General features: G+C 33.7%; 5 protein-coding genes and 1 pseudogene across 5 annotated transcripts; 1 reads left to right on the forward strand and 5 right to left on the reverse strand.

Moving 5' to 3' along the window:
* Positions 1-11,864: 11,864 nt before the first annotated feature.
* On the reverse strand, positions 11,865-13,739 carry LOC145636072 (ubiquitin-ribosomal protein eL40 fusion protein-like). Its single transcript, XM_081687523.1, has 5 exons — positions 13,637-13,739; positions 12,906-12,992; positions 12,448-12,565; positions 12,276-12,342; positions 11,865-12,135 (listed from the first exon to the last, which is right to left on the reverse strand). The coding sequence occupies exons 1-5, from the start codon at positions 13,737-13,739 to the stop codon at positions 12,091-12,093; spliced, it is 420 nt and encodes a 139-aa protein (XP_081543649.1). The 3' UTR covers positions 11,865-12,090.
* A 4,228-nt stretch (positions 13,740-17,967) lies between these two features.
* On the reverse strand, positions 17,968-19,395 carry LOC145636078 (protein ASPARTIC PROTEASE IN GUARD CELL 1 pseudogene; annotated as a pseudogene).
* A 4,336-nt stretch (positions 19,396-23,731) lies between these two features.
* LOC145558140 (GDT1-like protein 5) lies at positions 23,732-28,782 on the forward strand. Its single transcript, XM_081619277.1, has 13 exons — positions 23,732-24,039; positions 24,150-24,218; positions 25,483-25,542; positions 25,633-25,680; positions 25,920-26,008; positions 26,122-26,158; positions 26,232-26,273; positions 26,981-27,049; positions 27,137-27,181; positions 27,295-27,356; positions 27,876-27,948; positions 28,026-28,118; positions 28,464-28,782. The coding sequence occupies exons 1-12, from the start codon at positions 24,019-24,021 to the stop codon at positions 28,092-28,094; spliced, it is 684 nt and encodes a 227-aa protein (XP_081475403.1). The 5' UTR covers positions 23,732-24,018; the 3' UTR covers positions 28,095-28,118; positions 28,464-28,782.
* A 295-nt stretch (positions 28,783-29,077) lies between these two features.
* Positions 29,078-35,277, reverse strand: LOC145558148 (ATP-dependent Clp protease adapter protein CLPS1, chloroplastic-like). The gene is made up of 3 exons (XM_081619285.1): positions 35,096-35,277; positions 31,017-31,164; positions 29,078-29,537 (listed from the first exon to the last, which is right to left on the reverse strand). Exons 1-3 carry the CDS (start codon positions 35,157-35,159, stop codon positions 29,276-29,278), a joined length of 474 nt encoding a protein of 157 aa, XP_081475411.1. The 5' UTR covers positions 35,160-35,277; the 3' UTR covers positions 29,078-29,275.
* A 1,574-nt stretch (positions 35,278-36,851) lies between these two features.
* Positions 36,852-42,372, reverse strand: LOC145606562 (lysine histidine transporter-like 6). The gene is made up of 8 exons (XM_081662393.1): positions 42,263-42,372; positions 41,971-42,110; positions 39,096-39,479; positions 37,978-38,371; positions 37,582-37,687; positions 37,379-37,470; positions 37,216-37,284; positions 36,852-37,114 (listed from the first exon to the last, which is right to left on the reverse strand). Exons 1-8 carry the CDS (start codon positions 42,287-42,289, stop codon positions 37,016-37,018), a joined length of 1,311 nt encoding a protein of 436 aa, XP_081518519.1. The 5' UTR covers positions 42,290-42,372; the 3' UTR covers positions 36,852-37,015.
* A 3,055-nt stretch (positions 42,373-45,427) lies between these two features.
* LOC145606655 (mediator of RNA polymerase II transcription subunit 25-like) lies at positions 45,428-60,183 on the reverse strand. The gene is made up of 11 exons (XM_081662499.1): positions 59,800-60,183; positions 58,457-58,642; positions 58,266-58,331; positions 52,990-53,173; positions 51,031-51,365; positions 50,215-50,268; positions 49,820-49,845; positions 48,494-48,562; positions 48,289-48,373; positions 46,234-46,320; positions 45,428-45,729 (listed from the first exon to the last, which is right to left on the reverse strand). The coding sequence occupies exons 2-11, from the start codon at positions 58,640-58,642 to the stop codon at positions 45,649-45,651; spliced, it is 1,173 nt and encodes a 390-aa protein (XP_081518625.1). The 5' UTR covers positions 59,800-60,183; the 3' UTR covers positions 45,428-45,648.
* Positions 60,184-69,697: the final 9,514 nt, after the last annotated feature.

Consider the following 69,697-nt stretch of genomic DNA (forward strand, 5'->3'; position numbering starts at 1 on the left):
CAATCAATTAATTTAACCGATTAGAATTTAATCGGTATAAAAACAGAAAATAAAGAATAAAAAACTAAGTTAAAAATAGAATATATTCAATATGAGTAATGTTTTTGAAACGCCTAAAATAGTATATGAGACTAACATAATGAAACCAGGCATAACTATTTTGTTAGGCATCAGCAACGTGACAAGTGAACTAAATCATGTAAATAAAAACGAAGAAAGCATATCATACAAATTAAAACGAGCCCTAAGCATGCATGATGCATGACATTGAAGGAATTGAAATTAAAGAAAGAAAAAGGGTAGAAGACGGAGAGATGTAAAACCTTCTTTGTCTTGAATTTTGGCCTTAACATTGGTGATGGTGTCGCTACTTTCGACCTCGAGAGTGATGGTCTTGCCGGTAAGAGTTTTCACAAAAACTTGCATTTTCTTTGATCTTGATCTCGCGGAGGTTACCTTGGTGTTATAGGAGTATGATATTTGGGTTGTATTTATAATGGATTATTGGTGATGGAATAAAAATTAGTTGCCTAAAAAATAAGAGCTACGAAAACCTCGCCCCAAGGCAATACGTTATTTTCCTTCTTAAAAAAAAAATAAATAAATAAATTAACAAGGTTAACCTCGCTCCAAGGCAATAACTTATTTTCCCTCAAACGAAAATATATGCTTTTTTTAAAAAAATAATAATAATAATAATTAGCCAAATATGAAAAATCATCCTCCAATTTATGACTTAAAGAATTTGGGTTACGCGAGAAAAAATCATCAAAAATTTTTGTATAAATCCGATGTATAGTATTATTATTGTAAATACGTCATTCATAGGGTCACTATTGAGCATTTTAAGGTAATTTTGAAGTGGATATACAATATTTTATTTTACATCCGATTTTTTTAAATGTGTACTCCATATTGCATTTTTTTTTTTTTTTTGAAAATTTGTATTTTTTTTAATGGTAAGAAAAAAGTAAACATTAGGAATCCCTCCTCACAGGAATTTCTAATGCGTCGGAAGAAAGGATACAAAATAAAGAAGAATTATTACAAGGAACAATATTCATACTATCACTAACTAAATGACCAACATTTGCTATCCAATCCGCTGGTTGATTTGCCTCCGTAAACCATTACTAGTTCTAAAAACGAAAAATTTGCATTGTTTACTTAGACGGACATTTCTACTACGTATATGGTAAAGGGTTGTACTCCGTAGCAAACATCACAACTATATGGTCTAAATCTGATTGTTGGGCAAGTCGGGTTAGGGGTTAGGGGTTAGGGATGATGCGAGTCAAAAATGGATAAAGTTTAAAAGGGTTACATCTAAGGGTGTCAATTCGGTTAAACAGTTCGGGTTTAGGTTGGGTTTATCAGTTTCGGGTTATAATGGGTCGGTTTATAACGGGTTAAAATAATAAGCGGGTCGGTTTGGTCGGTTTTGAAAATTATCGGGTCAGTTCGGTTTGGTTTTTTTAATTGCAGTTTCTATTCGGATCGGGTCCTTATCGAGTCGATTTCTAGTCGGTTCGGGTCATAATCAATTTGGGTTGAACCAGGTCAGTTTGAAAACGAGTTTATCCCGTTTAATGTGGGTTTCGGTTAAAAACAGTTCGGGTTTTAATCAGGACGGGTCGTAATTGGTTCGGGTCATAATCAATTTGGGTTTAACTGGGTCGGTTCGAAAATGGGTTTCGGTTCAAAACAGATCGGGTGAAATCGGGTCCAATCATTATCGTTGCGGGTTATAATCGGTTTAGATTGAACTTGGTTGGTTTGAAACGAATTTACCCAATTTGAAGCGGGTTTCTAATCAAATCATATCGGGTTAAAATTGAGTCGGATGATTATCGGGTCATAATACCCTGTTTCTTGTTCTTCTTCCCTTCAGTTGCTGCCTTGGATACTTTTTCTTTCCCAGTGAGCCCTCCTTGGCATGTCTGAGAGTTATGCCCATAGTTCTGGCACTTGCTGCACTTAACAGTCTTGGACCTTTTACCCTTGGCCTGCTCACCTTCCTCCCTTCTTCTATTTCTTGCAGGCCTACCAATACCTCTTTTCATATTGGGTGGGGCTATTTCTGGGTAGGTGTTGTCAGGCCATTGTTCAACATCTGGGATAGATTTGATTGTGTTGCCATATGTGAGCTTGTACCTTCTCAAGGAGTACCATTCACTCACATACTTCTTAGGATCCTCATGTGCATGTATAATAGCCCTCATAGCATGCTTACATGGCAATCCAGACAGCTGCCACACATTACATGCACAAGTTTTGTCATTTAAGTTGACAGGCAACACTGATTTACCATCTAACACTTCATACTCTCCAGCTCCAGCCTTCAAACACCTACAAGTCCTAGACTCATGACTAAGCACTTGCAATCTTCTAATGATATTTGGACAAATATCATCATTCCAACTCTCACACTGCTCCCTTCTAGTGGTCAGTCTGACCATAGTCAGTCTTCTGATCCCTGCATTAAAATGTAAACAAATTCAGTTCTTGCTACTAAGTTTGGTAATGCAACTCAGCATAAGCATAAACATAAGGCTACCTTCAAGTAAAGTGAGAACAGGTCTGCATCTGTTGATTCCTAGAGTAGCATTAAAGCTCTCTACAAAATTTGACTTATTCACATCACACTTTATGTTAGGGTTGAAAGCATGTTTTGACCATGTTGATTGGGGTCCCACTTTTGACAACCAAACTAATGCCAAGGGATTAGCCTTCTGGAGAGCTTCCATTGCTTTTCTGAAAGTAAAAGGGTTATAAGCCCCAGCTGCCTTCCAAAAGAGTGAGAACATGAGTAATCCTGGGAATTCCCCCTTGAAGTTCTTGACAAGATGTTTGCAGCAGTATCTTCTACCAGATTTAGGCCATAATTCAGTTAGTGCAGCTTGTATACCCTAGATTTCACACACATGTTCATAAGTGAGTCAGCAACAAAATTTAGTAAACTATGAACTAAAAAACCAGGACAAGTCATAAGAGTTTACCTTTTGCCTATCTGAGATGATACACCATTCATCTCCTCTTCCACTATCCTTCAATGCATTCTTCAAATGCCAGATGAAAAACTTCCATGTATCAGTGTTTTCAACTTCAACTATTGCCTAGGCAACTGGAAACAATTCATTGTTTGCATCCAAAGCAATAGCTGAAAGTAGAACTCCACCATAGTTCCCCTTTAGGTGAGTCCCATCCACCCTAATAATGCTTCTACAGCCAGCAAATAGTCCATCCAAAACAGGTTTAAATGATATGAAAATGCTCTTGAATGCTAATGGGCTTTTTGGATGGGTTGCTGGATTCCAAACACAGTGTGCCAATGAATTGGGGTTCAAATTTTTAATAACATCACAATAAAGTGGCAGCAGCTTGTAAGATACATAATGCCCTCCATGGATTTCTTCTAATGCCTTTGCTCTCACTCTGTACAGTGTTGACTGAGCCATTTCTACACCAAACCTTTTCCAAATAAGTTCATTCAATGACTTAGCAGGTATGTCATTGTTTGCTCTAATGTCCTCCAGCAAGACCCTTTTTGCCCACCTAACATTAACCATATTGTTCCAAGACTCCAACCCTTGGCAGGTGTGTTCAGAGTTTTGAATCCCCTTAATAGCCCAAGTGGTTCCATCTGGCAGAACAACAGCATGTAATCTCCACTGACAATGTGCATAAGAACATCTAACTGTGTATCTTAAGTTGTTTGCATAGTCCACTACCAATGAAAAGCCACACTGAATACAATAGTCCCTTACAACATCCCTAAGATGCTGTTTGTCCATGAATAGTTGCCAAGGTTTCAACTCTATTCTCCCAAAACCCATATCCTGATACACTTCCCCATTATTGTAAAGCTTACTAAAGTAATTATCCTCATCCTTCTCACACTCAAAAGCAGGCTCATCAAATAGATCAAAAGTATCCTCAACCATTGGGCCATACTCATCCTGAGATAATTCATCTTCAGTGTCAACACTCTCATCAGTATCTGACCCCTCATCACTCTCATTTGGTTCATAACCCCCATCATCTTCTTCTTCATATAAAGACAGGCTTTGATTATTGTCATTCCCATTACTACCAGCCCCCAAACTACCTGAACTACTCATTCTTCTACTCCCAACTACACTAACAGTGTTCATATCACTGTCACCACCAGAAGCACTAGCACTAATCACAATTCCCTTCCTCTTTGCAGTAGTCCTAGGAAGTTTTCTCCTAAAAATGGTTGTTGCCCTAGAGGACTTGGATGATTCAGAATTCTGCCCTCCACCAAACTCTCTAGTGTTTGCTAATGGTGCAATCATAGGTTGGGTACAAGGCTGGGATTGTGATTGTGATTGTTGGAGACTGATTTTAATTGGGATTTGTGGTTGGGATTCATGTTGTGACTGAGGATCATGTTCTGTCTGAGGTTGAGGTTCATGGTCTAACAGAGGATATTCATAATCTATGGGTTGATCAACTTGCCATGGTGTTGCTGAAATATTAAACCAATTTTCAACTGCATTACCCCTACCCCTGCCTCTCCCTCTTCCTCTCCCAGTACCCCTTCCTCTCCCAGTACCCCTTCCTCTCCCTCTCCCCTGACCTCTCCCTCTCCCTCTCCCTCTCCCTTTCCCTCTGCCTCTTATAGGTCCATCCCTTAAGACATCATCCCAAGTTGCTTCAATGTCAGTTCCTTCAGGTATATAACTTTCAACAATGGGTGGAGGCTTTGCCTTATTCAAACTAGCAACATGCCTCTCAAATTCTTCTTCAGAAATAACCTCAGCTTCAACCACAGCGTTCTGTCTCCTTCTAGGGGTCAGCTTAGGATTGCTAGCACTAAGACTTCCTATTTTCATTAACTACTTGTTTATCAACTTCCATGGGTGATTTACCCAAAACAAGTGACCTAGCAGCAGACACTACCTTAGTATCCTTAAGGCCATCCCCTACCCATACATATATCTCTTTCTTATCAGGTAGGTTAGCAAACATCTTCATCAAATCAGCATCACAATTCAGAGACACATGCTTCATTTTATACACATATTGAAAAGTCGGGTTTTGGGGTGTTTGTACATTATTTTCCTTAGCCTTCTCCCAATACTCAACTATGAGGTCTATTAAATTCACCTTATCAACATCCTCAACATTCACAGAAACATCAATACCCCTATATTGAAATTGCAACACTACAACATCACCCATTCTGCAACAAATACACAACCAAACAACACAACAACAACAAACACTATAAGAATCATACCCTAACACACGAAAACAGAGCATAGCACAACAAATTGCAAAAAATATAATCATACCTGGCTTCGAATCGAGTTTTATGTTGTAATTTTCCTCAGATAATGGCTAAAAATTTGATCTTGCAAGCCTTACGAACAGAATTTGATCGTACTTCACCCAGCAAACCTAAGAATCTATTTCACCAAGTCCCTCGCAATTCACCAAACAATCCCCCAAAAAAACCCCAATTTGTTTGATTAAAACCCTACTAACTCAAAAACCCAGATTTTAGAAGATCGCTCGTGATTTTTTTATTGAAATTCTTCGCAAATTGCTCTCCAATTCTCTGAGTTCAATTTTTCCAACTGATGAAGATGAACGATCAAACCAGTTCACTTAATTTGATTAGACACAGTTGGTTGGGGTAAAATAAATGGGGGGCAAAATTGTCTTTTCGCATCTCAAGAACTAAACCCTGGTTAAATAATTAACCAATACTAAAACACATGTTACCATTTAATTAATCATATTAATGTTTGGTTACCAAGGATAATTAAAAGTTGCACCCTTTACCATTGAGAAAAAATAATAATAGATGATTACCAGTGAGAATTTCCCAACATTAAATGATGTCTTTGAATAAAACAAAAATAGATTAATGATTAGTGATTGATGATCTTTGCAAAAAAAAAAAAAAAAAAAAAAAAAATCAATAACATGCTTCTAATTGAAAATTAAGAACTAATCATTTTCATTAGGTTAGTTATAGAAAGTACAAACTTCACAAAAACGATGGAGAGAGAAAATAAGAGTGAGATTAGGATATTAAGAGTGAGAAAGCATTAAATATACAATAGAAAAAGAGAGTTGATTTGGTATATTTGGAAAAAAAAACACTAAAAATGAAAAGGAGGAATGTAATTTTGGAATACCCAGAATAAAAACCAGGAATATAATTTAGGGACGGAGGGAGTAACAATTTAGGGTATGTTCACTTCAATTTAATTTCATTTCAGTTCAACTTCAATCAGTTCAGTTCAGCTCCTAATTTCTTTCTCTTATAAAATATTCATTTTAGCTCCATTCAGTTCAGTTAAATTCGGCTCCAATCAGTTCAATTCAGTTCAACTCAGTTCAGCTCCAATCAGTTCACTAAATGTGAACAGACCCTTAATAACATTGATGTGCTTTGTGAAGGTGTCAAAAACTACTCTTTATCTGCCTGACCTAATTCAAATGTAAGGGTTTGTTCACGTTTACTGAACTAAACTAAATTGAGCTGAGCTGAACTGAACTGATTGGAGATGAACTACACAGATTGGAGCTGAACTGAACTGAACTGAACTAACCTGAGCTGAAATGAATATTTTATGAGAGAAGGAAATTAAGCCGAAGTGAACTAAACTGAAATTAAGCTGAAATGAACAGGCCCTAACTCGATCTATCACAAATTTGGATACTCCCCTTGTGTTTTAATAAGTGTTACACTTTGACTGGCACATATTTTAAGGTTTATTTTAATTGACTAATAAAATAAGAGATAAGTAGGGTAGTTAAAGTATCAAAAAAGTGCAAAAGAAAGATAGTGAGATGAGATAGATATAATATTTAAATGTACTATAGTTTTTTGCCAAAAAAAGTGCACTTATTTAGGTCACACCATGTGACCGCTTATAAAAGAACAAAGTAGTCCCTATAAGGGCAGGCTAACAGGGCCTTGTTGATGAGACAAAGTTGGAGATTATATACCCACCCGGAGTTGCTAGCTAGCAGAATCTTCTCAGGAAAATATGGGGACAATCCAATAAGCTTGGGATACAGAGGAAAAATCCCCCGATATGGATCCTGGGCAGCGCGGAGTTTGGTAAAGGAAACCCAGGAAATGAGAACAGGAATAGGCCGAGTGATTGGGAATGAGAAATCTACAAATGTTACACAAGACTTTTGGGTAAAAGGAAATCTACTAAGGCCAAGAAACAATGCTTTGGGGATGAGTATTAATAAGGTCTCGGATCTTATGATCAATAATAGAAGCTGGAATACAGCTCTCATTTGGAAGGTTTTTTAGCAAAATGATGCAAGAGACATCTTAGTACGCATATCCCTAGTGAAGGGGATGGAAGATCGGTTTCAATGGATGCCAGATGAAAAAGGGTCTTATAATTTCAAGTCGGGCTACTGGTGGCAGGGTAGCAAGATGGATTTGAAGGAGGAAAATAGAGGCTGGAAAGAGCTGTGGAAAATTAAATCATGGCCTAAATGCACCTTGTTAGCTTGGAAAATTATGCATAATAGAGTTGCAACAAGGGACAACTTGAGGAGAAGGGGTATACTAGTACAACGACAGTGTGCTCTCCGTGAGCTAGAGGATTAAACGACATGTCATTTATTTAGAGATTGTTCTATCACTCAAAGAATCTGGAAAGCAAGTGACTTGGGGTTGAATATCGAAGCCAATCAAAGCATTACCCTACGCAAATGGATTCAGGACTTTTTTTTTTTTTGAGGAAAATGGATTCAGGACTTACTCCTTTATACATGAAGGGTACACGGACAAGAAGGGAGAACTCAACAAATGTTCTTAGTTATTTTGTGGGCAATCTGGACCCATAGAAATGATGTTATCTTCAAGAATGTGAGTGTCAGTCCATTATCTATTTTGGAACTGGTGCAGGTACACATCAAGAGATGGTCGAGGGCAGAGAGATTGAAAGAATTTGAAGGACAGCTGCGCCACAACAACATCAATAATAAGGGGAAAGCTCCTGCAGTGTTCATTACAGGGAAGGCCAAGACTCAAGAGACCTTATCAATATGGGTGGATGCAGCGTGGAAGAAGAGAGGAGTGAAAGACAAACCGGGGTGGGAAGTGGTTGTGGCTTGGGTGGAGGAGAACTCTCATATGCATAGTAGAGGAGCAGATAGGAAAATCTTTGCATTAAGCGCAAGACAAGCGGAGGCATACGTAGTATGGTGGGCACTAAAGGATCATGTCAACAAGTGTAGAAATATAATTATCAAGACTGATTGTGGAGCGGTTGTCCAAGCACTTAAGAAGCCAGAGATTGCACCGGTAGATATTCAAAGCATAGCAAAGGACATAACACTCGTAGCCAAGAGCTTTGACCTGGTCACTTGCATTAAGGTTCAACGGGGTATGGTCCAAGCTGCCCACTTGCGTGCCACCGCAGCAAGACGAGCATAAGGACTATATCGGAGTTTTCTTCTAGTTTTATAACCATTGTCAAAAAAAAAAAATAATAAAAAAGTCTATAAAACTGAACGAGTAAAACCCATATAATAGTGTAATACTGACCGGGTAACCCCTATAAATTCTATAAAACTATGATCAAGTAAACTCATGTAATATTAAACGAGTAACTTCTATAACACTGACCGAGCTCTCTTATAACAGTGACGAAGTAGCGTCTATAACACCGATGATCGAGTAACAACTCCATGATGGATGGCCATAGCCACATATAAGAATTTGCGTATTTAAATATATTATTGCTATTATATAAAATAAAATATTAAGGGTTTTTCTAAGCTATGCCCCCAAGTTATTGAATTTCTAAGCTATACTTATGCTTTTTCAAAGTTATAAGTTGTGACCTCCACTTTACGATATTTTATCAACAATACCCTTTGACAGCCATATCCGTCAACGAAAGTTAAGTTATTTCATTAACAATGGTGTCGTGGCATTATTAATTTGACACATTTCTCGTTCTAATTGGTTTAACACTTTAAAAAAAAAATTTAAAAATCAGAAAATAATAATAATAATAATAATAATAATAATAATAATAATAATAATAATAATAATAATAATAATAATAACTATAATAATAACTATAATAATAATAATAATAATAATAATAATAATAATAACTATAATAATAAAATAATAAAAATAATAATAATAATAATAATAACTATAATAATAACTATAATAATAATTTGACACATTTCTCGTTCTAATTGGTTTAACACTTAAAAAAAAAAAATTTAAAAATCAGAAAATATAATAATAATAATAATAATAATAATAATAATAATAATAATAATAATAATAATAATAATAATAATAATAATAATAATAATAATAATAATAATAATAATAATAATAATAATAATAATAATAATAATAATAATAATAATAATAATAATAATAATAATAATAATAATAATAATAATAATAATAATAATAATAATAATAATAATAATAATAATAATAATAATAATAATAATAATAATAATAATAATAATAATAATAATAATAATAATAATAATAATAATAATAATAATAATAATAATAATAATAATAATAATAATAATAATAATAATAATAATAATAATAATAATAATAATAATAATAATAATAATAATAATAATAATAATAATAATAATAATAATAATAATAATAATAATAATAATAATAATAATAATAATAATAATAATAATAATAATAATAATAATAATAATAATAATAATAATAATAATAATAATAATAATAATAATAATAATAATAATAATAATAATAATAATAATAATAATAATAATAATAATAATAATAATAATAATAATAATAATAATAATAATAATAATAATAATAATAATAATAATAATAATAATAATAATAATAATAATAATAATAATAATAATAATAATAATAATAATAATAATAATAATAATAATAATAATAATAATAATAATAATAATAATAATAATAATAATAATAATAATAATAATAATAATAATAATAATAATAATAATAATAATAATAATAATAATAATAATAATAATAATAATAATAATAATAATAATAATAATAATAATAATAATAATAATAATAATAATAATAATAATAATAATAATAATAATAATAATAATAATAATAATAATAATAATAATAATAATAATAATAATAATAATAATAATAATAATAATAATAATAATAATAATAATAATAATAATAATAATAATAATAATAATAATAATAATAATAATAATAATAATAATAATAATAATAATAATAATAATAATAATAATAATAATAATAATAATAATAATAATAATAATAATAATAATAATAATAATAATAATAATAATAATAATAATAATAATAATAATAATAATAATAATAATAATAATAATAATAATAATAATAATAATAATAATAATAATAATAATAATAATAATAATAATAATAATAATAATAATAATAATAATAATAATAATAATAATAATAATAATAATAATAATAATAATAATAATAATAATAATAATAATAATAATAATAATAATAATAATAATAATAATAATAATAATAATAATAATAATAAAGGTTATCCTTAACATTAAAGGTTGTTGTTAATAAAAATTAGTGAGGTTGAGGGCACAACTTAGACGTTTAAAAAAGCATGGGCACAGCTTAGAAACCGAAGAAGTTTGGAGGCATAACTTAGAAAAACCCAAATATTAATAAGTAAGTTGTTGGATTTATCTCAATGTATATTATTGGAATACCAAGTTTTTATTAAAAATCTTATTTTATAGTAGCAATAAATTAAAAGATGGACAAATAAAGTTGATAAATAAAATTAAAGTGTGTCAATAATTCTGGGACAAAACATGAAAGGAGTATAAAATCGTATATTTATGACTTTATGAAGTGTTGAGAGTGAGGAATAGCTTTAGATGGTTAGAGCTTCCCTCTTAATTTTATTTTATGAATTTACTTTGTATCACTTATTCTTGTCAAAATCAAATTAAACCATATAATCCAACGACAACAAAAATAATTAGATTATTATATTAGATTATCCTATTATTATTTTTAAATCTTGCTTACTTATTGTTAACTATATATCTTTAATTGTATGAACAAAACAATGAAAATTACATATTTCGTCCATTCTAGAAGTCTCACAATTGTTTGACTGACATGCTTACCAATGCACAATGTAAGTTTAACCTTAAATATCTATAATTATGTATTAATAAATATTATGAAAAATAAGATTTGAAAATAAACATTAAGACTAATTGACAACATATTACACACCAACTTTTTATGAATAGTGTCAACACAGTACACATGATGTGAATTTAATATTCATTTGACTATGTTTTATTTATTTATTTATACGTACACTTAATCAAACCAATTTACCAATCCAACCATAGTCAAATGAAGGCCAAAACACCTTATTTTAGGTGAAAAGAACAAATCATAAATTCATGTTCACGATTCATCCTTTTTTCAGTTATTGGAAAATTTTCATTGAAAGATTTGTGTTATTGACATTAATCAATGGTAGCCAAAGTATCTAATAATTGTCATTGGTAGCCTCGAGCTTGTAAAATTTATCAAATGTGATATTAATGATGATTTTTCGGTAAAATTTTAGTTTAATCTAGCATTTTGTAACCATTGCCAACTTTATCAAATTGATCGAGAATGGTTTTAACTTTCAAGAATAAAAGAAATTTACTATTATTATTAATAGCCAACTATTTTTTTCCCCCTTTTTTTTTAATTATTGGTAAGAATAGATTAATAACGCTGAAATATTTAAATTATCTACACAGATAAAATACGAAGTAAATAACATAGATAGCCATAAAATGTCTTCAAATTGGATATATAATATGCAATAAGCAAGCCAACAAGTAATATTCACTTCTAAGAGTGAAGGCTTGACAACAAGTCTTTTATAAAGATAATAAAATTCTAGGTTTAATACTAATGAAATCATCAAAACCATAGACATAAGACAACTGTTCAAACAACTTTTATTAGATAATGCTAAAACTTGTGCAAATCTCAACCAAATGTGGCCTCTATCCCTTGTTACCATTAGTGAAAATCATAGCCTTGCGCCTTAGCTGTTGAAAAGAATCAATCAAGCACAATTATCAATTATCTTAGTATGAGATTATAATAAAAAAAAAAATGTTCATAATTATGGAAAACGGTCTAGTTTAATTATTGGATGAAAATTTTAAAGGATGGTAGCAAGCAATACCTCATTAGAATGTCCACATTTCTTCTTGCGGCAATTAGTAGACCTCAAAGGCAAGCGAGCATAGCACCTGTCACCAACGTTTCAAAAGTTTTGCATTGGTAAGTATGTCAAAATGAGTTGGAAAAAAAGAAAACCGGAGTGAAGTACGGGTTAGCAATGGCAAAAATCTTACTTGCGACAAATCAACTTATCCTGGTTAGATTTACGAGCCAAAGCCATCAAAGATGGTGGATAACTTAATTTTCCAGATCCTCCTCCTCTAAGCCTCAACACAAGGTGAAGAGTTGATTCTACAGTTGCACCAAATTATCCAAACATACACCAAAAAAAAAAAAAAAAAAAAAAAAAAAAAAAAAAAAAAAAAAGCAATCAGCCAATCAATAACAACAAATAAAAGTAAGGCTAAGAGAGAAATAATTCACTAAATTAAACACATCAAAATAATCTTTAACATAGTGTATAGACACAAATTAAAGTTAATTAAAAGAAAATAGATCATTCATCTATTAATTTGTAAAATTATGCAGTAATCAAATTAAATACTAACACACAATGCAACCATACTACATTAATCAACCACTTAAAATTAAGGGTATTATGAACAAGTAGTGAACAACCATACTAATATACCTTTCTGGATGTTGTAATCAGCAAGAGTACGGTCATCCTCTAGTTGCTTTCCGGCGAAGATCAATCGCTGCTGGTCCGGAGGTATACCTTCAAAATCAACCAAAATTATAGCACGCTAATTATTTGGTAGATTCATACGAAGTATACAATTATGTGCATTCTACATATAACACGTCTTGTCATTCTAATTATTCAACATTTATTATATTCGCTCTATATCTATATGATGATAGATTGATAGTCCTATGTGAATCAATCACATAAAATAAAAAAATAAGAATATTTGAAATCTAACATTAAAATACAAAAACAATTTATAATTATTTTGCCTTATTTAAATTTTTTGATTTTTTTAAAAAGCATAATTCAAGGAGGAATTTCTTTACTTAGATTCATGTCATCAATCAACAATCAATTAATTTAACCGATTAGAATTTAATCGGTATAAAAACAGAAAATAAAGAATAAAAAACTAAGTTAAAAATAGAATATATTCAATATGAGTAATGTTTTTGAAACGCCTAAAATAGTATATGAGACTAACATAATGAAACCAGGCATAACTATTTTGTTAGGCATCAGCAACGTGACAAGTGAACTAAATCATGTAAATAAAAACGAAGAAAGCATATCATACAAATTAAAACGAGCCCTAAGCATGCATGATGCATGACATTGAAGGAATTGAAATTAAAGAAAGAAAAAGGGTAGAAGACGGAGAGATGTAAAACCTTCTTTGTCTTGAATTTTGGCCTTAACATTGGTGATGGTGTCGCTACTTTCGACCTCGAGAGTGATGGTCTTGCCGGTAAGAGTTTTCACAAAAACTTGCATTTTCTTTGATCTTGATCTCGCGGAGGTTACCTTGGTGTTATAGGAGTATGATATTTGGGTTGTATTTATAATGGATTATTGGTGATGGAATAAAAATTAGTTGCCTAAAAAATAAGAGCTACGAAAACCTCGCCCCAAGGCAATACGTTATTTTCCTTCTTAAAAAAAAAATAAATAAATAAATTAACAAGGTTAACCTCGCTCCAAGGCAATAACTTATTTTCCCTCAAACGAAAATATATGCTTTTTTTAAAAAAATAATAATAATAATAATTAGCCAAATATGAAAAATCATCCTCCAATTTATGACTTAAAGAATTTGGGTTACGCGAGAAAAAATCATCAAAAATTTTTGTATAAATCCGATGTATAGTATTATTATTGTAAATACGTCATTCATAGGGTCACTATTGAGCATTTTAAGGTAATTTTGAAGTGGATATACAATATTTTATTTTACATCCGATTTTTTTAAATGTGTACTCCATATTGCATTTTTTTTTTTTTTTTGAAAATTTGTATTTTTTTTAATGGTAAGAAAAAAGTAAACATTAGGAATCCCTCCTCACAGGAATTTCTAATGCGTCGGAAGAAAGGATACAAAATAAAGAAGAATTATTACAAGGAACAATATTCATACTATCACTAACTAAATGACCAACATTTGCTATCCAATCCGCTGGTTGATTTGCCTCCGTAAACCATTACTAGTTCTAAAAACGAAAAATTTGCATTGTTTACTTAGACGGACATTTCTACTACGTATATGGTAAAGGGTTGTACTCCGTAGCAAACATCACAACTATATGGTCTAAATCTGATTGTTGGGCAAGTCGGGTTAGGGGTTAGGGGTTAGGGATGATGCGAGTCAAAAATGGATAAAGTTTAAAAGGGTTACATCTAAGGGTGTCAATTCGGTTAAACAGTTCGGGTTTAGGTTGGGTTTATCAGTTTCGGGTTATAATGGGTCGGTTTATAACGGGTTAAAATAATAAGCGGGTCGGTTTGGTCGGTTTTGAAAATTATCGGGTCAGTTCGGTTTGGTTTTTTTAATTGCAGTTTCTATTCGGATCGGGTCCTTATCGAGTCGATTTCTAGTCGGTTCGGGTCATAATCAATTTGGGTTGAACCAGGTCAGTTTGAAAACGAGTTTATCCCGTTTAATGTGGGTTTCGGTTAAAAACAGTTCGGGTTTTAATCAGGACGGGTCGTAATTGGTTCGGGTCATAATCAATTTGGGTTTAACTGGGTCGGTTCGAAAATGGGTTTCGGTTCAAAACAGATCGGGTGAAATCGGGTCCAATCATTATCGTTGCGGGTTATAATCGGTTTAGATTGAACTTGGTTGGTTTGAAACGAATTTACCCAATTTGAAGCGGGTTTCTAATCAAATCATATCGGGTTAAAATTGAGTCGGATGATTATCGGGTCAAATTAGTCAGATAACGGGTAGGAACGAGTCATGTTATAATCAAGTCAAGTCATAAATAAGTTGGGTGTATCGAGTAGTAGGTTAAAACTAGGGATGTCAGTGGGGCGGATCAAGTAGGAGACCCGCCCCATCCCCGCCCCACTGGGGCGGGGATGGGGATAAAAATCATACCCGCCATGGGTGATGGGGCGGGGGTGGATTTTACATTGTACCCGCCCCATCCCCGCCCCGCTCCACCCGCCCCACTTCGTACCCGCCTTATCCCCACCTCACACCCACATCTATATATTTTATAAAACAAAATTATATACTTTTATATACTATTTTATATAAAAAAAAAATAGGAAAATTTGATAATTACCACCAACTATTGTTGCCAAAATTGAAAATACCACCTCAAGTTTTTTTTTTTTTAATTTTACCACCTAGTTTTTTCCAAAAGTTTTCGAATTCCCACCTTATGTGCGACATGACGTCATCATGGGCCCACACTTTCGTTTTCCCTCGATTTCCTTCTTTCTTCTCACGATTTCCTTCCAATTTCATCTTTCAATTTGATTTTAAATACAAAAATTTCGCAAATTAGGTTATAATTGCTACAATCTAACCTACAACGAACTGAATTGACTAGTTTAATTAGGATTTGGGTAATCAATTTGGGGTTTTTTGCTCAATTCAAAAAATTAGGGTTTATGAATTGATAATTGGACAATTCAACATATAATTGGGGGAAAACATAATTTAAACAAGTAATTGGCGCATGTTTAAATTATCTTTTTCCCCAGTTACATGTTTATGAATTGATTAATTGGACAAGTGGCTGCATAATTTTTTGGGATGTAATTAGGGTTTATGAACTGATTAATTGGACATTGATTACCCCCAATTACATGTTTAATTGTCCAATTAATCAATTCATAAACCCTAATTTTTTGAATTGAGCAAAAAACCCCCAAATTGATTACCCAAACCCTAATTAAACTACTCAATTCAGTTCGTTGTAGGTTAGATTGTAGCAATTATAACCTAATTTGCGAAATTTTTGTATTTGAAATCAAATTTAAAGATGAAATTGGAAGGAAATCGTGGGAAGAAAGAGGAAAATCGAGGGAAAACGAAAGTGTGGGCCCATGATGACGTCATGTCGCACAAAAGGTGGAAATTTGAAAACTTTTGGAAAAAACTAGGTGGTAAAATTTTTTAAAAAAAAAACTTGAGGTAGTATTTTCAATTTTGGCAACAATAGTTGGTGGTAATTATCAAATTTTCCAAAAAAATATGTAAAATAAAATAGACAATATAATAATTTGTAATACACTAATTTTATAACTAAAAAGTGTGTAATATTAATAATAATTTTATTTGTTGTAATTTATACGTAGTATTAAATATCTTGGATTGTGTATTGGGAGGTGGGTCTTAGGTTGGGATTAGGCGGGTCTTAGGTGGGGATTAGGCGGGTCTTAGGTGGGGATTAAGTGGGGATGGATATCCAAGTGGGGGGTGGGGCGGGGATGGTTTTGGAATTGTACCCGCTGGGGCGGGGATGGGGATGAATTTTGTACCCGCCGTGAGGATGGGGACGGGGATGGGGATGAAAATTTAAGGTGGGGATGGGGATGGGAAGGCCAACATCCGCCCCGACCCGCCCCATTGACATCCCTAGTTGAAACAGATTAGATCATAAACATATTGGGTAACAGGTTGTAAATGACTCAGTCATAACGGGTTACGGGTTTTAAACGATTTGGTCACAACGGGTTACGGGTCGTAAATGGTTCGGTCACAACGGGTTACGGGTCGTAAATGGTTCGGTCACAACGGGTTACGGATTATAACCGGTTCGGTCACAACGGGTTACGAGTTGGAACGATTTAGGTTTATCAGATTTTTATCGGGTTTTAACGTAATCGGTTTGGGTTGCTTTCAGTTCGGGTTGTAACGGTTTGGCTTGATAACGGGTCGGGTTAGTAACGGTTTGCACAAATTCGGTTCAGTTCAGTTTCGGCTTGGAAAAAATTGGGTCAGGTCAGTTTTCGATTTTCAAAAAACGGGTTTTAAACAGTTCAGTTCCTTTTCGGATCGGTTCGAAACATTCGGGTTTAACGGTTCGGGTCAGAAACTGACAGCTCTTACATCTTATTGGGCCAATGCGGCAAGTCGATAATGGGCCGATTTAAAAGAAGGTCACAAAAAAAATGTTTTCAAGTTTCAACTAATCTTGGAAAAAATACATTTTAATAATCTTAATTTGTCCAATTAACTTTAAACAATTTTAACTTTCAATTATTTTAAATAATCCCAACTTTCACCTAACCATGGTTAGCTAATAGGGTCATGTCTGGATCTTGTAACCTTGACCCATATCTTCTACAGACTGCAGATATTAGGTCTATGGATATACCCAATGGGTTACTGTCACAAACACCCTAATTTGATAAAGTGAATCCTACATTCATAGTTTCATACTAGTATCTCTGAAAGATAGTCAACAAAAAATTGAGATAGAAATTAGATCATCAGATTACTTAGTATAACATGAAAAACTATAATCATCATTGCATTCAAATTTTGTCACACATATGACACACTACATGACAATATAAAATCCAATTAGTCCAAGTACTTCAATTCATTCTGCTTAAAATGTAAATTTGCAAGGTTTTGATACATACCAAGTTACCAACAAAAAATTATCACTCAAATTTGAAATAGTACTATTGAATTATTAATTCTTCCATGTATCACAAACCTTGAAATAAATAATGATACACCTAAATCTAATTTATAAGAAAATCAGCATTCATTAGGCTCAAAGGTAACTAAGGAATAAACAAGATTAAACCCAATACGTATCCCTTCTTGTTGTACATTCCCAATTATAGACATTGATGCTGTTGTTGGTGCAAATGCTAAGCAAAACGTCCCTTCTGTATCCACCGGAATCACGTAATTTTTCGCCGGCAACGCCAAACTCTTTCCACCGGCAAAGTGAAACTCTACCGCCGGAACCTCCACGCTTTCTTGTCCTCTAAGGTTGTAACATGTATCAAATATTGCCACCTCGTCTGCCGTTGGTAGATGACTAGTCCCCTTACGAAACTCGTTTCGTAACAACTCGTACACCCGTGATTCCAACCGTGTCACGGCTGTTCCGGTGTCGATGATCACCCCACCGCTCCCGTCCTTGTCTATTACAAATGATCTAGTGGGGATTGATAGTGTTGTACCGCCTACGCTTAGGCCCGTGAGCCCAAGGTAGTAGAATGTTTCGGCTGTAGGGTTACTTAGTAGTGGTGCTGTGATTAGGGTTGGGTCAGCTGGAAGTATTGATGCATTGGTGTTGAAGTTTAGGGAGGAGGTTGAGTTAGATTCACGGTCTACGAGACAATAGGAGAACGACGTCGCGTTTATTTGAGAGGGTAATGATAATGATCCTCCGCCAAGCCCGAGAAGCCCGGCTGCCCCGGTGAAAAACCCGTCGTTGTTGTGGCCACATCCGATTGCGACATCGTGGATGGTGTCCCCACCGTCGAAAGTTATGGTCTCGGTTATGAAGTCGCCCGTGGTGTAGGACCCGTCCCCGTAAGATACCTCGTAGATGCAACTCCCCGAACGACACTCCGATTCGTCTAGGGCGTTGCATATTGTGGAGTTGCATGGGAGGGATCCAAATGAGGTGGATTGGGTTGGGTCGAAGATCGGGTCGGGTTGGGTGTAACATTGAGTACAAGGTTGGCATTGTACCCAACTTAAGTCACTTCCGGTGTCAATGATCATATATGCTTCACGTGGTGGGTTTCCGATCCCGACACGACTAAAGTACTCCCCACTCCCTCGGCTTACACCCGAGACAATGGGGGCTCTTAGATTCTGTTCAGCCGCAAGACTGACTCGTGTATGGATCGAGCCAACTCGAATTGTGTCATGAGCAAGTCGAGTCAAAATGAGTGATCTGTAGTCGTCATGTTTATTTTTGTACACTGGATGACGTGAGTGTAGCTTTAAGCTAAAAGAAGAGCTATCCGTGCTTTGGAAATGTTGCACATTAGACAATTTATGGGAATTTGGAGCTATTTTTTGAAGAGAAGTTTTGACATCTAAGGTTCTAGTTTTGGACCTAAAATGTGAATAATCCCTACAAGAAGCTAACAATGGTAATGAAAAAATAGTAAAAATTGCCAAAAGAGCAAAAATACATGTATTAGGGGATATTTTAGCCATTAAGAAAAATTGGAGTGAAATAGGAAGGAATAAGGTGAGAGTTTTAAAGGAGTGTTGTCCGACAATAATTGAATTAAGACATAATTAAGGAGGAGCTTTAGATGATCATATATAAAGATGTATAGGTAGTAAACTGCTACAACAAATTAGAAGACTAGGATTATAGTACCCCCAACAACTTTTGTAACATACTACCAACATATTTTTATTTTGTGACACTTTTATGTCAATTTTGTGTTTTGATATGAAGACGGGATAATGCTTCAATGTTTTGCTCGTATCAGATTATGGGATTTTAATTTTAACGTGTATCATTGGCACACAATAAAACTCAGAAAGATTACGGAGTATCATTCAATCAACTTATTTACTCTGTAAGAATTAAATGTAATGAGAATCTTTTCGCACTTAATTTTATATTGACATAATTTTTAATGCTAAATAAGATCAGACATATCATCAAGAAATACATCAGCAGATGCATAATAAGTCTCTAGTGATATATGGCGACATCCGAGGCAAAGTAAGCAGCTGCTAATTTCCAAAAAGGAGTTACTCATATTAGGTAGTTTTAAGAAGTCTTCACTTCATATGTTTCTGGTAATGTTAGGTAGGATTAAGATTAATAGTACTACGTTTGATTTATAATTATATTGATTTCAGCTTATTAAAGTAGCTATAATTTTTAGCATGGGTTCTCTTCATCTTAAAATAGTATATAAGGACGCGTTTATTCACTTATTTTTCATTTAATTACTTAATTTATCTGATTTATTGTTTTCAAATTGTATCATGTAGTTTTATAAATGAGTAATATGACCTTATTTGAGCTTAATTATTAGCTCTTATTTGACCTTAATTTTTCAAAATGAGTGAAAATAAGGTGAACATAACACGACCTCTTCTAACACAGGATAAACTCCGAACATTTATCTTGCAGATCAATCTGGTGCAGCTAATTGAGTAAGACAAACAAAAGGCATAATTGGGCCCATGAGGAAGTTTCCTCCTTTCATCTTCGTTAAGAGATTAGGATACATCAGATCAATAGGGAGTTTGAGCTTTCTAGTATGGCAATGTCTAACCATTACTAGTGTACAGTAGCAATATAAAATTTCATTATGGAAATCCAAATTGGAAGTTTCCATTGTGCAACAAAAAAAAAAAAAAAACAAAACCATGATATGTAGCTGAGCTTCATGGAGTGATTACTTCGTACGGAGTACTCCGTAATATATTCTTGGTTACTTCACCGAGACGAAGTTGACTATTTCATTAAATTGTTATCTTTAATGGAAAAAAATACTTTAATAATCCTAATTACTGAAGATTTAATTTTAATAATTCAGATTTAGGTTTATTACTCCCTTCGTTTTTAAATACTTGCTCCATTTCTCTTGGACACGCATGTCGATGCTAATCTTTGATTACTAATATCTTTAATCATCAATAAGTCTATATTCTAACAATTGAAAATTAATAATCTATTCATTGACATGATTCCAACAAGTACCCACAAGACTATATTTTTTCTTATGTATAAATAACAAACATTAGTCAATAGTGTAAAAAATAAAAATGGAGCAAGTATTTAAAAACAGAGAGAGTATCAAATAATCCCAACTATTGGGTATGTTTGCCTAGAGTAGTCCTAACCGATCAACAGAAAGTCAATGACTTGTTGTAGCAGATAACCAATCCACGTGTCAACACGTGATTGGTTTAAAATAAAAAAAATATATTAAAAAAGGAAAAGGAAACAAAAAAAAACCTCCCAGCCATCAGCCATCCCTTTCCGCCATCGCGAAGCCCAAACCCACCACAACCCCCAGCCTGTCGACCGTCTCCCCTTACCCTTGAAACGACTGGCACTAGACCCCCTTCTTGACCTTTCTTTCTCTCGGCTCCTCCGTTGTTTGACACGTCGATGCGTCGGAAAACCCTCTAATAACCACCCCGAAATCCCAGCCTCGACCCCGAAAAACCCCTACCCACGCCAGAAAACTACCTAACTACACAGAAAACCAAACCCCGACCCTAAAATAGCCACCTCCCTTCTCACGCTCAACCCCAAATACCCACCAATTTACCAGCCACGCAACCCCAAACAACCACCAATTACAACCATGCAACCTTAAACAGCCAACAATTACTAGCCACACAACCCCAAAAAACCACCAAATATTAGCCACGCTCAACCCCAAGCAACCACGCAACTCGCTTCAAGCCTCCACTCCTCCAACCACCACCAATTACTAGCCACACACAAACCCGACCACCAAAGCCACACAACTCACAACTCCAACCAATTCAAGCATCGCTGCACAAATGGCTCATGATTTTAGGGGTTGGGAAGGTCGGTCAGCCGTTTTGCGGGGGTTATGGGAGGTCGTCAACCGTTTTTTCGGTGGCCTGGGGTTGGGCCTTAGGGTTTCACGGTGGAGGGGAAGGGGGAGAAGGTGGTTGGGGATGGGAAAAAAAAGAAATTATTTAATTTTTTTTATTTTGATGCAATTACATGCTACCATGTGGATTTAAAAAAAAATAAAAATTTTTTACCCTTTTAATTAGCAGGTTACCGGTCATTGGGACTACTCCAGGCAAACACACCCAACTAAAACAAAACACCAACAAACTAATAAACCAAGATGAAGTTACCCTAGTAAAGTCCTAGAGAAGTTTGTTTACCTCAATTGGAGAAACATCACAATAAGCTACCTTCTCTTGGAGAATGACCCCTAGGCTAGCTAACCTATTGGCTTCCTTATTACCCTCTCTAAAACAATTATTAACAAATACATTACTAAATAAACCGATAAGACAGCTACATTACTAAATAAATACGAACTACGTTTTTGATATATTCCCTCCATTCCTAAAAGTTCGACTCACTTTGCAATTGCACAATCTTTAATGAATTTCTTTGACCTGAATAACACTGGTTATATATAAGTGAAAATTTTAAAAAAATTGATATTTGGATTATTTATAATAAGGGGAATCTAATAAGATTTCACATGCTAATTTATTTCTATTGTATAGCTCATAAAATGTGGTCAATGTTATTTTAATTTGACCACATGAATAGTAAGTGAGTCGAACTTTCGGAAACAAAGGTAGTATATTAAAATCAAACGAACAATGACTTATAGGCATGTACAAGTTCAATATGTACACTTTATTATACTAGGGTGGCTAATGCGTGCACCAAATCTAGTTATTTTCAGAGAACTTTTTCAGTTGTTGGCGACATAATGAGGGAAAATTATGTAAACAAATATTTTTAAGGGTATAAATGTTCGTACATTTTCTTATTAACACTTTTTTTTCAAAAAAATATTAATGTTAACAAAGGAAAACAAGTAAATACATTTTAGAGGGTATGACTGTCTAAATACAATTCATAAGAGTTAAATAACCAAATCACATAAAGAAAAGCTTAGAGGCAATTAACATTGTATCAATATAGGTATATAAGTAAACAAATATTTATAATTATTCTCACACTATTTAGAAATATTTTCTCATACTTTTTAAAAGGTAGGAAAATACTACTTTGCCTTATCTGATTGTTATGCAATAATTTATTTGAAAGAATTTAGCTTTTGGTCGTTTACTGAGTTAAGGGGATAATTATGTTTTGTGTACCTTTTCAATTTTTAATAAAGATGTTGTACACTTATTTATGACTAAGATTAAGGACACTAGACACACAACGTAGCTCCTTTTCCTAACCCTAACCATAGCACTTGCATACATGTTATATGGTTCCACCTCTCCTAAGAGAATGAAAAATAACTTTGATGTTCCTCGACTAGTAACACAACAACAACCATGATCATCTTTCGCAATTAAGTGTGTTTAAAACTAGTACATACAGAAAATTTGGATTGGATCGGACTAGATCAAAGAAAACCGATTTAGTCTTCAGGTCGAGAAATTCGAAATATCGGTCTTCAGTCTAATATGGCCCAAAACCTCATACGAAATATAGCGTAGCAGCACTAGTTAGAAATCATTTAATTGACATTTGATCAGTATGGTCGTATTTAAGCGAATAATTCATATCTAGATTAGTAGTAGGGCGAGAATAATTAAATTATGAACCCACCGAAACAATCATCAATTCTAAATTTTTCACCATCATAAATTGACAAATCGATAACCGTTCTATACCCAGCTCACAATCTCGCCCCATTACCAACCCTAAAGTAAGACAACCCAATAAACCAACATAGAGATCAACCAAGAAGGAATCCATCCAAAAGAAGATCTCAAAAAGTTAATAGTATCATTGACATTACTAAATTAATCACCTAATTGGACTAATAAACAACCACAAAGGTGAGCTAAGCTAAGCTTCACTTCACCTTCAAAAACATCACATTTTCTCTCTCATCAGCAAACCCTTATTTAAAACCCAAGATAATTGGGTTTTTGGGCAAACCAATACGCAAATCAACTTTGAAATTAAGAATAATTTCAACCCTTGTCGCATTCACCAAACTCTCTTAACTCAAACTTCTTCTTCTTGCTTATTTCTGCAACACAAGTAAAAAGAAGAAGAATTTGAGGTTTTTTCCAACCATAATTTCTTCTTCTTTCACTTTTAAAAAAGAAAGGATGTCTCTTTCTGTAGTTCAGGTGATTTTTTCAATAATTAGTAATTTGTGTAAAATTTTCATTGGTATATATTTGATTGTTATTGGATTTTGAATTTTTATTTAATGGGTTGTTTTTATTTTGTAATTTAGGGGTTTACCAAATCACTGGCCATGACTGTGCTTTCTGAGATCGGGGACAAGACCTTCATTGCTGCGGCGGTCGGTATTTTTTATTTTTTTCTATTTTATAATTTATTATTGGAATGTGTTGAATGGGTTATTTTTTATGTGGGTTAATTGTTAATTTGATCTTTATTGTGTTATACTATGTTGCAAGAATTGATTTTTCTTAGATGTTTATGTTGAATGGGTTGATTTATATTTGGGATGTTGTAAATTTGAGTGATATTGTGTAATTCAATTGCTAAGAGTTGATTTTTATTTTTATTTAAAAAACTGTTTATGTTGAAGTACTGTATCTTGTTTTGTAATTGAAGGGCCATAAGTGCTCTTTGATTGATTGTTAGTGCTTGAAAAGAATTTGGTTCTTTTGTGGAATCTAATGTATATAGTTTTTATACTAAAGACATGTGGAATCACTAATTAGTGGGAGGATATGGGGTTATTTGGAAGAATAAGTGTTAGTGGAAATGACCTTTTGCTGTTTCAACAGTTAAGGATAGATTAAAGTGACCTGTGATAAATGATTCCCTTAGCTAAAATGATGGGAAAATGGAATAAATAAAAAAAAGAAAATTACGTTGGTCTTATTTATTTATTTATTTTTGTCAAATATACTCCCTCCATCTATATTTGTTTGCCCCATTGTAATTTTTGGGGTCAAAGTTAACTTTGACCAGAAATTCTCACTTATCTATTATACTACGTAGATAACATAGTCAAGACGGATTTTTTTTACGTATTAGATTGGTTAAAATTATAAAAGTTTAATAACTTCTACACATATAGGATTAGAGATGTATATATTTTTTAAATGTATCTTGAAGACCATGAAAAGTCAAATGGCGCAAACAAAAAAGGACAGAGAGAGTAGAGAATAGTTGTAAGTTTTGGGAACAACATGTAAATGGTTTTGATCTATACATGAACATGGCCCATTTAATTGAATATCCATCACCATTGACCATGCCATAGGTTGAAGCTTTGTTAAAGACATTGTGGTCATGTTATAAATATTTGTTTGTTATAGATGAAAAAAAGATGGAAGTAATCGAGTAAGATAGCATGGATAAGCCACAAATGTATAGTTCCTAAATTTGCAATGTAGATGGATACTGATCTTATGAATGAAAATATAATGATAATCAAGTGCCTTTAACCTTTGCATCATTACTATAATGATACCCCTGTATGTCAAGCCCTCCTTCCCCAAGATGTTACCTTTAAGTTAATGTTGCGCCATATATTGCTGATAATTTTGCTAAATCTTGCTTTTGATGTTTTCCTTGATCCTTGCTTCTAGATCTTAGCCATGCGTCATCCAAGAAGACTTGTCCTTTCTGGTTGTCTCTCTGCTCTGATAGTAAGTGCAACCTTTTGCCTTACATATTATTCATTTGTGGACATGTTCTCCAGATGCCTGTCTAACTTGTCTGATTAACTTTCAAATTAGGTGATGACCATTCTCTCTGCTGTTGTTGGATGGGCTGCTCCTAATTTGGTAAGGAGTTCTTCTATAGAATTTGACACCCTTTGATGCCTTATATTGGGATTGTTTGTTTTATATCCCTGAGAATGTTTTAATGATATCTCTGCAAGCTGTATCTGTTAATGCCTTTGGCTTGGTTATAATATTTCTCATTCTCTTAAAATCTTATTTAATAAAATAAGATGCCATTCTTATTTATGTTCCTTTTTTGCATTTTTCTATCTGATGTTTTGTGATTGCAAATTACTCAGATGTCTCGTAAGCTGACTCATCATGTTGCAACATTGTTGTTCTTTGGATTTGGATTATGGTCACTATGGGATGGTTTTCATCAGGAAGGGTGATAATTTTCTTCTTGGTCTTTGTTCAATTTGTCTTCCTTTGTGCTTCTCATGTTGAAAAAAACAGTTAAATTTCATTCTGCTGAAAGCCAGTAAAATCTCATTTATGTAGGGAAGCTGGAGAGTTAGCTGAAGTTGAAAAGCAGTTGGTTAGTATTCAACTCATCATTTCTTGAATTTGTACTAATTTAGGCTATAACTCAGTTCTTATGATTTGATTAGGATGCTGATTTCAAGGGCACTACAACGGCTAAAGTGAACAAGGTGAGATTCTTTATATGTGCACACTTGCAAATTTTCCAGTACTCTTATTCTTTGTTGTTCTTGATGCCTCCATCTCTCTTTCCTTTTATATCTTCCTTTTCAAGGTTATCAATGTATTTGTTGCTTGTATTTCCTGCATATGTATTTTCATTAATTCTCTTGCATTATCAAGGTTTCTTAACCACAAACTGAAGAAAAATGTATGATGTTAAATGTTTGGAGTTGATCTGGTAAAACTTCTGTTTTAAAATGTGAGCGAGGTCATTAGGCTGTGACCATCAACGGCATCAAGCACAAGGGATGCATGTGCCTTCACCACATCTTTGCGTAATGTAATAAAACAAAATGAAAAATATAAAATAAAATTCCTTCAGACAGTTCATGATTTGCTGAAGCAACCCTAAAATCAAATTCTTGTTGATCTGTTGGAGCTTGATGGATCTATAGTGTGAGAGCAAGTCGAATCCCACTTTTTTATTGTTTTTCCTGTTCCTCTGCTATTTATTCCTTTGCTATCTCTTCACTTGGTTTTCTTCCCTCTTGTTTAGTTATTGTTAAGCAATTAATACAAAGAGTTTACCTCAACCATTGAAAAGGCAGTAGGCCTTTACTCTGGAAATACTTTGTACTTTGTATATTATTTAAAAGATTTCCTTTTGATCTGGATGCTTGTGAACTGGAGATACCCAATGTTTTTTGTGCTATAGGATGATGATGAAAAGAAAAAGAAGACTAGGCCATTTCTTACACAGTTTTTCTCACCAATTCTTTTGAAGGTAGCACCCTATTTGTGATTTCTATGTATATTTAATTCCTGTTGACGCCATTCATATTTTCTCACTTTAGTTACTGTGGTTTTGCAGGCGTTCTCCATTACTTTTTTTGGCGAATGGGGTGATAAGAGCCAGGTGAGGTTAAGGACCTTCAAGAATGTGTTTTTGTGATATCTGCATAGATTAATATGCCATCCCTTGAGCTTTAATATGCTGTGTAATTCACATTTTGCATTGTGATACTTCAGCTTGCTACCATTGGTCTAGCTGCAAATGAGAACCCATTTGGTGTTGTGCTTGGTGGAATTCTGTAAGTATCATTACCTATGGCCTTCCTCCTGTATTCTGTAATTTATTCTTATGGTCAATTGTGGAGAAGCAATGGAAGAGAATGAGAGAGGGGGTGAAAATAGAGAGAGGTGAGCTAGGGAAAGGGGAAGGGGTAGGAATGACCATATGATTGGTATTAGTTAAGTGATTTAGCTGTTCGAGAGGGGCTGGCAGGCCAAGCTTATCCCTATTGATTGGCTGTTGACTTTCTAGTCATGATCTTTTTTTTTTTGTAAAAATTTGGGACATTTTTGAACCAGGTCAGTATATTCTTCTTTCTCCTTGCTTTGCTCAAGTTCCCTATTGTTATAATGAGGGTTTTGAATGATAAGTAGTACACTCAGAAAGTGCTGCAGCATTCTGGACTTGTTACTTTTTATTCTCTCTTTTGGCCTCCCATTTTAGGAGTAGAATAATTAATTTAGTATTAGGGTATCTCTTGTTCCCAATTTAGTATCAGGATCTATCTTAACTGATATCACTTATATACAATCTGTAGAGGACAAACATTGTGCACCACAGCTGCTGTCTTGGGTGGAAAGAGCTTGGCATCTCAAATATCCGAGAAAGTGGTACGCATTAAAAAGCTCATGCCTTCTTCCAATATTATGCTTTTGGCTTCTAATAATTAATTGCTCTCGTCTTGCAGGTTGCCCTTTTTGGTGGTGTTCTTTTCATTATTTTTGGGATTCAATCCTTCCTTTCTCCAGTCGACTAATCCCCTTGTAAAAACATTCAAGAGGTTCGTAGATATTGCCTTTAAAATTTCTGGATAGTATGTACGAAAAGCTGCATGAATTCCATGGATGCATCAAAAGCATGTCATGCTCATATATACGAACCTAGTCAACATGTAGAAGTGTAGAACCTGTGTAATGCCCTTTAATGCTGTTGACGTGGCTGAATCATGAGCTTTCTTGTCTGAATGTATACTTTGTAATTGTGTCTCAAAAATAGCTTGCCTCATCTTTTCGGACAAAATGAGAAATCCACCTATTAAAAAGAGCTTTAGATCTGGTTTCTGCATTTTATTCTGGATCAAGAATCAGAATCTGATCAAAAGTGCTTATACATTTGCTTGATGCAGCGATTATTGGTCGGCCAAAGCTCCAAAACAGATCAAACAATAACGTTGCAGTTCTATAAGGGAGCAAGAGACTTCTGAAATGACATGTTGCTTGCTGCTCTGCAGCTATAATTGTAGAATTATTCTCATTTTTTGCTGGATCTTGTTATTTCGTACAGAACTATATTTATAGGATTACACAAATGTTTTAAAATAGGAGTCAGCATTAATGTTGGATCATTTTGTACTGAATCATCAAATCCCCAGTCAAAATTTTCTGGGTCAAATGCTGCTTGATTTGGCACTGGATAATAGCATCTACCTTTAGATGTAGTTATAATATGCTTCTTTATAAAAAATAAAATTAGTCTGAAGTGTATTGCTGTCAATTTACATAGAATCTATTGAAAAATACTTCAACTCACTCTACAATTCAAAGAATATTACACATATATCTCAATTCAGAGGGTGTATGCTTAGACTTTACAACCTACAGTATATCAAGCAGTCAGTTGAATATGATTCATCTGCTCAAGAAGATTAGCCATTTTCTCAATGCACTCTGTAGGCACAGCCAACGATCTGCATAACGATTTATTGACACTAAACATTTGCAACTGGAAATTATAAAGCAATAATATCCAAATAGTCAAGTAAGAGCAATATTATGTATTGATAAGATAAATCTTGTCTAAATTTGAGCACAACAAAAACCAAGGTTCACATGGGCAATGGCTACCAGATATGTACATATGTAGATGTAATTTATAAACATTATACAACTATGTTGACCTTCCCACAACCACAAGGCCTCTCTTTCACACTTTCGCAATTCAGCATCCACTGCCTGCAGGTTCAATAGAGCTCAGCAGCCCGTTGCCTCTCAGCTGCATACAATGGTCTTCAGCATCAGCCTGAGCACATATTATAACCACTGACATGCCATTGATGTGTGCTTCTTGCATGATGTTTACAGCGTTGTCGACTGTCATTCCGGGTATAACCTTCATCAGTACTTGCACAACATATTCCCTTTTGTTGAAGTTGTCATTGTGCAGTAGTACACGATATGGAGGAGCTATTTTCCTTGTTTTCCTAAAACAAAACAGATTTATGGGATTTAAATCTTGTCAACAGAGATATTTTCAAGTCTCGCAAGTTCAATTCAGCAGATAGGACAAGAACCTATGGATGAGTCTCATATACGATAACACAAAGTATATTCAGTATAGAAAATTGGTTTCGATAAGGACAAGAACATTATAAACAGATTTTACTTGACCTATAAATTATTACCATTATTATTAAATAAAAAAACTATAATATTAGCTTCATATTAGAGCGATCGATTGACTTCAAGAATATGCTCTTACCCAAATTCAGCAGTTTGGACCAGAACCTACTGATGAGTCTCATATATGATAACAAGTATATTCAGCATAGAAAAATGGTTTAGACAAGGACAAGAACATTATAAAACGGATTTTACTTGACCTTTAGAATATTTTTTAACACTATAATATTAGCTTCTTAATAGAGCAATCGATCTACTTCAAGATTATGCCCCTACCCAAATACACAGAAATCCTATTTGCTAACTTTCTCCTCCCCTGCCACAAAATAGCAAGGCCTGTCTTTTAGACCCTGAATTAGGTATTTTTTTTGAACTCCCTATTTTTTTTCATCTTACAAACCGTTGAAACACAGACGAGAAATTAAAAAAAAAAAAAAAGTTAATAACAACATTATTCGGAATGTTACAGTTTTTCAAAAGAGCAGTACTTATTAAACTATATCTAACAAATACCTTGAAGAGGGAAGGACAACAAAAAATTATCAATGAACAACCTTTTGCAGTCTCTCTCTCAAAAGGTCAAATCGCACGAAACCATCATAACCTTATTTTCTTTACATCCTAACAGACTGTTCAACACATATAAATAACCAATCGATGATGAACCTGAAAGGCAATAGTATAAACCAGCTAAGGGCTATAGTCTCCAAGAGTAAGGAAAGAGTAGACTAGATGCATCAAGTCACTTATTGCTCCTTAAAAGTGGAGCCCAATCATAGAAGACAGAATAAGCTCTAGTTATTTCCATAACATAAAACATAGTACTTCAGACTCAAAGTGACTGTCCACTTTCCTATACAGTATGTCCCATTAACTTGTTTGAATATAATTTGTGATGTAATAACAATTATTCATCCTCCACTATTCTCAATATACTATATCAGTATTAATGTCCATCAAATGACCCAAAAGATACACTTCTTAAGAGGGACGAAAAGTTTACAAGGTTCATCACTTTGCAATGCCATTTTGCAATTTACATGCAGCCAAAATCCCAAAATTCATTTCTCTAGATTTGCATCTTTCTGTCGTGTGATAACAAGATGTTGGTGATAGGCTTCAAAATAACTCCATGTGAGCTCACCTAAACATAGGCCATATATATATTTCCCTCCCAACAAAAAATGCACAAATACAAATAGTAGATAAACTCCATTTTTGTGTTAGAAGCATTTCTAATGTTATCAAAGATAAAAGGAAGGCATTATTAGTATTAGCACCTCAGATCAAACTCAGATTCACGTCCAGGGGTAGTTTTCTCAATTACAGGTCTGTCTAATACTCCTCCCTTAGAAGATCCAGTAGCTGACACAGCCATAAGGAATCCGCGGTGGTGGCACAATCCTTTACAAAAATAATGTTTATCCCCTGGGCATAAATCCAGAAAGATCATTCCAGTAATAACATAACACATTCTTTTAATAAATCACAGTCAACTGCTCCAATGAGTGAAGATAAACCAAACAATCAAACATCCAACAAAAACATCAAGCAATGAGGACTTAAAGGGTAAAAGGGCATCCAAAGTTTGCATCACTAAAGCAACCAAGCAAAAACTATCATAATCCTTACATCTAAAACCAATGTTCAAAGAGATTAGAAAACACAGTCACATACACAAGCATTCCTGCAAGCCGATTCTGTAGCAACTAAAACACGACAGATTACCGATCTGCATAAATTTAATATAAGAAAAACTAGAAAGAAAATGCTACCGCAAAAGTTATTAATTTGTTTTAAGTCACAAGGAAAAATAAGGCGTCCAAAGAGCTTGTCAAACAGAAATTCGAGAGTAGCCTGTTCATTGGAAGGTGACTTGGGCCTTAGCCTCTTTCATTCACACTGAGTCCAGACTTTCACAGACAACTAGAAATTTCCAATCATTAGAAAAGAATCAATCAATCAATCAATCAATCAATCAAAGCCTTAATCCCAAAAGTGGGGTCGGCTAACATGAACCAAATTTGATTATTCCGTGTAGTCATCAACATAAATCTTTCTCCTCCATCCCTTACGATCCAAGACTTCATCCTCACGTAAATCCATGCACTTCATATCCTTCCTCACTCCTTCCAACCAAGTCATCTTTGGTCTCCCTCTTCCTCGTTTAATCCCTCCATGGTCCCACTCTTCCACTCTTCGCACCGGTGCACCCTCGGGTCTCCGTCTTACATGTCCAAACCAACGCAGACGATTTTCCCTTAATTTATCTACAATGCCCGCCACACCTACTTTCTTGCGAATAACCTCATTTCTGATTCTATCTCTTAAAGTGTTTCCACACATCCACCTTAACATGCGCATTTCCGTAACCTCCATCTTTTTAATATGCTCTTTCTTAGAAGCCCAACATTCTGTACCATAGAGCAACACTGGTCTTATGGCAGTCCTGTAGAATTTTCCCTTCAACTTTAAGGGAATGCTGCGGTCGCATAACACTCCCGTGGCCGCTCTCCATTTAAGCCACCCTGACTTAATCCTGTGGGTCACGTCTTGATCAATGTCACCATTCTTCTGGATGATCGACCCTAGGTACTTAAAACATTCACTCATGGTCAAATCCTTTCCATCCAAACTCACCACTTCATTGCTTGTCCCCCTCTGAGTGCCAAAACGACATACCAAATATTCAGTCTTACTCCGACTTAGCTTAAACCCTCTAGATTCCAACCTTTGCCTCCATTGCTCCAACTTGACATTAACCCCATCCTTAGTCTCATCCACCAAAACGATATCATCTGCGAACAGCATACACCATGGAACCTCATCTTGAATTGGTCTAGTTAATTCATCTAGAACCGTTGCAAAAAGAAAAGGGCTTAATGCAGACCCTTGATGCAATCCGATTGTAATAGGGAAATCTTTTGTCAACCCTCCGCATGTCCTCACATTTGTTGACACATCCCGATACATATCCTTAACTAGGTCTACATACCTTCGTGGGATACCTTTCTTCAACATTGCCCACCAAAGTATCTCTCTTGGCACCTTGTCATATGCCTTCTCTAAATCAATAAAGACCATATGAAGATCTTTCTTCTTTACCCTATAAAACTCCATCATTTGTCTTATCAAATGGATTGCCTCCATAGTAGATCTCCCAGGCATAAAACCAAATTGGTTATCTGAAATGCTTGTGCATGCCCTCAACCTTTGTTCAATCACCCTTTCCCACAACTTCATAGTATGGCTCATAAGCTTAATTCCTCGATAGTTAGAACAATCTTGAGCGTCTCCTTTGTTTTTATAAACCGGGACCAAGGTGCTCTTCCTCCAATCTTGTGGGATCCTTGTAGCCGTCCATATCTTGTTGAAAAGGTTTGTTAACCAATCAATACCAATCTTACCCAAACACCTCCACACCTCTATCGGTACCCCATCAGGGCCAACCGCCTTCTTAGGTTTCATCTTCCTCAGTGCAATCTCCACCTCTACTCTCCTAATCCTTCGCACATACTCCATGTTGATTTCTTCATCACTCATAGAGGTATCTCCTATCACAACTCCATTACTTCCATTAAATAATTCATCGAAGTACCCCTTCCACCTGTCCTTGATGCCCTCCTCTTGCACTAGGACCATTTGGTTCTTATCTTTGACACACTTCACCATGCCAATATCCTTCCTTGCCTCTTGTCTTCTCTTTGCCATCTTATAAATGATCCTTTCTCCCTCCTTGGAATCAAGCTTTTCATAAACCTCCTGATATGCCTTTTCTTTTGCTTGGCGAACAGCTGCCTTTGCCTTGCTCTTAGCCTCCTTATACGCTGCAAAGGTTTCATCACTCCTACATTTTCCTAAGGCTTGATAGCATTCCCTTTTTTGCTTAATTACTGCTTTCACCTCTTCATTCCACCACGAAGTATCTCTCTGTACCGAAGTTCTTCCCCTTACTTCCCCTAAGACCTCTTTGGCCACTCTTAGGAAACAGTTCTTCATTCGTAACCAAGTCATGTCCGGATCCACCTCTCCATCCCAATCCGCTTCTTCAATTACCTTTTCTGTAAAAACCTTAGCTTTTGCATCCCTTAGGGTCCACCATCTTATCCTTGGTTCTTCTTGTCTAACTTTTTTCTTCGCCTTCTCTTTCAGACGAATAGTCATTACCAATAGCCGGTGTTGGGTGACCACACTCTCCCCTGGGATAACCTTACAGTTTATGCAACTTTGTCTATCTATGCTCCTTGTGAGCAGGAAGTCTATTTGAGTTGCATTTGCTCCATTCCGAAAAGTTATCAAGTGTGAATCCCTCTCATGAGTGATATGCCATGCTTAATGGTCGAAGCACCGATTGGCAATTTGAAATATATTCACTTCATCATTGTTATTCACTTATTCTGTGATGAAATAAGAGATTTTATACATTTATAATTCCCTACACGAGTTTAGAGTTATTTTTTTTTATACACCTAAGCTACATTCAAGAGCAATAAACATTTCTAAAGACGACCTAAAACAGAAGTTGAGAATTATTTTTATAAAAAATACATGTTATGTCTTAACTTTTAGTGGAATGACAAACTGTAAAACCATCACAGAATGGCTTCAGTGTGAGCAAACGCCCAGTTTAAATCTACGTTTACAACAAGGCATTACATTTGCGGAATTCATTACCTTGAGCAAATCATTATAGAATCACCTAATTATAATGATAAAGCTCCAACCTAAAATAGATATGACTACGAAATTCAATGCAAATCAAATTATATAGAAAGCTAGGAGCAAGGTGATTCTCCAACTATATTACCACACCTAAATCCCAAAAAACATTTTAATAAACACGAAAATTCCAATTAAAAACTCTAAAGAATTACAGAAAAAGTGTTAACAAGTTTACAAACTAAAGTAAGAGAAAAGCGAAGAAAGAGAGAATTAAAGCTCTAATATACCTCTAACTGCAGCATAAAAAGGATCCACAAAGTTAATCAACTGCATAAAGTTAATTTTGATATACACATTTAATTGTGACAAAATTACGCATCAATTAATGATAAAAATGTTTAATTAACCCTCAATGTTTACTTTAAATTTCTTAATTTAGGGCAGAGTATATCATTTTCCATCAAAAATTAAAATCCACAGCAACCAAAAAAAACGCAATACATATAACAAAACCCAGAAAATCAAAGCTCATTCAATCAAAACAATAAAGTCAAACAATAAATTCCGATAACAAAAAATTGAAGCAACAAAGTTGAATTCAATCAAATGTAATGCAAATAATAATGCAATAACAAAAGAGTCAATAAATTAGAAGCTTAATTAACAAAAAAAAAAAGGGTGTTGAAAGAGAAAATACCAGAAATAGGGTGAAGAACATGGTTGGGGGAAAGAGCTAATCTGGCAACAATCGCAGTCTCCATTAGAGAGAAGCTTTGTTGGGTGTATGGAGTTATCTCTCTCCTCTTCGCAAGTTCACAGTGTTTGTGTGTGTCAGATTTTGTGTTGAGAATTTGTGTAAATTGTGATGGCCGTGCTGTGCGCGTGTATGAGTCTGATGCCTTTGCCTTTCATTTTTCTCATTTGTCCACTACCCATTTTCTGGGTCTCATTTGATTTTTTTTTTTTTAATCAAAGTTTTATGTAAACCGGGTAATCGGGTTATACAAATAAATAAATAAATAAATATCAGCGTGTTTTCTGTACGGCTAGCCATAGTATGTGGCCACTTATTACTTATACAAGAATAAAATAACCCCTATAATATCGATCGGATAACTCTTATAAATTAATAATATCAATCGAGTAACCTCTAAAATAAGGAGCGAAGCCAGAAAATAAATTTAGGGGGCCAAGACTTATACTACATATAAAGTAAAATAGTAATGAATAATTGTATATACGCTTTTCTTATTGTAAAAGTTTTTTTTTTTATGCATTGGTATTAATTCAATTTGACTAAGGGTCTGTTCATATTTACTTAATTTCAGTTCAGTTTAGCTCCAATCAATTCAGTTCAGCTCTAATCAGTTCAGTTCAGCTCCTAATTTCCCCTCTCTCATAAAATATTCATTTCAGCTCAGTTCAGTTCAGTGCAACTCCAATCAGTTCAATTCAGTTGAGTTCAGTTCAGTTCATTAATGTGAACATGCCCTAAAACTATAAAAGAAGCTGAAATGGGTTAAAAAAAAGAAGCAATTGAGGCTTATAAGATTTGAACTTGGGTCTAGCATTGACAACTATAAGGGTATAACCAATTGAGCTAATAACTCAACATCACTAAAACTATATATAACAGAAATTAACATTTTATACTATTTATTAAATGGGATCGGTTTAAAAATAAAGGGGTTGGCGATTGGGCCACGGGAGCCAGGCCTCCACCAGCGCCCTTGACTCTGCCCTTGACTAAAACACTGTCTGAGTAATTTCCTATAACATTGACGATATAACTCCTGTAAACTAACCGAGTAAACTCTATAACACTAATGAAGTAACCCTCATTATAATAGATGTCCACACCATGTGACCAACCATGTATAAGAACACTGTATTGTACTTTATCATTTGTAATTTACTTGTCAGGTTGCAACATATTTCTACCCCGTATTTGTAAAGTCTCAATTTACCTAAACCATTTTTTCTTAAAATCTTACTCTTCCTGAATCCACACTCATACCACCTATTTAGCATTATTTATTAAAAAGGGTATAATAAAATTAAAATTCTCAACAAAGTGATCTAAGATATTATTTAAATTTTAATTTGGGCACTCATGTTGCAATATATTAGTCACAACAAATGTTTTAACTACTTGCAATGTGGTTTGAAATTTCATGTGCTAAAGAGGAGACAGTAGTGTTGTATAGGCCAATGTTATATTCATAATAGACGTGTTGAATGTCTTCACATTGATTATGTCATGAGAATTAATTACTTGGTAATTAATTTCAAACTTTAGGTAAGTAAGTTTATGATGTATGTGATGTTGAATCCATTGGTGTAGACTAAAGATACAACTTTATTAGTAACTAGTAAGGTGATATAACATACCGTACAAGTTTTAACTCATTTAACTTTGAACATATGTTCTTGATTAATTTGACACCTACATTTCAACTCTAAATTTTTCTATCTTGAAATCTATCAGCACATCATTTATCCTTATCTAGATCGAGATAATCAAGCAAAGTCATCGTCTGGGTACGAATGTACGATCTACAATGATGGATCATTTGCTTGGCTTAGCTCTTACAGTCTTACAAAGATTATGTTCTACTTAGGAGTAGAAGCTGTAAGAGGAGGAGTCCATAACGATGTTTCGAAGCCCTCCGATGGTTGATGCCAGCATGATGAGCACCCCAATGATTATACATGCCTGAAAAATAATACAAATGAAATGGTATTTTATCCAATGATATAATAGGTTTAGCATAATATAGTATGCATAATCAGCAAGAAAATGGTCAAAAGGCGTACCCAGTTGATGAACCAAGAAGCGCTAAATCTCTTTGGTTTCTTGATTACGAGCCAAATGACACAAGGAAGCTGCAACGATGTCCCTCAGCAAAGTTAAAACTCTGTTTTTTTGTCAGGGGTTTATCATGAAGAATAGGACGTAGGGAAGACATGAAGAGCTTACAAAGTACGCGGTTGGAGCAAAGCCGAATCCACCAAAGAAACCGAGGAGATCTCCAAAGAAAGGGAAAGTGACTCCGAGAAATAATGTTAACCCTGCAAGGCAATAAGGCATGTGTAGTGATCAATCATGACTATGGTCATTAGAAAAAATTTCTGTAAAAAAATTGAGGTTAGCTGTGAAGATAAAAAATTTAGTCAAATTACCAACATAGATTGTTCGAGTAATGAGTCGAAGAGTAAGTCCTGGTGGGAATTTTAGTTTGTTTATCATCAAATTCTCCAGCATATCAAAGATGGGCATTGCATATACCTGCATACATTAATCTCATCTTAATAAAGTCAGACTTACAATCAAATGACTAATGGAGTTTTTAGCCTTATAAATAACACTGATCCTATTTTGGATATAGGCTTTACAGTATTTGAACTTAATAGCCCTTATTCACAACATACTTTTCATTATCTGAACTTAATTTAGATATAAATTGAATTCAGATGAGCTTATCTAATACTTATTTTTCGTGATTTTTGTAAGGCGTCAGGCTGTACACTGGAGCTTTACCGAGATCCTGCAGAAATCAGATACACAAAAAGTATTACCTGATAGCTGCCAATGACATGGATGACAACCATTAGATTAGCAGAGGCGATAAGCCAACCAGGCTTCTTGAGTCCTACCAACACATTGTCATCAACATCTTGACCAAATGCCCAGTAACCTATAAATGCCACAGGAAAATAGCAGAGTGCATTTACGAAGTAGGAACCTAAGGCGCCTTTCCACATCGATACCTTCGATGGTCTCTCAGGAGTGGATGGCATGGTAGCCTGGATTTCAAGCACAACTGCATGTCCAGCATAGGCAAATGAAATTTGTCCTAGTGCATTGAAGACTCTGAACATGAAGTCAACGTTGCTTGTGTTTTTGTAACCATAGTTCACATTCTCAATTTGACCTTTGGCTAAGCAACCTACCCATGCTATTGTTGAATAACTGCAAGTTTCAATTGCAAAACATATCTTCAGCAACAGAATAGTGTTATCAATTAAATTTATGTATACAAAAGAGTACAATTTATTCACGAAAATGAGGCCTTTTAAGCAGCACATCTTTTTAGCAATAGCAATCCCCATAAATCAATAATATAAAAAGCAAAGTTACAGATGTCAGCTAGGTTAGTTGGTAAAGTCTTGAAAGTGTTACTCAAAATTAATAATAAGATCTTGTCTACATCAGTAACAATATGAAGCTAAATAAGGCTAATTTGGTCATTTAAGTGCAGCGAGTTCAGAATAGCAATCCCGATAAATCAATAATATAAAGTATAGTTGTGGTTTGTGGATGTCAACTAGCTTAGTTGGTAAAGTCTTGAAAGTGGTGCTCAAAATTGATGGCCAAATCTCGTCTACAACATCAAAAACACGAAGCTAAATAAGGCTAATTTGGTCATTTGAGTGCGACAAGCTAAGTGATAGTTTACCTTACTATAGTTGGTTTTGAGTAAGTTATCTTGTTAAATTAAGCTACTCAAAGTGACAAAATTAGCTTTCACCAACTAAGAATCTTTTAGGTATCTATTCTACTTTATAAAAATTAAGGTTTCCAAAATCTATGGCAATCAACTAATCATAGTAAAGTATGTAAACCAAATTACATATTTGAATAAGACATAACAAATTAAACCAAATTAATAGTGTAGTATATCTGTATAAAATACCTGAGTGACATAACAGCAGCAGCTAAAGAAACAGCAGAAACAGAATTGAAGTTAGGGAGTTGAGAAAGGAAGAAATGGATTGACCCAAAAATGATGATCCAATAAGACTGCCTAAGCTTAACACAGTTGGTGCATGCTATTTCCATGAAATTCTTGAGGCATTTTCCTCCAGTGACCATGTACACAATATCACATCCCACTTGAACAATCAGCTGCTGAGGGAGCACCACCCAAGGGCCGAGCTTCGGCCCGAAGGCGTATTTACCGAGGTCGTAGTACCGGTCGAAGCGTGTCCCGGGAACACATTCATGCAGCTGTATCATTTGCCACATTGTATTCAGAGTGATGCACCATGATAGTATCATTACTACAGTCCCTGGTCCCCTGTAACATTATTTAGAATTGAGACCTTGTATAGCCGTAAACCAATGAAATTGGAAAAAAAAAAAAAAAGGTATTATAACTAAAATACGAATTATATACTTTGTATACCAGGTGATTTGTCCATTTTATATACGAAGTATAAGTGATTGTTTGGTTTGGACATAGAAACAGTAGTACCCAATTTTTATTTTATTTTTAGAGAAATACTTCCTCTGTTCTATTAATATTACAACAATGAACTTTTTGCACTATTCATCACTCTTGTTTGACCATATAATATAAGTTATACTTGAAGAGTTGAAGCAAAATATAGTCAAGTGGGATCTTGTTGGATTCGTCTCATAAAATCCTTTCACAATATCAACTTTTTATAATTTTTACTCTTACACAATTATAGATATTTAACATATAAAAGGTGTTTCGGGATGCGTAATTTCCTCCTTGTTGCAATATTAACAGAACGGAGGAAATACAATTTTGTTACAGTGCCACATTTTAGATCAGATTTCAATTTTGTCTTTTTTTACGTAGTACGGAGTAATAGACATAGTTATCATTTCGTAATTTTATGTCAATCAATTAAACAATCAATAACAAGTGTTACATAAGTACCTAGAAGTTATTAAAATACCTAATATGATGTTTTATAGACCAACATGTCAATTCCTAGTTCCTACCTAGCAAAATTAAATACCTAATATGATGTTTTACCTAATTTACTCTTGTAGAAAGATAAAAAAGAACAAGGGAGTTATCATCATGATTAAACATTATCAATATTGACAATATATGTATTTTGTTAGCTTTGTTTTAAGAATATACTTCATTCGTTTTGTCTTAGTGTCTGTTTTGATTTACAGAACTGAGTTGAATTAAACTGAACTGAACTGGAGCTGAGCTAAACTGAATATTTTATGAGAAAAAGAAAGTAGGAAATGAAATGAACTAACAAAATTGAATTGATTGGAGTTGAACTGAACTAATCGAACTAACTAAAGTGAACTGAAATTAATTAAGCCGAAGAGAAGAGCGAGGTCCTTAATGTTAAAACTTTATACTTTTCACATATATTCCTTTAACTAGGTTAAGTCCCGTGCCATGCACGATCATAATTAAATTTTATAGCAAATAAATAATAAATAATGGTTTAATTCAACAATAATTTATCCAAAAAAAAAAATTATTTGTAAACAAATAATTTGAATTTTAATTAGTTTATACCAATACTAAATACATAAAGGTTATTAAATTGAATTGTATAAATAAATAAATATAGTAATAGAAAATTAAAAGCTATAAAATTTTATATAAGAAAATTAAAAAATAAACTTAGATTAGTACCAATATACAAACTCATATACATTTGTCCTTAAATTGTTGACATACATTAATCGACATAATATGAAAATTAAGTTGAGTTCATTTTACTTTAGGATAATTAGTATTCAATAATCAACTTTTTAAATATGTTTTAATGAGTAGTAGGCCGGGGTTTTAAAATATTTAGAATAATTAGGTTTAATTTTCCAATATATGTTATGTAAAGTATACTATTACAAAATTATTATTTTCTTATAAACATTATGTATAATTTTAAGATTAATACAAAGTATGGTACCAAAATGATTTTTCTTTTTTAATTAAAATAAATTTTATTATCATATGATAAAAGTTGAAGGAAAAAAAAAATTGATATTGACAATATTATAATAATCTTGTAAAATAATATATTCCAATACAATCTATGTTAGTATTTTTGTAACTTAAAGTTTCCTAGTACTTCGTATATAGAATATGTGTAAAAAATTTAATTGAGTATAATTGAATTAAATATATTGTCAAAATGGAAATAACTATTATCTTAGGTTATAAAATGGATGTCATTAAAATATGGCAAAAGACTAAAAAGGAAAGAAAAAAAGGCGGGAAAATTTTTAACTAAGAAATGACAAGTGTCATTCCTAGTTTCGCCTTTAGTATAGCTTTATTGATTGATTGTCTTTTTTTTTTTTTTCTTTTTCGAAAGACCCTTTGATTGTCTTTTTTATTTAACGTTAAGGAAAAATATAATCTTATGATTCTGTAGTCAAGTAATTTTTTTAATTTTTTTTAATTTTTTTTTTGGAATACTTTCCAAACAATTGAAACAGAACTAATGTCAATTGTCAAGTAAATTAATGGACACGATTGCCCCCAAGAAATAAAGGTATGATTTAACATATTTATAACAACTACAATTTTATGGTAACTATTGAAATATCTTCCTTATTTCAATGCATGTTTTCAGCCCAAAAAAAAAAAAAAAAAAAAAAAAAAAAAAAAAAAAAAAAAAAAAAAAAAACTTTGCTTGATGAGAATTAAATAAATGTCAATTTTGTGTCTTATAGACTGCCAACAACAAATGAAAGTTATGTAACAACTGATTTCAGACAGGTACATGAAAAAAAATGTAAGGAAAATAAATCAATAAGTTGTAGTAGTAAAAATTTACCATCCTAAGTAAGCCATGGCATAAGGGAGGCTAAGAACACCGGCACCGACCATGGCGGTGACGGTGTGGAAGGTTGAGTACCACCATTTGGCTCGACGAGGAGGACCCTTATCCTGACACTCGTCAACAGAAAATACTTCCTGTACAAATATTAAGTTTTTGACGACAAATGTTAGGATTCATAAAATTTATCAGTTCAACATTTGCATGGGTTCATGAATTCAGCAGAATTATATATACATTTATATAATAAGGATTATAAAATATATGCATGTTATAACCATTTTCATACCTTAGGTTCAGGAGAAGTAGAAACCATAATTTGGACTGACCTTCAAAGAGATGAAAACACTATTGTAAAGTTGGGTTTGTTTGGTGGGAGGGTATTTATTTTGAGGTAGCTAATAAAGAGTAATCATAATTAAGAGACTACTTTGCAAAAAGAGTAGTGAAGCATAATGAGGCATAATAGCATGATGAAATAAAGAAAGGTAGAAAAGAGTTTATTGGAAAATGGTAAGCACTCAATTTGGGACAAGAAAGCTAAGCAGCCGAATACAGAATGAAGCTAATTGATGGGGGTTTTGCTTTGGGGTTGTTTTTTTAGCCCAAAATAAGGGTGTATGTGCTTAGGGTGTGGGGAGGAAGGAAAATTGACATTTGGGATCCTAAAAGTAGGGTCTCAAAATTGAACGTTTTTTGCAAATGAGAAAGACTTGACTTTTTTTTTTTAAGGTGTCTGTTATAGTTAAAACGATGCATTCAAATACACAATGCTCATAATACACATGATAATGAATAACTTATTTGGAGAATTTATTTTACGCATGAAAATTAGCGGTTTTTTGAAGTTGATTTATTTGTTATTTGTTTCTTGGAGTTGGAGCTTCAATTTTTTTTTTATGGTTCAAGCTCTTTTGCTTAACTGTAATGTTCAATGGTTATTGTAATTTTTTTTAAAACACGTAACACGTTGAACCTCGAGTAACAAAGTACACAAACCTAGCCATAAATATGTATTGGCTAGCATGTTTATTATACACACGACGCGAGTGCATCTCTGTTTTTTTCCCCTTCTCTAATATACAAAGTTACAAACTCATGTAATCTACATAGTATTTGGTATATATAAAGTATTTCAGCAATAATACTATAGTCCAGCCATGCGGACATGTGGTCATTAAATCTATCATTCTGATTTCTGCAACAAACATAATTCCATGATACATCCTTATTAAACTCCAATACTCGTGATACGTAAATACTAACAACTTATGTTGCCAAGTGTTCACAGTTAGCTTGCTATACCTTTAAGACCGGAAACTCTGTGAGAGTGTGAGGTACAAATGTTAAGAGGAAGTTAAGAATACAAAAACTTTGGGAAAAAAAAACGGGTATAAAATAAATATTAGGAAATTTTTGTAAAAAATAAACCTACTTATAGAAGCACTTTTTTGGAAAAATCTCCTTATAATTTTTTTTCAATTTTTTTTTTTTTTTAACAAAGTCATACCTTAACCAAATTTTTTCTTACAACGTCATACCTTTATGACAGAAAATAAGATTTGACCCTATTTTTCGACGTTGACTACCTTAATCCACCCACAAAATCGTTCCCCTCCCACAAAACCACCCTTTCATAACATTGACCACTCTAAACCCTCCTCTACTGCCCTTACCACTCTAAATCCTGATTTTGAGGGGTGGTGGAAAGGAGGGGGTTTCATTTCTTTGGTTGGGATGAAGAGAGGAGGCGGTTTTGTGGGTGGGGCTAATGAGGGGGTAATTTCGTGAGTGGGGCTGAGGAGGGGTTGGTTTTGTGGGTGGGATTGAGGTAGTCAACGCCGGAAAACGGGCTTAAATTTAGGTATCATGACTCCCCAAAAAAAAATTGATTAATATATGATTTTGCAAAAAAAAAAAAAAAAAAATAATAATAAAAATAATAATAATAATAATAAAATAATAATAATAAAAAATAAAAATTATAAGGAGTTTTTTTTTATTAAACAAAAAAGTGTTTTTATAAGGTGGTTTTTGACAAATTTTCCTAAATATTATAGCACGAATGTAAATTTAATTTCAAAATGATCAAAGTCATTCCAATAGCTGATTTTCTGAAAAATCTAAAACAAAAGTTACTTTATATTTTTTTTTCCCCTTTTTTACATTACAATATACTTCGTACTTACTAATGTTTTTCATTGATAGATATTAAATTGCTCTCTTTGCATAAAATAACCCTTTGTACCTAAATTAGATCAGTTTTAATGTAAAAAGCTCATCATATCAACTCCATTTTTGTTAAGCATTAAAGTATAGTCATTTGTTGTCCATTTTTAATTACGGCCATTATTGTCTTTTACTCTTTTTGAATCAATGTCTAGTTTCTTTCTTCAACTTCACCCTTTTTTTTTTTGACCAATCTCCTTGTCTGCTTGATTATTAATTTATAACTATGAACTCCCAATAGTTTCCCTCAAATTTAATTTTTGACATGAATTTTGCTTCCTCCCCAAAAGAAAAGACAAAATCTCTTCTATTTGGCTTAGTAGAAATGACAGACATACATTAATTTTTATGTGATTAGTGATTAACTAGGTTGCGTTTATTGCTAATTAACAAGTTTGGTACATTTTAAAGTTAATCAAATTAATCCAAAGGGTACCTATGTAACCTATCAACAACATTAAAATTTTAAAGATATTTCTGCTTAAAATTTAGTAGAATGTTAGGTAGGTAGGGTAAGCAATGATTACTAATAAGTGATTTAGAAGCTGATTAGTGGGTTAGTTTATGAAGTAAAAGTGGATTAGAGTTGCTAATCGTCAGTCAAAAAATCATTGGTAGTGTCCCCCACTGATTGTACAAACGCGTGTGGGTAATTATCAAGCAACGAAAATGTAAACTTACTCAAAATTAAGATTTCAACCAATGATAAGCAAAAGTAGCACCAAAACTTGATGATTGTAGAGCCCCTCAAAGTCCCATGTAGGAGTGATATATAATCATATTTAAGATTAAAATTATTACTCTTTTCGTTCCCTAAATTTTGCCCTGTAGATTAAATTATTTATTAATTTTTGTTTTAAAAAAAGTAATGAAAGAGAAAAGAGATGGGTTAATGGGGTGGTGAGTAAGACCTTGTTCTTCAGAGTTGTGCTCTGCTTTGTTAAAATCTGTTCCACTCTACTCTGCTGATTCAATCTACTGTATTGACAGCTACTTTGCTCCGCCCATAAGCTCAAAGGAACAAGACCTAAAGGTGTAGACCCATACGTCGAAAAACAAAATTACTTTTTGGTGTATTATATTTATTTTTGGTGTGCCATGATTTTGGTATAAAATTCATTGCCACTCCAAAGTAATTCTATACCCAAATGAACACCATGATTTCAGTATAGAATTCATTGCCACCGTACTACATTTCTTGGTAGTAATGTAAAAGAAATTGAAACCTAAATGTTCACATAATCACATCTCATATGACTACAAAATGTCAAAATCCAGTGTCTATAATTGATACCATAGTATGAAATCATGTAAATTTATGTCAAGTCATAGAAGAGAAAAACAGTCTTTACAAAAGTTCACCTATAGGTAATATTATTCTCATATATGAATAAAATGAGTTCATTATTCAAACTTTTGGGTGTAGTAGCTGATCTAATAAGACTGCTAGCCCCGCTGTCGCTGAGGAGGAGGAGCAGCAGCCTCTGCTCTTGGTGCAGTTAGCGACGGACTTGAGGTATCAACACCCTGAATTTAAGGAAAAATAATTGTAAGTTTAAGTTCCGCCAAAATACTACTTCGTTCAAATCAAGATGTTACAGCTTACAAAGGCTACACATATTGAATTTTTCCAAGTCCATATGATTTGTACTTAAAAGAGTTTAACATTGTGGGGTGGACAACAGAAATCTACAGATTAAGGAGGGTGAAAATCACTTTAATAAAAAATAAATAAATAAATAAAAATAAAAAATCCTAATTTCGGTAAACTGTATACGTGTTGCATATTGATCCTCCTATGGTTGCATTGTTCATTTATGGCAAAGAAAAATCCCACATATACCTCACTTACCCTATCAAAAGGGTATACTTACATTATCACCAAATAATTTTCCCATTCTAACCCCAAAAAAAAAAAAAAACCTCATATAATTTGGTTTTTGTTGTTACTGGAAATAGGAAGATATAAAAGCGGAGGAAATACAAGTAATTTTGAGGATAATTTATAATATAAGATCTCAAAAAACATACCAGGGGAAAAAGCATTCCAATGATGTGTGTTGGTTGCTCAGAAACAGTTAGTACAAGTATCTGAGTTGAAAGGTTGATAACTGCAGACTGAACAGGTGAGAAAGAATGAGAAGCATACATTAGAAACCGGAAAATTCACAACATGGTTGATCGTTGCTTAAGGCCCTGTTCTCTTCACCTTTTTCAGTCAGTAAAAATAATTTCAGTTCAGTAAAAATAAGTTCAGTTTAGCAAAAATAAGGTGAAGAGAACGGAAAGATTAGTGGGCTTAATCTAAATTACAACAAACAGCCATATGGCTCATACCAAAAAAAAGGAAATAATGTTCAAAGTACAAGACAATGAAAATGGGAAGTATTCATGGGAGTATGGGACGGAGGGAATAAAATTCACATTTTACTTCATCCGTTTTTAAATACTTGCTCCATTTTTCCTGGCCACGTATGCCGATGCTAATCTTTCACCAATAATATCTTTGATTATCAATAAGTATAAATTCTAACAATTTTGTAATGAAAAAAATTATGAAAATTTCCCACCCCCAATGGTGATCCCCCACCATTAATCGAAAGCCTGCAAATTCTCGGAGTTTCTAGTTAGTCGTCCGCCATGTTATTAAGAGGTCGTTAGGCTTCCGGTTAATCGCCCTTAAGCTTCCATCGATGATATTTCGAGACTAAAAAATGCAGAAATGAGGGTTTTTTGGCTTGAAAGGCTTGAATCAATTCAAATCCTTAACAAGATCTTCTTCTGCGAAAACCTTATCAATTTACTAACAACCAACTTCCGATTCATCAAGAGGTTTTAGCAAGGGTGGGGCGTCGCCGGCCGGGGTGGGGAGTTAGGGTATTGGGCGGTTGGGGGATTTCAAGGGTTTTTGGGAGAAGGAAGGTGGTGGTTCAGGGATGGGGGAGATACACGGCAGGGCGGGGGAGGCCGCCGTAGGTCGGGAAAGGGGAGTGGGCAGCGCCAGCATGGTCAGATGCTGGTGGGGGAAGGGGGGCAAGCTTTTATTTTTTTAAAGAAAAATTATTTTTAAAATCAATTAAATAATATAAAATAAAAAATAATAAAATAAATAAAATAAAAACTAAGTATGGTTAAATATTTAGTTAAAATTTGTCATTAATGTTATAGGTAGCTTAGCAAAAAAAAAAAAATCAAGTTTACCAACGATAATAAGTTTTTTTTGCAATTTACCACTGAGAAAATTAAAAAGTATAATGTTACCCAAGAAAATTTCCCTTAATTTTTCCAATTAAAATTTAGTCATACAAAAACTTATTCTGTAAGGTGAATTGAACAAGGTCTTAGGCCTTATTTAGTTAATCTTATTTTTGCTTATCTGAAAATATTATTTCTAATCTGATCTAATTATTTAATTTGACCAAACTTTAACCTTATATGTACACTCAAGAGGAGTTTTGTTAGATTCATAATTATGTGTATTCAATTAATATGTAATTTTCATAATTTTTTTCATTACAAAATTAAAGATACTTAGCAACTAAAAATCACACAAAAAACGATAAAGTATGTTTAGAACTTATTTTCCCTGATTTGATTTGCGAAATTTGATCTAATCTTAAATAAGTAATAAGGTTCTGAAATAAGGTGAACTAAACAGGGCCTTTAACCTAAAATTCAATATCTTGTCTTCTTCTTAGTTTATCTAAAATTAGTCAAACACAATAGGGCCACTTTAACCTAAGATTAAATATCTTATCTTCTTTGTAGTTTATAATTATTTTTAATAATTACTTGCAAGTTGCAACTCTTACTCTGTAGTTTGACACTATGTATATATGAAACACCACAACTTTAGGCAACACTGGTATTTATAGATTAGTGCTATTTTAGTTTAGCCAAACACAAAAAGCTACTCTAAAAAGTTAATACCAAACACACCTATTGTTCATCAATGAATTTTTTTGTCAGTTACCAACAACAAAATATGTAGTATTCTGAGTATAGATTCAAAGAAATTGACTTAAGCAAATACTCATAAAGCAAGTTACTACAAAGATAAAGATACCACAGTCTTGAATAACTTACAAGCTTTTTAGTAAGCATCATCCTGATAAAATCGTGTGGTTCCATCACATTGAAAACCAGAAGAACTGCTTTCCCAACATTGTACCTAGAAATGAACAGAAGAAACTACATTTAGAAAAAATTTCCAGATATATAGTTAAGAAAAAGCAGGAACAAGTGAGACTATGCTTAAAAAGTGTTCAGAAGTAATTTGCAAAGGCATTACTCATGATTTACGCGAGCCTGTGTAATCAACCGAGTCATTGTCATGGAGTACGGCCAACCAACAACAGCCCTGAAAAGCAAGAAAAAAACAACATTCACTATCATGATACATCAAAACTCTTTAAGATAGGATGGATTCTATTTAACAATAGAGAAGAACAACAACAACAACAAATAATAGATCCCAAAATTTGATAAAAGTTTCTAGGCTTCAAAGAGATTCAACTTTCAGGCAAAAGTTTTCTCTTTGCAAGCTAGAGGCTAGAGCATAACAGCCAGTCTCAATAGTTAAATCCACCACTAGCTTATCAATAGCAAACCCACAAAACAATATGAAGCCACTCTCATCATATGAGACATTTTGAATTATAATATTTCCAATTTGTACAGGCCCGAGACGGAAGTATGAGACTACATAAGTTTATATGAATTCAACTACTAGCTACGATGTCTGAGAGAATTTCCTTTCTGATATAGTTATAGTTTTGCCCATTTTTTATGTTTCTGAATTTGTCTAGTGTGACTGTAACCTTTGGTTATACAGTATAGCCTATTGGCTGGAAACAGTATTAATGTTTTAGTTTCTATGTTTTAGTTTCTTAGTTCGTTATTCCTAGGGAAGATGGCTTTTACTTATCCCATGTCAATTGTCCAGTACTTTGTAAGGGGAAATCTTTCCATAGGGCTTCAGCCTTCTCCCATAACTGGGGCTTCCGCCGGCAAGACCTTTCATTGTATATCAAAAAGCATAAGGTGCTGCAATTATATTTCTGCAAGCAAAACATTAAAATGCAGGCATAGAATAACCCTACTCCAAGTAGCCAAGATACCCAACTTAACTGACCCCTTATCGATCTGATCAGTGAGCTAGTCTTACTCCCTTTAGGCCAATAAATAGGCAATTTTAAGTTTGGCCTAATATAATCCTTGTTAAGTAAGATCCGTGAGTCCGTGACACTATGACTAGAGCTAGCTAACCTTAAGGTCTGTGCCAAGCCACTTTAGACCTATGCAGCATGGAGATTACATTTAGGTGGCATACCATGTACCTAATATGGCATGGAGATAGGTACGCCTAAGTATGATCTCAGAATATGTTGGAAGGGAAAACAGGCTGTACAATCTCTCACCAATATTACAAATTATATTTCATCTGCTGCAATCCCAGTGAAATTCCATCCCAGCTATAAGGTGTGCACATTCAAATTTATGAAATACTGCTGCTCTGTTGTCACAACTATTTTTGATAGGCATTAAAAAGTAATCATTCAAGAAGAATAAAATAATTTGCTGATGTGAAAAAATACAAATGAAATTTTTTACTTACGCTGCAAGACCCGAATTAATGTATGCCTGCCAAAGGAAATGTGGATATGAGCTTTTAAAATAAGTGTCACCAGGTAATAACACCTTTCTACACTATACTACCTCCGCTTTTTATTAGTTGACACGTTTTGACTTTAGCACTATTCACACACTTCCCTTTGACCGTGTTTTGTGATTTATATATAATAAAAAAAATATAGTGATGTGGGATCTTGTTAGAATTGTCACGATATATATTTTCTAACTATTTAATTTTATAATTTTTGCTTATCGAAAATTAAAGATATTAATGGTTGAATTTGTGCATTGGCAAACGTGACTAAAGAAAACGTGTCAACAAAAAAGAAACGGAGGAAGTATAAAACAAGGGTTCTTTTGTGATGCATTAAAACATACCTTCAATCTAGTAATAAAGACAGCATGCCCATCTCTTAAACAGAACAAATTTCCCTGCAGTAATGGCACTTGTTAATATGCAGTAAATACACTTTCATTGTACTCCGTCCGTCCCAATATACAGTTCTTGTTTGTATTTTTTCACGGTATTTAATAAATAGGAGGAGAAAGTGGATGAAGTACACTAAAAAAAATAAAAAAGTACAATTATAGACAAAAGTTAGAGAGAGAAAGTGAAAAAAAATACAATGCATGAGCAAAATTCAAGGGTAATTTAAGAAGTACAATGAATAAAGTTAAAAAAAATGAGGGTATAATGGTCTTTACAAACTATCCAAAAATAGAAACAGGAATAACATTTTGGATCTCAAAAATAGGAAAACATGAACTATAATGTGGGACAAAGGGAGTACTTTTTTTTTAGCAATAAAGGATTACAATGACATAGGAATAGAGTAGGAAATCACTAATACAGATAGAAAATACTCAAAATTGTGTGCACATAGTGATGAATTAAATTGAATGGTTTTTTTGTTTTTTTTAGTGAATTGTTTTTTTTTTTTCAAGGACAAGAAGTTTTAGCATTTAAGATGGCTATAAAGTTATCCAACAAGTACATGTCAAAATACACAAGCCAATAAATATAAGCTATTAAACCCAAATCAGACTGCAAGGGTAAAAAAGAAAGGAAACAAGAAACAGCTTTATAGCATACTTTGTATATTATTACCAGATAAAAGCTCATCAATTGTACCATAGCATGCAAAATTTTAAGCACTTAAGTTCAACTTCACAGCAAAGTTAGATGCGACAAACCTCCCACGCCATTTTATATTTGGAATTATCCATTGAATAACCAGGAAATCCATGAATCGTAGGAATGCTAGGTGCAGGCATTCCCAGCACGGAGGATTCAGAGCTATATGCTAGATCTGTTGAGCTATGGCTCATTGTTGTATCCAAATTCATACCCAAACTGCCTTCATGTTGAGCATTTACTAGATTCATGTTAGAGTTCATCTGTCCCATTTCAATATTAGTATTTCCTTGAAAATTGCTTGAAGTATGTACAAGGTCAAAAGAGGAGACATTGGTTTCAATTTCAGTTGCTAAACTGGAATTCACTTCAGTGTCCTTGACATTTGAAGTTCCTGTTGGAAAAAGAAGATAGTTCATCAATTTGAAAGAATTTCACTAAGCGCAGATTTACACTTTGATTGGATAGGAAAATTGAAAGGAAAAAAAGGGGGAAGAGAAAGAGGAGGGTAGAGAAAAAGAAAGGGAAGGAGAAGGTAGAGCTCCATATTCCCCTAAAATCTCTCCAATTTTAGAGTGATAGTGTTGATTAAAGAAGGGAGAAAAATGGATCCTTCCCTCTTGTTGGAATAGGCCTTTGAATCTGTTTTCCCTTTATTGGCTACAATTTTCTGTTTAGGCCTATCTCCTTTCTATTTTAGGAGTACTATATAAAAGTTTTAGCTTAGCCTATAATCTGTAATTTTCTTAAAATAAAACATCCTCTTGCCTGCCCATGGACATAACTAGCACATCAATCTGTGTGTTCTTATTGTCTTTCATTAATCAATCATGCATCTGTTGCAGCTTACAACACCTCTCCCTCCCCTTCCTTTCCCCAACCTCTTACTCAAACAAGGTGAAAAGGACTGGATTTTGAGATACTACGTAGTCTTCACTATACAATTGGATCACACGTCAAATCCAAAAAAATCAAGGATCCATTATTTATCAAGAGTGTAAGAAACCACTTTAGTTGGAATAAAAACGCAAAACCTACTAAACTCACCTTGATTACTTGATAGCAACACCATACCTAACAAGAACAAATAGACTATAGCTAAACTCATCAAGGAAGAAAGAAAGGAACTTCGCTGAGTAAAACAATAAAAACTTTAAAAAATAAAAAAATAAAAATTAAACAAATAAAAAAAAACATATAAAGGGAAGAGGGGTTTTGAGTATAAATTTTAAATTGCCTTTTTTACCCTTCTTCCAATAGACTAAAATACCCTAAGTTAATATTTTTTAAAATTCAATTTTTTAAAAGTTAATTACTGATTTAAAATATTAATTATACCCAAAAATAAATAAACTATTCGTTAGAAATTTCTGAAATTAGGATATGTCATACACTGATACACGTCCATCCCATGCAATCTTCCACCATTTATTATAAAATAATATCAGTTATCTAATTATCTTCCCTAAAAAAAAAATAAAAAAAAAAACTACAGCAGTTTTTTTTTTTTTTTTTTTTTTTTTTATGTGAACGAAACTATGAGTACTCCTCTCTTTAACTACCCTATTTTCACAAATACTTAAATTTAACCCTTATTGATGATTTTTGTGTTAGGTACAGTTTGAGGGAGAATCAGAAAATTACTTGCAATATTGATGCCAATTTCTTGAATATTAAAAGCATCACATTGTGTTCTTATTTCCAAAAAAAATGGTATAAAAAAAAATGGTATATCAAGGTTTGACGTGTGCTATTTTTATCCAAATTGTCACCATCAGCTAAACTGACTGATCATTAATGATATAACAAAAAACAAAAGCCCAAAATTGAATTTAAGAATCAATACCAATGCCACATGAGAGGAGAAAAACAATTGAATCATAACAAAGGTCAGAAACACATTACCCAATTGAGAAGATTAAATTCAAGTAAAGAACACAGCATCAAGAGTCGCAAAATATAGTTCTATATTAATAGATAACCAACCAATGCATCACACTGAAATTAGAAGTAACAACCTGATGGATTAGTAGTAAATGCCCCTGCCTCAGGATGCGAACTTGATAAAGGTTCCTGTTTTACTACCAACATTGTCAAATTTAAAGCATCTTGAGCCTCTTTAAAATCCTCCGATATCAGAACAAGGTAATTAGGATGCTGATTCCGAACAGGTGGGTCTTCTGAATAAGGGTTGCGTTTTCCCTAAATTAACAATTTGGACCACGTTAATATCATCAAAACAGTTACTCCAAGCAAATATTATAGTTACAGTAACAATCCCATTTCGTAGGAGAATAAAAATATTCTGGAGTGCCTCTATTTTTTGTTCTACTCACTTTTCATTTAGGGATAAGGGTTTTGTTTTTTTTTTTTTTGGTGGTGGGGGGGGGGGGGGGGGGGGGGGGGGGGGTCTACTCAATTTTAATTCCATATTGGCAAACTCCCTTTACTATATTACTTCCCACAATCCCACATACCTTACTATATATACAATTATACACATTTCCACTTCTCACACTTTATTTACCTTTTTCTTACAACACTCACCTTTTCAAAATTTTCTTAAGCAGCCTTCCTTTCCTTTATATTCTATTACTCACTCCGTCTTACAAAAAACTATTCATTGCTCCCTTGGGTTGGTTCTGCTTAGCATAATGTCGTTTTGAGTTTCCTCCATTTTTTTCTTCATCCCCGATACTCTCCTAAAACTATATGCCTAAAAGAGATGGGAAATTTGTTGGATGAATGGGGTGCACCTTACAACCCATTTCTAACTTCCCTTTGGCAAATATGTCAAGATATTGAGTCAATTGTTTTACCAACAACTTCCTCCCCTACTTTCAATCATCTCTCCAAATAACAGCATTAAGAAACATTTCTATATTATACAACAACAACAAAATTAGTTTTATCCTAGGCCAAGATATAAATACAAATATACTATTATGTCACCAAGCTTATACTACCTCCATTTTCCCAAGTCTTACTCACTTTCCATTTTCATCTGTTTTCTAAGTTCTAGGTTCTACTCACTTTTAATTTATTCCTTTTATAACAACTTTTTATTCATTTTATAGTGTCCCCCAATTTTATTTAACATAACTCTTACTCTCTATCTCTGTACTCTATAATACAAATGTACCCACATGTATGACCCCATTTTTACTTTTCCTTGGTTTGGTAGCTAAGTAAGTCTAGCAGAGGTAATAAGTTTAAATTCTTATAACATTTATCAAACATCTTCTCGATGTATACCAACAATTTCTTCCCATTAAAGTCGCTGCATCTTTCAAAGATAAGAAGAAGAAAAAAAAAAAGGGTTTAGCATTCCAATGTTAATTTAGCTTTAAAAACTAAAACCTGACAAGCAACCAATTCTTATATGGATTAATTGCTTCCCTTTCTTAGTTTATACTACTCCCTCTATTCCTTTGTATTCTTTACATTTGGTATCAGCATGCAAATTCACAAAAAATTAAAGTGGGGATTTTTTTAAGAATTTATATATGATAAATCCACTTTTATGATTACTTTAATCAATAGAAGCCTTTAGAGATGCAAAAAAAATAATAATAATAAATAAAAATAAAAAAATAAAAAAAAAAATATTTGATGAATAAAAAAAAAAGGACACATTTCTTTTAAAGAAGTGGAGATATAATTGGAATATTATGCATACTATGATAAAAAGGTAAAGAATAAAGGAGAACACCGAAACCGAACACATAAAGAATAAAAAAGAGCAGATGGAGTAGTTGTTAAGCAGGTGATTTTCCTAGGGTAGAGGTTTGTAAAATGTAGTTAATTTCTTGTCCCTAATAAGAATTTTGATATCTTTCAAAAAAAAAAAAAAATAATAAGAATTTTGATAACAACAGGGTCAAAATTATATACCTAACCAACAGTCGTACATTAAACCCAACTAATGGATTACGAATAATAATGATGCGATTTATGTGTAGCACTTAATATGGTTCACAAAAGTTTCCCTTGTAGATAATTTGAATGAATGTACATTTTTTTTTAACCTTTCCAAGTTAAGTGTTTAATTTTTCAATTTTATTTTAAAATCATTCTCTTATTTGTAAACCATTATGTTAGTTTACAACTTTGATTTTAATTAGTAGAAAAGTAAATTAATTATGTTATTTTGGGATCATGTTTTTTAATAATTTTTAAAAAGTATTTATTTTTCTTATGTAGCACTCTATATGCTCATGAAAAGTTCCTGTATGTTACTAGTAACAAAATTAAACTTAGGTAAATTCTCATCGGCAACCCTATACTTTTGCCGAGTATTTTTGTGGGCAACACAAAAGTTAATAAATATCACAAGCAACCCTTTAACTTCTATTACTCTGTATCAACTAGATATAGAATAAGTAAAATATTAAATGTTAATTCATTTAGTTTAATTAGCCATGATTAAAGGGTTATTACAACTCAAATATTCTTAAACTCGTCTTCTTTAACCAACCTTGACGACCCACCTTCACCACTAACACTACCATATACTCCCTCTGTTCTTATTTGTTTGCCCAAATTCAATTTTGGGATATCCCTTAAAGATTTCCCCTTTTACTAATATTGTAACATGTCCCCACCACTAAACCCACTTGCATACACTCATAAAAGTGAAAAAGACAAATACACACTCATCCACTTACAATATTTGGTTCAATCCTTAATAAAGCATATTTTGGTTATGGGGCAAACAAATAAGGATAGAGGGAGTACTACCGAATAACACCACCCAACCATTAGCACAGACCATTTAACCACCAGCCAGCCACCATAAACCGCCTATCACCTATAAAATCAACCACTACCACCCAACTCTTCTCCTCCCTCCACCACGACTCTTTTAGCCTTCTGCACCAACATCTCCGATCACCAACCTCTCAATCTACAAACACCAAGCTCTCAATCTACAAACAATACCTCTCCTTTATATCATAATCATTCACCACACAAACCCTAAACAGAATGTTAAATCCCCTTTATAAAGATGTCAAATTCGTACTCTACCTTCTTCTTTGATTCATCGTAAGCTGTTAGGTAGAGTTAGGGCTGCAAATGAGCTGTTACGTTTGTGAACAACTCGCTAACAAGCTCGGTCAAAGCTTGTTTATTAAGTATTGAACGAGACCGAACAAAAATTTGAGGCTCGTTAAGTAAACGAGCCCAACTCGAACACCTTTGTGCTCAGCTCATTAATGTTCACAAACACTCGTTCATAACTCGTACATATGATCGTTCATATGCTCATTTATAATTCGTTCAAGCTCGAAACAATTAATTTCATTGTTTTAATTATTCTTAAAATAGTACAATTTTAATATGGAACCAAATTAATTATAATCCATTATTGTACACAATCAAATTAGCCATGTTTATAAAATCATATAAAATTAAAATATATGGAGTATTATTTTTAAGAAAGTGAATAGTATATTTGCTCAAATTTCCCATTTATAATATCAAATACTCAATTACTGCCTATCTTGTTGTTATGATGAATATCATCAAACGACTTTTCTAATTAGAGTATACTTATAGTTTTTCAAAGTTGATTATATTAGCTTGATTGAGCTCATTCACGTTTGATCGTGTTCACATTAGAGCTTGTTCAAGCTCGAGCTCGAACGAACAAGGTCAAGCCGAGCTCGAACAAGGCAAAACCTTAATGAACAAAGCTCGAACACAAAATTATCAAGCTCGTTCAAGCTCGAGCATGTTCGAACACTTGAAATCTTTACCAAGCTTAGCTCGAACAAGTTAAAACTCGACTCGACTCGGCTCGGATCATTTGCAGCCCTACGTAGAATCACTAATTGTGGCATAGAAAGGGGAGGACCTGATTCCGTGCCGTACAAAATGGAAGTGGGTTGAACATGGAGGAGAGTGACAGGAGTTGCTAGGGCAGAGGTACTTTTGAACAGGCCATTTTGACAAAGAAGGCGCTCTCATTGGGGAATGGAGGAAAATCACAATTTTCCGATGGTGTCATCAACGGAACTTTGGCAGTGGAGAAGGATGGTGGATTAAGGATGGTGGATTAGCGGAAGTAGATAACGATCGTATAATTTTGATTGAGAAAGGTTGATGGCAATACTGTGGGAGAATTTACTTCATTCCATATTAGCTCACATGTTCTTTTTTCATGTTGCCAATGCATAATTTCAATCGTAAATATCTCTTATTATCAATAAGTAGAAATTATGAATAAGTAAATATTTTGCAAATGCACATTGAAAATAATCTAATAAGATCTCACACAACTAAATATTTTCTTATCTATAAATCACAAAAGCTAGTCAATGTAGAATTTGTGAATAGTGTCAAAACGTGTCAACTAATTTGGAAGAAGTTTATATTTTCACTAGCCATGTAAGATTCTTAACCTGTTTATCATTAATGCCATGCTTTGTTAAGAATACAAAAAGAACAGGATTATTTGTGATATTTGATAACTTCATTTGTTGACAAAAGATAATCATAAAATGTTACAAAAGAGAGTATCCCTTAAATTTTTCAATTGGATTTGGTCCTCACTATGTTAGTCTAGCCTGGTTGACCTTTCCATGATATGATTCTAGCCTTTATAAAAAAAAAAACACTCTACTAGGTGATTAAAGAGGACAATGGAAGCTTACTTAATTACTTAAGGTTTAAAGGTTATTATGGTAACAAAATTGTTTGTACATCCACAAAATAACCTGAAGTTCATATCCACCTCCAAACACATCAAAATTTCTAGTTTCTACAGGATGCCTAAGGCTCTCTTAGTGTAGCAGAAGTTATTTTGTATCAAAACCTCTAATTTATTCGAACTTACTGCCTGAATTAATTTATACTTATCTTGTCTAAAGTTATCTTAACTTATTTTGTCTAGAATAAGTCAAATAAGTAAAATTAAGTCAAACCAAACTGACCTAATTCCAAAAACCCTACATTCTAACATTAAAAATATCCACCAAGTATAAAGTCATAACCCTGAACTTCCACATACTAGCCCAACCTCAAAGTTCAAAGAAATTCATTAACAATTTTATATACTACCTCCGTTACAGGTTATGTGCAACGATTTGACATAAAGCAAAGAGAGAAAATGTCTAATCGTTGCACATAACCTGTAACGGAGGTAGTGTATATATATATATATAAAATATTAAAAAAAAAAAAAAAAAAAAAAAAGGTCAAGATAATCAATCATGTAAAGTATGCAATCAGTTATCAGACCAAGCTAAACAAGAACTACGTAACAGGATTTGCTAAGCAATGAGCAACATACCGCTTCATAGAGTGCCCTTATTTTGGGTAACTTCCGTGGACAAATGACTGAGAGAGAAACAGAGCACTGCACATGAAACAGAAAGTAAGGCAGGTGCAAATGGGAGATCATAAGAATGATTTCTTTTCATTTCTATTTTCTATATCTCCTGTGTTTATAAAAGATGCAAGACAAGCAAAGCAACTTCATACTTTTCCAAACCACCCAGCAACCGTCTCAGCATCATGACACGGTGACGGATCTCCACAGTTATCAAAATTTGGTCTATGAACTGGTACTGGTAATGGAAAGGGATTTGAACCAGCAACAAGAATACAGTGTCTTTTTCCAACTAAGTTCTCCTTGGTCATGAATCCATTTGGTGGTACAGCAAACATCTGTGAAATAAATTAAAAGATAATATACACATAAGTGACATAACTCACTTTTGATTTCCTCCGCCTTAGAAAGGTGAAATATGAACTATCTCAACACTGAAAAATTACAACTCCAAAAAAACCAAGGCCAAAGGTTACAAGATCCAGAGACTTTTACTAGCAATAACGTAATTGTAGGTGTCACAATTACAAATGATGAAAAAAATAGAAAAATCAAAGAGTGCCTCCTTACAGCATTATAATGCCACAGTAACTTTACTTAAAAGTCCAAAATCCAATTACTTTATTAAATAGATCAACCTAGGGTTTCGCTATACAATACTCGAAGATAGTTTTAATGTAAATTTATCAAAATGTGCTCCCTCCCCCAACAAGAAAGATTACCATCCCAAATACAATCTATTCAATTTAACTACCCAATAGCCAAATTATGAAAATTTCTAAGGAGCATATAGTATTATTCTATTATACAAGAAATGAAAACCTAGGGCACCTCAATAAAAAATGGCCCCAACTAAGGGCCTATTCTCATTGACTGAACTTAGCTCACCTGAGGTGAACAACTTAACTTAGAGCTGAGCTAAACTGAAATGAATATTTTATAAGAGAAGGAAATTAGGAGCCGAGCTGAAATGAACTTATTTTAGTAGAGCTGAGCTGAACTGAAATGAAAATAATCGTATGAGAATAGGCCCTAAGGCACAACATTTAAAGCTTCCTGAATTCAATTAGGGTACAAATCAACAAGTTAGCTGATAATTAAGGTTGAACACAAAAACCGGGTTCGAAACCTGTTGTGAATCAATTAGCCTTTGCTCTTTGTCCACCCCCACATCCCCTCTAAACCAAAAGGTATAATTAGATCACCATGAAGATAAAAATTGCTACACCATCAAGGGAATTCTTTATATAAACACAAAATTCACCTTAATCAAGGATGATTCCAATACTTTAGACAGTTAATAAGCAATATAACAGCAGAATTCTCAGTCAATTTTATACAAGTTATCATATACTTTCCTCAATTGAGAGAAGATGTATAAAAAGCAAAGAAATTTAGATATTGTGATGAATGTTGAATATAAAAAGAACCCAGAAAAGAACATATTATCAATTGCAGAAACCAGCAGTTTTCAATCAGAAAATTCAGATTTTACCTCGGTTAGAAACCCTCAAAATATGGGTGTTGAAAGCCATTGTTGAAGAATAAGGTAATAGTTAAAACAAAGTATATTCCTTTCTCCCATGATTTTGTAGGGTAAATCTTCTGAGACATAGTATGGGAATATGAAAAGTAGAGCACAATGTTGAAGATGGAAGCCATGGAATACCAGAAGAAAGAGACAGCGCGCGCATCAAAGGAGATGCCTGAATCGTTTTCATTTTTTTTTGTATTTTTGTTTTTTAGTTTATGTTTAGTGTCTTGAAAATACAATACTCCCTCCATCCCTAAATTACATTCCAAAAACTTTTGTATGCCCTCGTTTTACAATAATTTTATTGTACATCGAACATCTTACGAAAAATGACATTTTATCGTACAAAAGTGACCCTTTTTTTGGAAAAATGGAAATAAATCATCTCACCTTTGCCCGAACTGAAAAAGTGAAAATAACAAACCCACCTTTTGATATTTACGAGGCAAACCCACCTTTGTACGTCATCTTCTTTTAATGAACCTTGACCTGTTGGTGACCGAATTTAGTAGGTTGTATGCCACGTGTCAAATTTTAATTGGTGCATTTCATTTTCTAAAAAAATACAAAAAAAAAAAAAAAAAAAAAAAAAAAAACTCTAGCCACGAACCTAACATCGTGAAACCCTAGCCTTTACCCCATCCACCACCAAAACCGGTAGGCTGCCCTCCTTAGCCTTCGAAAACGGTCGGCCGACATCTTTCCACCAGGGAAACTGTGGGTCGTTGCGGGTTTCGGCGGTTTCTAAGGTGTTAAATAAAGGGAGATTCCGGGTGGTTAGGGAGGTAAGGTAGGGTCTTTCGGGGTGGTTAGGGAGGTTGTGTGGTGTTTTTCGGTGCTTGGATGGAGGTTTCAAGGGTTTTCGGCGGTAAGAGAAGGGTTCTCGGCGGTTGTGTTGGTTTTAAGGGAGGCAGTTGTGGTGGTTTATGGTGGTTTCGGGGGTAGGATTTAAGTCAGGGGTGAATTCGAGGGTGGCTTTTGGTATAAGGGGGTTCCGACCGGCTATTTTCGAGAGGTAAGGGTGGCGGCCGGCCGGTTTTCGCCGGGGCTGGGGTAAGGGTTAGGGTTTCCAAGGTGGTTGGGGGGTGCCGGTGGGTGGTGGGCTTTTTTCTCTTTTTTTTTTGTTTTTTTTTACATAATTTTGTTTTTGTCTTTTAAATTTTTTTTATTTGGACCAATTATTGAGCGACGTGTGGCTTTAAAAAAATTTTACAAAAAAAAAAAATTAACTTGTTTAACAGGTTGTGGGTGAAAAAGTTCATTAAAAGAAGATGGTATACAAAGGTGGGTTTGCCTTGTAAATATCAAAAGGTGGGTTTGTTATTTTCAATTCGGGCAAAGGTGGGATTATTTATTTCCATTTTTCCTTTTTTTTTTTACAAAAGTGACCCCTTTTTTTTACACAAAAGTGACCCTTTTATTTCACAAAAGTGACTTTTTTTTCACAAAAGTGACCCTTTTTTCATAAAAGTGACCTTTTTTTCTCACAAAAGTGACCCTTTTTTTCACAAAAGTGACCCTTTTTTCACAAAAAGACCCTTTTACACAAAAGTAATTAAGCTACATATGCAAAACAGAAAAACAGAGTATCAAAATAAAAAAAAAATAAACCCAAAATTAAAGATAACAATGTATGAAGTATAGTCTATGTGCAAAGAAAGGGAGTGGCATTTAGAATGCTACATCTATAAGCAATTGATTCGTTCACATGGATCATCCTCGAAGAAATTCATGCACGAAAACCATTGGGATGAACATAAAGGATTAGCTAAATTTGAAGCAACCTTGACGAGAAAAGGGATGAAAGCCTGACATGAGTGGATCCCTCCGGCGGATTTCGGTTAAGGAATTAACAACAGCGGGGAGGTTTGGGGGTTATCGAGAGATTGGAGGAAGGTTTTAGTTGGAGAGGGGGTTTTTTTGGTGGTGATGGCGGAGGTAAAGGAGGAGGTGGAGGCGGCGGCGACGGGGGTTTAGCTGGAACAGGGTTGAGGTTTCACTCTCTCTCTCTAGCTCACTCTCTCTCATTTTTCAGGTAAAGGTTGAGCTGACTTACAATAATGATATTGTACATCGGATTTTTTCTAATATTTGTGATTACATTCCTCCTTTTTATTTTGGGTATTCCAAAACTACATTCCACCTTTCTATTTTTAGTATTTTAAAAAAAAAAATCCCAAATACACTCTCTTTTTCAGTTGTATTTACATTCTACTTTTAATGTTTGGTTGGCTAATGTACTTTTTCAGCCTTTAATTTTTTAGAATCCTTGTGCCAAATTACAATGAATATGATTGGTTAAAAATTTTCAATTAGGAGCATGTGATTGGTCCCTTTTTTTTTTTTTTTTTTTTTTTTTTTTTTTTTTTTTGCAAAGGATTGATGATATGTCATGAGTAATCACTAATTTATCTTTGTTTTACTCAAAAACATTATTTCATGTTTTGTACTTCCCATTGCATTATCTAATTATTGTTATTTTTCTTATTCTTTTCTCCTTAATTCCCGTGTAAATTTCCAAACAGGAATGTAATTTAGGGACGGAGGGAGTAGTACTTAAAAAACAAAACAAAACAAAAAAAAAATACAGTAGTATGAGCGGCGCCTGTTCACTTCAGTTTAATTTCAATTCAGTTCAGTCAGCTCCAATCAGTTCAATTCAATTGCAATCAGTTTAGTTCAGCTCCTAATTTCCTTCTCTCATAAAATATTCATTTCAGCTCTATTCAGTTCAGTTCAACCCAACTCAGTTCAATAAATGTAAACAGGCCCTTAGAGTAGCTAACGCGAGCGATGTGCACGCATAACTAGCTATATCTGAATATCTCTTTTAGTTTGGTTTTATGTCATTGGTTATTGGTGACATGGGAAAAAAATTGAAACAAAACAATTTAGGGTATAATTATTCGCACACTATTTTTAAGAGCTCAATAAAAGAGTAAAATAACACAAATGAGGGCAAATAAGTAGATAAAAATTTTAAAGGGTATAATTAAGAATTATCTCAAACTTTTTAAAAAGTAGGGAAGAAAAAGGCAAAAAAAAAAAAAAAAAAAAAAAAAGGAAAAACTATGCCACACATGTAAATAGACATTTTTAGGGATAAAGTTGGCATAACACAATTCATTAACATTTGGTTTAACTTCAATAAGGTTGGTATAAAACTGAGAATAAGGGATAGCTCAAGTGGTTAAAGTTTCCCTCCCGATTCCAGTATATCTTAGGATCGATTTTTATCCCCATTTTTGTGGCTTTCTGAACAATTTTTGGTGTGCCTAAATAAGTTTTAAAAGTGTTGTTTAGTTAACATATGAAGTTGAAATCCACCATGGGAATTTCAAAAAAAAAAAAAAAAAAAAAAAAAAAAAAAAAAAAAAAAAAAAACCTAACATCCTCTCTCCTAATTACCCTCTCTAAAACCCTAGACTCCATTACTGAATTTTATAGGGTCTTCCATTAGTTTTTATTGATTAAAACCCCAATCTTTGTTTCTTGCGAGATTTTCTCTTTGTTAGCTATTAAGTTTATAATAACTATTCCTCGAAATACTAGGTTTTGATTATTTTGTTCTTCAAAGGAAAAGGTTTTTCTTCTCCTCTTTTGATAAACGATTTGCTTTTTTGCTTTGGTGGATTGTCATGAAATTGTTTCATTGGCAAAGAATTATGCGAGATTTCAAAATTTTTCAAATTCTCGATTACAATTAGATAAATTAATTGAAAATCATCTTCACAGATACAACAAATCGTTATATTGTCTCTCCAAAACAATTATACTCCAACGATGTAAGCAAAAGATATTCCACAATGCAAGATATATCTATCTCCTAGATGAACGAAGTTTATATGAAGGATTTATTTAATTGATTCAATATGTTATATATTTGTGAGGTTGTATGTTGTAGATTATATATATGGCTAGATTATGGGGTCATATATCAATAACAAATTTACAAATTAAACAAGAAACTAGTTCTTACAAACTACAAAGATATAAGGTTGATAGTAGATGATGTAAAAAAAATAAAAAATAAAAATATAGTGAAACTCAAATGGAAAATTCAATTGAAAACAAAAGGTACCATTAAAGCATCAGCAAGACCATAAGTAGTAGCAACATCATCTAGACTTCCACCAACAAATTGCATAGATTTCAAGTTATCCATAAAATTGTCCATGTGTCTCGTCCACCCGCTTCTCATAGGACCTATTAAAGTACAAAGACAAATTATAAAGTACGAAATACCTTCTTTTTTTCCAATGCAATCCTTTATTGTAATTAGGCAAACAACATCATAAAAATTCTCATATCTCTCTCTTGGGAGAATTAATGTACAATAATTAGGTTGCATTTTTTTTTTTCAAAAAAAAAGGAATGTATTGTGTGTATTTTGATTATTTTACTAGATATTTTATATATAAGAGCTAGTTGTTTGGAAATTTGCTCGTTTATCATAAAGGAGAAAAAATTTGATATTAAATGTGATAAATTAACAAAAACTTCAATGACAACTAGCAAAAATCTCACAAATATTGCTCATATTTAACAAGGAAAATTGGCTTAAAAAATACCAACAATCATCGGTGTGTGCAAAATAATACGAACTTAATTATTTGCTATTAGCGGTACCACCTTTTATACTATATGTGCAAAATATTACGCAAGTCACCAAAAACGTATTTTGAGTAAAATTCCGTCTATTTATTACTATTATTTTATTAATTTTTTTTTTTCAAAATACATATTTTATTAATAATTTCCTTTACAATCAAATTAATAATGCATGCCCCACCCCTTTGTTAGGTTTTTTTTAATTGTCAATATGTATTTAAATAGTTTATTTCAAAATACATGTAGTGATTATTTCTACTACCAGTCTATCACACAATAGTAAATAGGGTATTTTTGATTTAATTAGTTTCAAAAATTGTTTTAAAAATCTAAAAAAACTCCCTACATTATTTTGGTTGGTGAATGTGGGAAAATTTTGAATATTTTGAAACTAATTATATCAACATAATGATAATAATAAAGCATTTAAATAACCTTTACTATTGTGTGATGTGGAAATTACTATGTGTATTATGAAAAAAATTAGGGAAATTCTCAATGGTAACACTAAACTTTTTAATTTTCTCAGTGGTAAATTGCAAAAATTCTTATTATTCTTGGTAAACTTTAATTAATTATAATTTTCAATGGTGAACTTAATGAAGCAAATTAGTTAATATTAAACCATGGTTAACATCTTTTTAGTTTAAATCATTAACCACGGTTAGTTTTATTATTTTTTTTAATAATTAACTTAAATTTAAAAATAAAAATAAAAAACACCCCACCCTCCTCATCGAACCAGCAACCCAACACCTCCCTTTGTCGGCGCCGCCGCCACCCAAACCCCCTCCCCTTTTCTGGCGCTGGCGACCAGCCGTTCCCTTCCCCTTTCGATTTTCACCTCTCTTCCCTCGAAACCACCTGGAACCTCACCTCCCCCACCCCCGAAACCACCTGGAAACCTCCCCCACCCCCAAAAACCCTCGGCGACCTCTCCTCTACCCCCGAAAACCCCGACCACCCAACCCACCACTCTTGAAAAACCCTAATCGGCCTCCTACACCCTCACAAACCCTCGACGACCTCTCCACCACCCCCGAAAACCCTAGCCACCCAACCCACCACAATTAGGATTTTTTGAGGGTGGCAGCTGGGTGGCTGGGATTTTCGAGGGTGGGGGAGGTGGGTTTCGGGGAATAAGGGAGAGAGGGGTTTCGTGGGGTGGGGTGGGTTTGGGGGAGGGGGATGGGGATGGGCTTGGCGCCGGCACCGACGTGGGGGAGGGAGGGAGGCTGGGCGCCGGCCGACCTGATAGTGGGGGAGTGGGGAGGGTGGCTGTTGGGGGAGGAGGTTTTTTTTTTTTTTTTTTTTAAATTAGTTTATTTATATAATATAATTAATTAAATATTAAAAAATATATAAAATCTTAACCATAGTTAATTATTTATTAAAAAAGTCATCATTAATGTCATTAGTAATAATTATAAATAGTTTAGGTTTACCAAAGATAATAATTTTTTTTGCAATTCACCACTAAAAAAACTAAAAATTATAGTGTTACCATTGAGAATTTCCCAAAAAATTAATTACATGTTATTTTTCCTAACAAAAGGGTGGGCATTAATGCATTATCGATTTGGATTGTAAAGAAAATTGTTAACGTAATACATGTATGTATTTTGAAAAGAAAACAGAAAATTAATATAAAAAATAATAAATAATTACAAAGATAGACGGAATATTCATTGAAATATATTTTCGGAGATTAGCGTACTATTTTGCACATATAGTATAAAAGGTGGTACCACTAATAGCAAATAGTTGAGTTTGTATTATTTTGCACACGCCGATGATAGTTGGTATTATTTTAAGCCAATTTTCCTATTTGACAATTGAGTAAAATGTTTGAGCATTAGAAATCCACATTCATAACTACAACCCTACTATGCTTTGCTTTGAAAATTATAATAAATCTAATTCATTACTGTATATTCTAATAAATAAATTATTTAACTTCCCTTTCTTCATTCATTCTCCCGATCAAATTAATTTTGCATATATTAAATCAAAATTCTCCCAATTTTACCCAATAACTGGACCCTAATTAAGTTATCAATCATTTTCAAGAAAATACAAGTTTATAACCTAGATAAAATGTAGCGCTGTCTTTTCATGTGGTTTATTTAGGAGAATTTTGACTTATAACTTATTTTTCTTTTGAGAGTGTTATTTGTACCGTCAACAATACAAACCCAAAAACACTTCCTTCTCTCTCCTCTACAAACCCAATTTTCTTCACCGCTCACTGTTCACCATGGCCACAACCATTTGCTTTGAATGTTGAACTTTGGCTCTTGCTTCTTCACCAATCACCATATTCAAGGTACCTAAAAATAGTTCTTTCTCTCTCCTTTACAAACCAATCTTCTTCTTTTAGATCGCACAACCACCACATAAAACCCACAACACAACCACCGTTCCAACCAAATCGACCCCACTGCACAACCACGCACTCCTACCAAATCGAACCCACCACAGTCTACCGCCCTTTGTCTTCAACAGCGTGACCACAATAACGATGATTAACCACTGACATCTTTGTCATACCTTCCCCTAAAGGGTTAATATGGTGCCCCTACTTTACATATTTTGCTACTAGGATGTCTTTTATTCGGCCGACCAGCTAGTTTATCGTCGCAATGCGGCGATATATAGGTGGTTGTGGCCATGGGAGGGGAGGGGGGAGGAGAGAAGGAAATAATTCATGGTTAACGGTTTTAAAATCAAGTTGTTTGGGACGGCTGGCATGAACAGAAGAAAATTAATTTTTTTTTTATTACATAGCGTAATCTTCAATGCAAAATATTTACAATAATTCCATAAGATAAATACACTATGTTTATCAAGGTGATAAACCTGGGGAGCCTCATTATTTTCTATAATTTAAAAAAAAATTAATTTTGCCTCGTTAATATATATATAGGTTCAATAAGTTCAAACAAGTTACATTTAAGGTGAATAATTAAACAAAGCCAAGCTGCCTATATTTCTCAAAGTACACTAAAATGAAGGGCCTATTCTGATTTACTGAACTGAGCTGAACTAAACTGAACTGAAATGAATTGTTTATAAGAGAAGGAAATTAGGAATTGAACTGAATTGAGTAGAGCTGAACTGAACTGAATTGAGTAGAGCTGAACTGAAACTAAGCTAAAGAGAATAGTCCTTAAGTGAAGCATACATAACAACATAATTAAAAGTGCATGTGCAAACGTGTGTCCACACTTGTTCACTACTAATTTAATTCTTTTTTAAGGTGTTTTTAAAGAGCCATGCACGAGGGCGGGTGATCTTAATCGATCCCAAGATCTCCTGAAATTGAGAAGGAAGCGCTAATTTCTTGAGTTGTTAGAGTCCTATATGAAAGGAATGGTGTCCTTCGAACAAGTGTACTATTCCGTTAGTGGGTTCAGAATTATTAGAAAGCTAATATATTCAGTAAGGTCAAGTGATCGGAATGCCTAGGTGGAGGCCGCTTCCGATCAGTAATATTAATGCATAATTAATATTACAGCTTAATCTTGACTAAACCCTTCGGGTCACACCCTAGCAACTAACGAACCGAAGCGACTAATTAATTATGAATTAATTAATAAGTCAACCGAGTAATTAATATTTAGATGTCGGGAATTCGAGCTTAGAGCGTCGAAACCGAACGTCAGAAGTCAAGTCGAAAAATAATAAAAGACGAGACATGAAAATAATAATAAATCAACAAAGACCAAAATACCCCTAGCATCGGAATGCCCTGAGCAAACCGAGTGCTAGGGGCATTTGACCTAGCATGGTGGCTAGCATGCGCACCAAGCCGAGCCTAGGCTGGCTGGTGTGTGCTAGTACACCAAGGCTAGCATCGCAAGACTAGGCACAAGCCTAGTGCGTGCTAGTGCTGCTAGGGGGCTGCCTTGTGCTCGCATTGGCTAGCAGCCATGCCGCAACAAGCCGCAGCACCTAGCACGCAATGCGCGCCAGCCGTAGCAGCTAGCAGCAGCATGGCTGGGCCATTGCGCGCATGCTAGCGCTGTTGGGCCTGCTGGGCAGCCACGGCAAGGCAGCCCACCTTGGGTGCCTTGGTGCCCAAGTGTGGGTGCCACGTGGCGCGAATTGAGAGGAGTTTGAAGGGGTGTGTTGGCCAGTTTTTGGAGAGGGAGTGGGGAGCAAGTTTGGTCCCCCCTCCTCCAAATGGTCCTCACCTAACCTCTCACATGAGTTTGCCACTTGTTAATTTATTACTAGTTTGATTATTTATTTTATTTTAGCTTTAAAATAAAATGGAAAAATCTAATTCTCCTACATTGATGGGAGAGTTTTTCACTCTCTTATTTTTCCTATAAATACCCAAGTTGGGGTATTGGAAAAATCACTTAAGTGAGAGTTGGAAAAGGCATCACCATTGTGAAAACCTTTGAACTCATTAATCACTTGGGTTTTGGTCGGGCCTTGCTAACTCCAAGGCATTGGACCGATTTCGGTGGTCGAGTTGTGGGTGGACTATCGTTGGAGGCCGTCGTATTTTCGAGGCTTGCTTTTGAAGTAAGAGCCCCTTCCGTCTGGGCGAAGCACGCTCCAAAGGTAATTATCTTGTCTTAATCTTGTGATTAATTTATTTATGTTTATGGTTTTATTTATTGCGAATGCGGTCTTGGTTTTGGGTTTGTTTCCGCGGTGAGTCGGACTCACCAAACCCCAACACTATAAAGTTGGGTGATGTCACTTATGTTATATAGCTTTGTAGACTTTAGATAACTACATATTTTAACGCATGTTAAATTTACAAATCATGAAGATTCGCATAGCAGCTTGTTCATAATCTAAAATAGGTGATTTATGAGTAATTTCAATTATATCCTTGACATTTCTCCCTAAATTATATGAACTTCAAACCAACTATATGCAACTATATACCTATAAACCATGCTTGACTACATATATAGAAATTTATAAAAATTTAATAAACACTAATTTTCAATAATTAATAAAGATAATATATTAAAAATCAAAAAATGAAAAACAAATTAAAGTAGTACAATGTACCAAGCTAAGGCAAATGTTATATGTACCATAAGATCCATGCGCAAGGAACATAACAAGTTGAAGCTCATAATTAACCTCATTTGTATTACAAGTCTGAACCTGTATGCATGCATGAGACCTAAAATTAGTTTGATGAAATTAATGGTTATTCAAATAATAAAATTAGCTTAATATTTTTGAAGAAATCATTGAGCTTAATTAATTAAATTGC

The sequence above is a fragment of the Chenopodium album genome, chromosome 1 (genome assembly GCF_948465745.1).
Source record: "Chenopodium album chromosome 1, dcCheAlbu1.1, whole genome shotgun sequence".
Taxonomy (NCBI): domain Eukaryota; kingdom Viridiplantae; phylum Streptophyta; class Magnoliopsida; order Caryophyllales; family Amaranthaceae; genus Chenopodium; species Chenopodium album.

Excerpts from the sequence above, each read along its gene's own strand:
- LOC145636072 (XM_081687523.1), bottom strand. The coding sequence starts at position 13,739 with ATGCAAGTTTTTGTGAAAACTCTTACCGGCAAGACCATCACTCTCGAG. Across the intron at positions 12,566-12,905 it reads TGATTACAACATCCAGAAAG|AATCAACTCTTCACCTTGTG; the intron begins GTATATTAGTAT and ends GTGCAACTGTAG. Across the intron at positions 12,136-12,275 it reads AATGTGGACATTCTAATGAG|CTAAGGCGCAAGGCTATGAT; the intron begins GTATTGCTTGCT and ends TCTTTTCAACAG.
- LOC145606655 (XM_081662499.1), bottom strand. The coding sequence starts at position 58,642 with ATGTTTGCTGTACCACCAAATGGATTCATGACCAAGGAGAACTTAGTT. Across the intron at positions 58,332-58,456 it reads TTGCTGGGTGGTTTGGAAAA|TGCTCTGTTTCTCTCTCAGT; the intron begins GTATGAAGTTGC and ends TTTCATGTGCAG. Across the intron at positions 46,321-48,288 it reads TGATGCTTACTAAAAAGCTT|TCTGCAGTTATCAACCTTTC; the intron begins GTAAGTTATTCA and ends TCACCTGTTCAG.
- LOC145558148 (XM_081619285.1), bottom strand. The coding sequence starts at position 35,159 with ATGGAGACTGCGATTGTTGCCAGATTAGCTCTTTCCCCCAACCATGTT. Across the intron at positions 31,165-35,095 it reads TGTTCTTCACCCTATTTCTG|GGGATAAACATTATTTTTGT; the intron begins GTATTTTCTCTT and ends ATTTATGCCCAG. Across the intron at positions 29,538-31,016 it reads GAATCTGAGTTTGATCTGAG|GAAAACAAGGAAAATAGCTC; the intron begins GTGCTAATACTA and ends GTTTTGTTTTAG.
- LOC145558140 (XM_081619277.1), top strand. The coding sequence starts at position 24,019 with ATGTCTCTTTCTGTAGTTCAG. Across the intron at positions 27,182-27,294 it reads AATGGGGTGATAAGAGCCAG|CTTGCTACCATTGGTCTAGC; the intron begins GTGAGGTTAAGG and ends GTGATACTTCAG. Across the intron at positions 27,949-28,025 it reads CTCAAATATCCGAGAAAGTG|GTTGCCCTTTTTGGTGGTGT; the intron begins GTACGCATTAAA and ends CTCGTCTTGCAG.
- LOC145606562 (XM_081662393.1), bottom strand. The coding sequence starts at position 42,289 with ATGGTTTCTACTTCTCCTGAACCTAAG. Across the intron at positions 39,480-41,970 it reads GCCATGGCTTACTTAGGATG|GGGACCAGGGACTGTAGTAA; the intron begins GTAAATTTTTAC and ends ATAATGTTACAG. Across the intron at positions 37,688-37,977 it reads ATGTCATTGGCAGCTATCAG|GTATATGCAATGCCCATCTT; the intron begins GTAATACTTTTT and ends TAATGTATGCAG.